Below are 72,089 nucleotides of genomic sequence, written 5' to 3'. Positions count from 1 at the left end.
CCCCCCAAAAAATTAAAGGAAAAAACCTGGATGTACATTTCCAAAATACCATATTTTTCGCCCTGTAGGGCGCACTGGCCCACAGGACACACCTCCTTTTGGTGTGTGGGGGGATGAATAAAAAAAAGTATTCCTCCCCCCCCCCCAGCCGCGGGGCTGGGGCGGGGGAAGCCCGAGCCCCAGAACAGGCTGCTATCCACAAGCCTTGCAAGCCCGGCGACAACTCCTGCCGGGCTCACAAGGCTTGCGGACACCTGCGCGAAGCACGGGGCGCCCTCCGGAGGGTGCCCCGTGCTTTGGGCTGCAGGCTGCTGCCCGCAAGCCTTGCGAGCCTGCGGGACCTCCCGCCGGGCTTGCAAAACTTGCGGATAGCTTCCTGAAGCCTGGAGAGCGAGAGGGATCGCCCCATAGCTTCCTGAAGCCTGGAGAGCAAGAGGGGTTGCCCCATAGGACGCACACACATTTCCCCTTCATTTTTGGAGGGGAAAAGGTGCGTCCTATAGGGCGAAAAATACGGTATAAGATAAAAACATAAGATTCATTAGGTAGAAGTGCATTTTGGAAGGAAGACTACTGGGGCAAGGCAGTTTCTCTTGTCGCCTGCTAATTAGTTGAGAAACACATATAATTTCTGCAAAGGTGAAATTGCAATCATACTTAACATAGTCAGCTGCTTTGCGTATTGCATACCACCTGTGCCGGATTTACATATAAGCTAAACAAGCTGTAGCTTAGGGCCCCACTATCTTGGGGCTCCCCAAAAAATTAAAGGGGGAAAAAACTGGATGTACATTTGCAAAATATAAGATAAAAGACAAATAAAATAAAACCTACATACAGCAACAGTGTTTTGTGTTGTGTAGGCTCCTATGGTGTAAGTCATGGGCCCCGCCTGCTAGCCTGCTCCCTAAAATATCACTGGTTTGCTCATTTCTATATATAGGGTGCCTACATTCTGCACGGATTGGTTGCATGGCAACATGTGCAAATGACTTTATATGCCTGTTAGGTCCATAAATTACCATATAGCATATACAGTGGTACTGCAGGAGAGAGGAGGGACCCAGAAAAATGGTGTAAAAAGGTAAAGGTACCCCTGCCCGTACGGGCCAGTCGTGTCCGACTCTAGGGTTGTGCGCCCATCTCACTTAAGAGGCCGGGGGCCAGCGCTGTCCGGAGACACTTCCAGGTCACGTGGCCAGCGTGACAAAGCTGCTCTGGCCTGCCTGCACCAGCGCAGCACACAGAAACGCCGTTTACCTTCCCGCTATAAAGTGGTACCTATTTATCTACTTGCACTTAGGGGTGCTTTCGAACTGCTAGGTGGGCAGGAGCTGGGACCGAAAGATGGGAGCTCACCCCGCCGCAGGGATTCGAACCGCCAACCATGCGATCGGCAAATCCTAGGCACTGAGGTTTTACCCACAGTGCCACCCACGTCCCTGCAATGGTGTACAAGGCCTTATAAATGGTGTACAAGGCCTTATAAAATGGTGTACAAAGCCTTATAAAGACATTTGAAATTGCCACCCTATAGATCAAGACCACCCCCAGAAACATCATACATACATCACAGAAGGGGTGTAACCTAAGACCACCCCTCAGATACATCATACCTACATCACAGAAAAGGCGGTCTAAAACAGAAATTTGAATATTGTTTTTCTCCTGTCCTTGTTTATCTCCTGTCTGGCAGATTACTTGATTGGATTGCCTGGGGAGCCTGGCCAGTCTTTTGTAATGATAAATACTTAGTTCCTGGGCCAGGTCACAGGCTCACACCCTATTCAAACAAAGACATATCCTTAGGACAGGAATGGGAAGGAAAAGACAATGGGGAGGCTTTTCCGCTTTGACCTTGCATAGAAAACATTTGGTCAGTTTGGGAATCAAAATGGTTCCAGGTCGGTCTTCCTGTGCTGATCTATGTCCGTGCTTGGTTGGTACACTTATGAACATTTAACATATATCTAAGACCTCAAAATTCCTATCATACCCCCTCGGAACTGTACTAATTTGGCTGGGGGAGAAAAACTGATTATTTATAAGTTAAAGGAAGTTAGGGCTGCCATACGTCTGGATATTTCCTGAAAATAGCCGGGATTCTGTTGAAAATGGCATCTGGGCAGAATTTTCAAAAATTGGGCAAATTGTCCGGGAGAACCTGGATGTATGGCAGTCCATCTTGGACAAGTTGATTTTGGCGAATTCCCCCCAAATTAGCTTAAAAATATCATTTACTTAACAATAATTTACTTTTTCCAAAAAAGCTCAACAACTTTAAAATTGAAATATGGGGACCCTAAAGGAAATCCTCCTCTTTGCAGCCATATTGCACTTCCTTCTGTATCTGAGGTGGCCTTGTCCCATCTCTGAGATAGATTAGGATGAGAGTTGGTGACTGGCTTAAAAGCAGGAAGTGAGCAAATTCAATGAGCTAAGTGAATTCAAAACGTGAAACAGAACGTGCTCAGAGTATTTTTTTGTAGCCCACGACAGATTACGCCATTGTTATGTCCTGAGTTGAATAGGGTCCAAAATGCAGCAGTCTGATTGGTCCTAGAACAATAGGATTCAGAATGCAGCAGTCTGAATGGTCCTAGAACAACAGGATCCAAAATGCAGCAGTCTGAATGGTCCTAGGACAATAGGAACCAAAACGCAGCAGTCTGATTGGTCCTAGAACAATAGGATCCAAAATGCAGCAGTCTGATTGGTCCTAGAACAATAGGATTCAGAATGCAGCAGTCTGATTGGTCCTAGAACAATGCAGCAGTCTGATTGGTCCGCAGGAGCCACCCAATCCAGCTCCAGGTGGGAGTGAACCCACAACCTGATTGGCCTACAGGAGAATCCCGTGCAGCCCATTGTGTAAATAATGTATATAAAGCAGATATTGTGGGGGAACTTCCATTCCTCCTCACCACTATGAGCTGAATAAAGAGCATGAAATCCACTCTTGACTCTGAGTATATTTCAGCCATAATAAATTTGTTAGTCTTAAACATGCGGCATGGCTCGTTTTGTGATATCTTATTTTATGTGTTGCTTAATTCACTCCCTTGATCCAGCCTTGCAAGAGAGTCAGAAAAGGGGCAACGGACAATTGAAAGTAGATGGAATAATAAAGGATTTTTCTGTGAGATGGTTGGGATTCTTGGAGGTGGGGAGGAAAGCAGTGACTTTCCGTGGTGTGGCTAGTGACGGCGGGGGCAAGAATATCCTTGCTGATCTTGGGCCAGCGTATCTCGGTAGCCTGCGGAGATCAGTGACCATTTCCACCCCACCCGAGCTCTCTAACAATGGAGGAGAAACCCTTTGAGATCAAGGAGCAAAGATTATTTTCAAAGGTGCGGTAAACAAACTCACTTGCTCTGTTATGTGTAAGAAGGCCAGGAGCGACCTCTGCCACCCCTTCCTTCCTGAGGAAATAGCTGCAGGAAGCTCCTGCAGATTTTTCCTGCTGAGAGGGGCAAAGGACGTGATGGTAACCACTGATGAACTTCTTTAACCCTTATCACATAGAATGGCTAGAGGCCCACTGGGGACCAATGGTTATGTAGGCAAATGGATTGTTGACGTGCCAAAGAAAAGTCACCATGTTTTGCTGGCTGAAATGTCGTTTTCTTCAACCATTCATGGGTTTGTTGATGGTCCCAGCCAGCCTCTGAACCAGCCTTTCCCAATTTTAGGTCCTCTGATGTGGTTGGACTACAACTCCCATCGTCCCTAGTGAAAAGGGGGGGCAGCAGTCAGGGATGATGGGAGTTGTAGTCCAAACACATCTGGAGGAGACCCGAGGTTGAGAAAGGCTGCCCTACATAAACAGGCGCTCTCTGTCTTTGAAGGGCCCATTTGATTGCAAAATCTTGTTGACCTCTTGGTGAGAGACACAGTATTGCTATCCAACCATACATCTAATGGACGTGGCTCATTTGTGACTGGCCCAGGGACGTGGGTGGCGCTGTGGGTTAAACCACAGAGCCTAGGACTTGCTGATCAAAAGGTCGGCGGTTCGAATCCCTACGACGGGGTGAGCTCCCGTTGTTCGGTCCCAGCTCCTGCCAACCTAGCAGTTCGAAAGCACACCAGTGCAAGTAGATAAATAGGTACCACTCCGGCGGGAAGGTAAACGGTGTTTCCGTGGGCTGCTCTGGTTCGCCAGAAGCAGTTTAGTCATGCTGGCCACATGACCCGGAAGCTGTATGCCTGCTCCCTCAGCCAATAAAGTGAGATGAGCGCCGCAACCCCAGAGTCGGTCACGACTGGACCTAATGGTCAGGTGTCCCTTTACCTTACAGCTGGGTCAAAACTCTTAAAAGCAGATTGTTCCCTCCAAGTCCATCAACGTTGCTCAAGTGACAATTCAAAGTCTTGGTGCTGACCTTGGTGCTGTCCTTGCACCAGTATACCTGAAGGAGCGTATCCACCCCCATCATTCAGCCTGGACACTGAGGTCCAGCTCTGAGGGTCTTCTGGTGGTTCCCTCCCTGCGAGAAGTGAGGTTGCCGGGAACCAGGCAGAGGGCCTTCTCAGCAGTGGCACCCACCGTGTGGAATGCCCTCCCATCAGATGTCAAGGAAATGAACAACTATCTGACTTTGAGAAGACATCTGAAAGCAGCCCTGTTTAGGGAAGTTTTTAATGTTTGATGTTGTACTGTGTTTTTAATATTCTGTTGGGAGCCGCCCAGAGTTTAATTGGTTGTTTTGATGGATGTTTTATCTGCTTTTTTATTATTTTGTTGCTGTATTTTTGTGAATGATTGCATTTTACTGTGTTATTTCTGTCGCGCCATTTAGTGGAAAGGTGGGCTCTAAGTTAAAAAAAAACCCAAAGGCCATTGAATTGTATTAGATATTTGTGGGGTAGGTTGTGCTGAGAGAAAATGACTTGCCCAAAGCCATGTGGGGAGCTTTGTGGCTGAGCCAGGATTTCAACTGGGTTCACGGCATCCAAGCCTAACATTAAAAGAGCTGTAGCTCACAAATCTACTCCACTTCCCAGTGGGGAGGAGTTGCGGTGGACCGTGTGGCCACCCATTCCCCACCGGGGACGGGGGACCCCGGCCACGTCAGAGCCCCTGCCGGCCAATCCGCTGGCCGGGGGGGTGGGGCGTGGCTGGGGCAGTTTAAATGGTTTTTCGCCTACCTCGTAGCAATCGTCACAACTTTGTTAGGGTTGTGGTTAGGCATTGTTTGACCTTGTGTGGGGGAGGGGAGGTGTGGCCATCACCTGCCCCTCCATCCTTAAGGGTATTCCGCTAAAGGAATCCGGGGGTGTTGCTCTTGTCCGAAGCCCGGTTGTGGGGCTAGGGCCTTGACACAACCCCGATGGGAACACCAGGGAGAGCTTGAGTTGCTTTGCATCAACAGGGCTGCCCCTACCAGTGGTTTACCCTTACCAGACTTCCTGTGCAGCGGGCAAGAGTCAGATATAGTCGGGTCCAATCAATGCCTATGCCAATATCACTCACATTCTGTAATTCAATAAAGTTGTAGCCCAATTTGCCCAATAGTAAAGGTAAAGGGACCCCTGACCATTAGGTCCAGTCGTGACAATCTCTGGGGTTGCGGCGCTCATCTCGCTTTATTGGCCGAGGGAGCCGGCATACAGCTTCCAGGTCATGTGGCCAGCATGACTAAGCCGTTTCTGGCAAACCAGAGCAGCGCACGGAAACGCCGTTTACCTTCCCGCCGGAGTGGTACCCATTTATCTACTTGCACTTTGACGTGCTTTCAAACTGCTAGGTTGGCAGGAGCGGGGACCGAGCAACGGGAGCTCACCCCGTCACAGGGATTTGAATCGCCGACCTTCTGATCAGCAAGTCCTAGGCTCTGTGGTTTAACCCACAGCGCCACCCGCGTCCCTTTGCCCAATCACATAAACTTAATATCTGTGTCCTGGTGTGAGTTATTTCCCAACGAGGGGGTGGCTGAGGGGTCTCGACACGCAAAGGATCAGACCCGCACATCCCATTAAAATCAGTAATTAGGCTGCATATGGACAGTTGTATTAGGGTGCATCCACAGACTGTTATTTTGCGGGTGAGATTTAGTCGCATTCTGGCAGTGAATGAGGATTTGGTGCTCTTACACAACAAAGCCACTTCGGACTTTTTGCGGGAAGGAAAGTGGTGAGGAAATGTGGGGTGACAAAGTGCTTCATGTGAAATTGTATAGCTTAAGAATGCTTAACAACGTCAAACATTAAAAAGGAACTTCCCTATAGAGGGCTGCCTTCAGATCTCTTCTAATGGTTGTAGAGTTACTTATCTCTTTGGCTCAAGGGTCACATAACTCCATACCCTCCAACATTTCTCTGATGAAAATTGGGACATCCTAAGGAATAGTGGTTCGTTCCAGGATCAAAACAGAAACCAGGACGGCTTCTGCAAATCCGGGACTGTCCCTGGAAAATAGGGACACTTGGAGGGTCTATGAAGGCTCGACAAACAGGTAACCAGGAAGCTACTTCAAACATTGCTAACTTGTCCCATTGATTTCAACAAGATTTCATTTCCCATTTTTTTCATTTCATTTCATGGGAAATGATCTATAATGAAATTAAGAAAGTCCTTAAGTGGACGTTTCCTAAGAAACCTGAGGCTTTTCTTCTGGGCATGGTTGGCCAATTGGTGCCAAAGAAGGATAGGACATTTTTTATGTATGCTACTACAGCAGCAAGAATTCTCCTGGCAAAGTATTGGAAGACGCAAGAACTACCTACTCTGGAAGAATGGCAGACAAAGGTGACAGACTTATGGGATTGGCAGGGATGACCGGCAGAATCCGCGACCAGGGGAAAGAGACAGTGGAAGAGGACTGGAAGAAATTTAGAATATATCTAAAGAATTGTTGTAAAATTGAGGAGTGTTAAGATGTCATGGGGTAAGAACTAGAGAATTACAGCTGTAACTAATAAGTTTAAGGAAAATTAATAGAAGGGAACTAGTAGATAAACTGACTAATGGGTTGCTAAAGAACTGTAAAACAAGGATGCAGCGAAAGGGAGGTATGGGGAAGTCGGAGGAAAGAAGGTGTATGAAAACAACATTATGATTTAAATGTTTTGTATGTATTTGTTTTTTGTTTTGTTTGTGTGTTTCTATTATGTGTTTAAAAAATGAATAAAAATTATTTAAAAAAAAGATTTCAACAAGATTTCAGCACGACTAATTGTCTTTAAATGAGGGGTTTCCCCCTCATGATTTATACAGAAAATGAGCAATGTATAAGATGCAATAATCACGAGTGCTCCCTTTCAGGGCTAGAATCCTGGAAAATTTTCACCAAAAAGCTTTCTTTGAAGAGGAATCAACCTGATGGCTCTTATTTATCTGGGAATTGAATTTCATAACAAAGACTTGCCTCCTTTTTCTGTGTTTAAATATGTTATCTTTTTCACTGAGCCTCTCCCAGAAAGATGTGAGTTGGCACAACATGCGAGATTATATAGTGGCAGCTGCCATAATCTTTGGGAGCAAAGTTCGGCCTGCTCCGCACTCGCCCTGAATCCATGCGCAGGTCACCATAACCTGGTCTTTCATAACTATATTTGATTTCTCATTTTTACATAACATGCTGCCAGAGGCTTTGGAGGCCAAAGTTCCTGTGGGAGCTGCTCATAATCTGAACTCTTCCTGCTTGAAAAGGAATGCCTCATATTGAGTCAACCCCAGACCTGTTCGTTTCCCTACCTTGTCTTAATTTTGAAAGATCTGGAGTAGGGGAAAATATTGAGGGTTCAAACCTGCCAGTGGCTCGCTCAAGAGCACACATTTTTTTTGTGTGTAGGGAGGCTAAGCAGAGTGAAATATACTTGGAGTCGAGTGTGGATTTCATGCTCTCTATTCAGTTCATAGTAGTGAGGAATGGAAGTTCCCCCGAAATGTCTGCTTTATATACGGTACATTATTTACACAATGGGACACACGTGATTGGCTAATTTTGGGATTCTCCTGTCGGCCAATCAGGTTGCGGATTCACTTCCACCTGGAGTTGGATTGGGTGGCTCCTGCGGACCAATCAGACTGCTGCAATCTGGATCCTATTGTTCTAGGACCAATCAGACTGCTGCATTTTGGATCCTATTCAACTCAGAACATAACACAGAGCCTCCAAGTATCGCTGTTTTCTAAGGACAGGCCAGGGAATTACAGAGGCCGTCCTGGTTTGCGTGTTCAGACCCAGAGACCTCCCCCCTAAATAAATTCACACAACTGAATTTTTTGGTTTGGTTTTTGGCAGAATTTAGGCCACAACTTTATTGATTACAGAAAGTGAGTGGTTGCATAGGCTCTGGTTCGACTAGCTCCCTGCCTTGCAGGTAGCGCTGACCCAGGGCACCAGCACAGGTCAGCCAAGGGTGAACACCTGGATATGTGGAAAGCCAGGAACAGGCTATCTCTGCCACCCAAATGTCCCCCTGGACTCAGGCACGGGCACAACCCCCTCATAGGGGTTGACCAAACCATCGAGACCCTGGATTCCTTTAACGGAATACCCTTCACATAGGGATGGCGAGAGTGTTCTCCCATCCCTATCACCTGAACCAGAGCCTATCCGCAACCTTACAAGTTGTGACGATTTGCTATGCGGCAGGTGAAACCCAAATGACACCAGCCAATCAGCCAAGTGGGGAAAATTCCTGCCGTGCCCCTGTCCCAATGACAGATGACACACGACGGCATATCAAGCTCAAGCGCAACAAACCCTGAAAGTAGGGAGAGGTGGGCGGGTGTTCCGAATGCACGTGCCGAAAGAGGAATCTCTGGGTCATGTGCATGGGCATAAATAGGTTCCTCAAACTGTTTGGACTGCATTCCATTGGCCAGATTGCACCCAGCTTCGAGGGACCTACCAATTGGTTGTTGTGGCTGACCAAATGTACCCACCCACAACACAGGGTGTTAAGTTGTGGGTGAACATATCAGACAACACAGCGATTCTTCAGACAGCTCTTGTTTATTCACAGGCCAGAACAGAATTGAACTGAAGGGTGCAGCCAGCCTGCTTATATAGAGCTCACCTACAAAGCAACAGTAACAACTTTCTGTAACTATCCAATCACTGAACGTCACTTTCAATTCCTTATTTGCATATGCGGATTTGAGTGAAAACTATCTACAGCATCCCTCTGCTGGCCCAGGGTGAGAACTTCAGTAGATAACACTGGGTGTCAGTTGTCCAGGTCTCACCGCAATACATGCCCTCTTTAAGGGAGGACCCGATTTCTGATTTGATCTCAGAATGTCCCGGTTTTCCTTTCTGCTCTCCTCCATGTCTCAGAGAACAATTAAAAGTGGTTTGTGCATGTACGTGCAAAAACTGAGTCCTGTTTATGCTGAAAATAAAATTCCTGCACCAAATGAAGGAAATAGTGAAGCTGGCCTATGAAGCTCTTCTTATGATTTTGAAGGAAAATGTCACCCATCCACTTTAAAATTTAAATTATTTAATTGCAGGCAGCCATTTTTTTAAGGAAATGCATTTACTGCTTATTCCTTTATTGTAAATGGAGCCTTACACTGTCTACTGAGAAGTTAAGTCCCACTGAATTCAATGGAGCTTACTCATAGGTAACTGGGTCAAGACTGGGCAGCCTTTCACTGCAATCCTAAGCATTTTTACTCAGAACGAAAATCTCACTGAGTTCAATAGGATTTACTCTCTGCGATGTTCCTGATCATCCTCACAGTTTTTGTCATTATTATTATTATTACCCGCAGTTTCTGTGACAGAGACTTAAGGCAGCTCACATTTTATTTCTTTCCATTCATCTGTTGAAGGTGTACATGATCTCTTCCTGCACACATTTTTTCCTCTTTAGAACAATCCTGCGAGGTAGGATGAGGTTTCGCTTGGCCAATTGGTGCCAAAGAAGGATAGAACTTTCTTTATGTATGCAACAACAGCAGCAAGAATCCTCATCGCGAAGTATTGGAAGACACAAGATTTACCCACCCAGGAAGAATGGCAGATGACGTTGATGGACTTTATGGAACTGGCGGAAATGACTGGCAGAATCCGAGACCAGGGAGAAGAGTCGGTGGAAGAAGACTGGAAAAAGTTTAAAGACTATTTACAGAAATACTGTAAAATTAATGAATGTTAGAAAAAGGTGGAAATGAAGTGATATGGCTTTAGTAGAAATGTGACAAGGAACTAAGTATAACTAGATTATTAGAGTAAAATAAGGTCAGAAATGTTAAGATAATTATAGGATAGAAAACAGAGGAAGATGGAAAGGAATTGCTGAAACAATTAATAGAAGTGGAATACAAAAAGGGAGGTGAGAGGAGGTCGCTGAAATAAGTGAATGAAAGATAAGATAATGAAATTGTTTGGTGTGTTTTAAATTGTTTTCATTTACTTTTGTTAGTCTAATGTGTTAGTGTTATGTAGTGTTTTTATGTTATATTATGTAGTGTTTTTGTATTGTATTGTATTGTTTATTTTGTTTAAATTGTTGGAAAAGCAATAAATATTTTTTTTAAAAAAAAAGAGAGGTTGCACTTGGTTCAAGGAGGCAGTTGTGCATATGATGTCTCTGTGTGTGGCGAGATCAAATGCGGGAGAAGCTTCCTGATGCAGAAAAGGCTGTCCCAATTTTCATCATACAAATGTTGGGGGGGGGTAACGCAACCCCACATGCCACGCCAGACTTCATCACGCACGTGTGCAGAGGCGTACGACAATGTAAAATGCGTTGCAACACCCAATTGAAGTATCTATGAGAAATATCCCAGTGTGCAACCTTCTGGGCATGAAGTTCGTATTGAGGAAAGAAGTTTTTGAGGGCAGTTCCTTTGCTTCAGTAATGTATCGACACATGGTTTCACTGGCATGGAAATGCTTCATGTCGTATATGTCAACAATCTAAAGCAAATTATGCGGTCCAGCCCTACGCACTTTATTTAGAAATAAGTCCCACTGAGGCCAACAGGCTTGCTCTAAAGCATGTTTGCATAAGGCTGACACCAACGTTTCCGAACCCTGCCCTTGTCTACTCCACAAAACGTGTAGAGCTACAGGTGACCTGAGAAGACCAAGGTTGATTGAAATGCTCAGCTCTTAAGAAACACTTGCTGGTGTTCCTTCTCTTGTTTCTCGTCATAGCCAATAGCATTGTTTAGAAAACTTTGAAAGGATAGAAACATAGAATCATAGAATCATAGAGTTGGAAGAGACCACAAGGGCCATCGAGTCCAACCCCCTGCCAAGCAGGAAACACCATCAGAGCACTCCTGACATATGGTTGTCAAGCCTCTGCTTAAAGACCTCCAAAGAAGGAGACTCCACCACACTCCTTGGCAGCAAATTCCACTGTTGAACAGCTCTTACTGTCAGGAAGTTCTTCCTAATGTTTAGGTGGAATCTTCTTTCTTGTAGTTTGGATCCATTGCTCCGTGTCCGCTTCTCTGGAGCAGCAGAAAACAACCTTTCTGCCTCCTCTATGTGACATCCTTTTATATATTTGAACATGGCTATCATGTCACCCCTTAACCTCCTCTTCTCCAGGCTAAACATGCCCAGCTCCCTTAGCCGTTCCTCATAAGGCATCGTTTCCAGGCCTTTCACCATTTTGGTTGCCCTCCTCTGGACACGTTCCAGTTTGTCAGTGTCCTTCTTGAACTGTGGTGCCCAGAACTGGACACAGTACTCCAGGTGAGGTCTGACCAGAGCAGAATACAGTGGCACTATTACTTCCCAGGAGAAATGCTTTAGAAAGTGTGATAGGAATTTTGAGGTCTTAGATATATGTTAAATGTTCTTAAGTGTACCTACCAAGCACATACATAGATCAGCACAGGAAGACCGACCTGGAACCATTTTCATTCCCAAACTGACCAAATGTTTTCTCTGCAAGGTCAAAAGAAAATGGAAAAGCCTCCCCATTGTCTTTTCCTTCACAAATCCTGTCTTAAGGGTATGTCCTTGTTTGAATAGGGTGTGAGCCTGTGACCTGGCCCAGGAACTAAGTATTTATCATTACAAAAGACTGGCCAGGCTCCCCAGGCAATCCAATCAAGTAACCTGCCAGACAGGAGATAAACAAGGACAGGAGAAAAACAACATTCAACTTTCTGTTTTAGGACCGCCTTTTCTGTGATGTAGGTATGATGTTTCTGGGGGGTGGTCTTGATCTACAGGGAGGCAATTTCAAGTCTTTATAAGGCCTTGAGGACCATTTTTCTGGGTTCCTCCTCTCTCCTGCATGTGAGGGGAGCACCCTGTTGCAACACATCAATAAAGATCAAGCTTACTAGCTGCTTTGCTTCTCAGTATTCTCTGGTTGCCCTCTGTTTATTTTCTCCTACCAATAGGGAACCTATGTAAGGACTCTATATGGGCTCTTGGATACCCCATAAGGGAAAAGGACAATTTTTGTTTACAACAAAAGCAGAAAACATTCTGGAAAGAAAGCAAACATGAAGGGGGGCCCGGCCTTGCATTGGCCCCCAAATCCAAAATGTATGAAAGCTGTCCCTGTGTTGTGAAAACTTTAAATCTCATCTGCCCCATTACTTGTAGGTCACTTACTCCTTTCTTTCTTTTTTATTTCTCCCCCCTTTTGGGGGGGGGAGAACGGTTCCTGCTGAAAGGGTGACATACTGATTTTTCTTAAGTGAAATTCCGCCTTTCCACTAATGGGGTGAAGAAACATAAGAAGCTAATCAAAACCTATTACTTGGCGCTCTTGTGAGTCAACATGCAGCCATGTATTCCGATTTTTTCTTTGGTTATGTCTTAATTCCTCCTCTGTGCCCCTCACCACGCAGCCAAAATAGTAAAGGGTCAATGACCCACACCATGCCCTGTTGACTACATCCCTTTTACTGTTTTCCATCAATGGAGTGCCGGGATAAGGTTCAGGGAAGGACTGAATGGAAAACAGAGGCTGCAGTGCCTTGCCCTTTCTTCCACACAGGGCCGGATTTAGGTTGGATGAGGCCCCAAGCTACTGAAGGTAATGGGGCCCTTTATATGTCCAGCTGTCCTTTGTCAACAACAAATTGGCACTGTTTTTGTGTTGAACATATGCTGTATGGTAATTTATGGACCTAATAGGTATCTAAATCCATTTGCACATGCAGAATGTAGGCACCCTATACATGTTGTTGTTGTTTAGTCGTTTAGTTGTGTCCAACTCTTCGTGACCCCCTGGACCAGAGCACACCAGGCACTTCTGTCTTCCTTTGCCTCCCGCAGTTTGGTCAAACTCATGTCCGTAGCTTCGAGAACACTATCCAACCATCTCATCCTATGTTGTACCCTTCTCCTTGTGCCTGCATCTTTCCCAACATCAGGGTCTTTTCCAGGGAGTCTTCTCTTCTCATGAGGTGGCCAACGTATTGGAGCCTCAGCTTCAGGATCTGTCCTTCCAGTGAGTGCTCAGGGCTGATTTCCTTCAGAATGGAGAGGTTTGATCTTCTTGCAGTCCATGGGACTCTCAAGAGTCTCCTCCAGCACGATAATCCAAAAGCATCAATTCTTTGACGATCAGCCTTCTTTATGGTCCAGCTCTCACTTCCATACATCACTACTGGGAAAGCCATAGCTTTTACTATGGTTTTCCCAGTAGTGATAGAAATGAGCAAACCAGTGATATTTTAAGGAGCAGGCTAGCAGGCAGGGCCCATGACTTACATCATAGGAACCTGTACAACACAAAACACTGTTGCTGTATGTAGGTTTTATTTTATTTGTTTTTTATCTTATAATTTGGAAATGTTGTTTTTTTACTTTAAATCCAGTTTTTTTTTACTTTAATTTTTTTTTGGGGCCCCAAGGAAGTGGGGCCCTAAGCTATAGCTTGTTTAGCTTATACCTTATACAGGAGCCAGTGTGGTGTAGTGGTTAAGAGCGGTAGTCGTCTAATCTGGGGAACCGGGTTCGCGTCTCCGCTCCTCCACATGCAGCTGCTGGGTGACCTTGGGCCAGTCACACTTCTGTGAAGTCTCTCAGCCCCACTCACCTCACAGAGTGTTTGTTGTGGGGGAGGAAGGGAAAGGAGAATGTTAGCCGCTTTGAGACTCCTGAAGGGGAGTGAAAGGCGGGATATCAAATCCAAACTCTTCTTCTTCTTCTTCTACCTAAATCCGGCACTGAATACAAGTGTGTCAGAAAGTGTGCAAGGGCGGGTAGTTTCAGGGGTGGTCCACAGGCAGCCCACAGGGACGCGGGTGGTGCTGTGGGTTAAACCAGAGAGCCTAGGGCTTGCTGATCAGAAGGTCGGAGGTTCGAACCCCCGCAATGGGGTGAGCTCCCGTTGCTCGGTCCCTGCTCCTGCCAACCTAGCAGTTCGAAAGCACGTCAAAGTGCAAGTAGATAAATAGGTACCACTCTGGCGGGAAGGTAAACAGCGTTTCCGTGTGCTGCTCTGGTTCGCCAGAAGTGGCTTAGTCATGCTGGCCACATGACCCGGAAGCTGTACACCGGCTCCCTTGGTCAATAAAGCGAGATGAGCGCCGCAACCCCAGAGTCGGCCACGACTGGACCTAATGGTCAGGGGTCCCTTTACCTTTACAGGCAGCCCACAGGTGGGCTAAGCAAAATGTGCTACATTAAACAAAATGTGTCATATAAAAGAAGGTGTGGTCCTTGAATCTATCCACGCAGAGCCGTGAGGGTTTTCAGGTGCAGTGCAGATGGGCCCACATATTGTAACTGTCTTGTACGCTTGGATTACTAAGGGCGCTGTTTCACTGATTTGGTGAAGTGCAAGATATAAAGAAATAAGCGATGCAGTTGCCTGCTAGATTGTGCGCTAGAGACATCTAGTGTTCTGCTGGAGAAGTGTCTGATAAACTTTAGAGAAGGGTGCAAAAGGGGTGGAACAATTTTTGTGTGATGGCACTGGTGCGGAAGTTGAGGTCCGAGGAAAACCACTTCCCCAGAGTGGGGCTCTGTGTAGGATAGATCTGTTTTTAAATCTGTGGCACTCCCTGGAGTTGGCATGGAGGCGCCAAATATGCCCAATTCATGGAGCACAAAGATTGCACCTTCCATGTGCAATGCCACTACAGAAAAGTATTTTGGGCTGCCTCCACATTGGGACTATAACCTTAAAACCCAGGGCTTTTTTTCAGCTGGAATTCGCTCCCATTGCTCTGTCCCAGCTCCTGCCAACCTAGCAGTTCAAAAGCACACCAGTGCAAGTAGATAAATAGGTACCACTGTGGCGGGAAGGTAAATGGCATTTCCGTTCGCTTTGGTTTCTGTCACGGTGTTCTGTGCGCCAGAAGTGGTTTAGTCCTGCTGGCCACATGAACCGGGAAGCTGTCTGTGGACGAACGCAGCTCCCTCACGAAGAGTCGGGCACGACTAAATGACTAAACAACAACAACAACATTGGGTATTTATTCATCCAGGACTGTGGCAAGAAACTTGTTCCTTTCAAACATTCAGACGGGGTGTGTGGGTGTGGGGAGGAGTGGAGGAAAATAAAGCCACCCACATTGTGTACATATTGTTCACTGAAAAATCTTTTACTCCTTTCGAGTTACGGTACATTTAGAACTTTTAACCAGAAGCGCCTTTTTTTTTTTTTTTTACAAGAATACAAGAAGTCACAAATGACAATACGGCAGGTAACGGCACTGCATAGCAATAGCCATAGAATCGTAGATTTGCAGAGATGCGAGGGACCACAATGGACATCTAGTCCAACCCTAGACCGGAGTGACAATCATTGTGCATCACACAAGAGGATGGGAAGACGTGACAGGTTATCATGCCTAATCTAGTCATTAAGCATCAGTAGCAGTGCTGAGATGTGTGTGTTGGTTCACAGGCATGAGCGCTTGCAGGGTCTGAGCAGAGAACAAATCTACACAACGCAAGGAAGTATTTTAAGGCTGGTGCTGGCCTTCACAAGCAAAACACTGCCAGCAGGAGATCCAGGCAGGGGGGCTCTGGATTAAGGGCCACACTGAGGCGGAGGAGGAGTTGGACAGACTTGGCAGGTGATAGGAATAAGTCCAGCCCTGGGTGCAATGGTCCAGGCTCTGCATATGGCTTTGGGCTCTACCGAGAGAGAGAGGTACAAAATGATACATGGAATTTTAGGTTATAATATCTGCAACTTCTATTTAAAGCAGGGGTCAGCAAACTTCTTCAGCAGGGGGCCGGTCCACTGTCCCTCAGATCTTGTGGGGGCCCCGAACTATATATACACCGTATTTTTCGCTCTATAAGACGCACCAAACCACAAGACAGTTTCTGGAGGAGGAAAACAAGAAAAAAAATATTCTGAATCTCAGAAGCCAGAACAGCAAGAGGGATCGTTGCTCAGTGAAAGCAGCAGTCCCTCTTGCTGTTCTGGCTTCTGGGATAGCTGTGCAGCCTGCATTCGCTCCATAAGACGCACACACATCTCCCCTTACTTTTTAGGAGGAAAAAAGTGAGTCTTACAGAGCAAAAAATACGGTATATATATTTGGGGGGTGGGCGGGAATGAACAAATTCCTATGCCCCACAAATAACTCAGAGGTGCATTTGAAATAAAAGCACACCTTCTACTCATGTAAAAACACGCTGATTCCCCGACCGTCTGCAGGCCAGATTTAGAAGGCGATTGGGCCGGATCCAGCCCCTGGGCCTTAGTTTGCCTACCCATGATTTAAAGGAACAGTCAGGGAGAACATGTATACAGTAGACAAAGAAGCCATTTGAAGCTTTCGTCTGAGGCAGCGGATTTGCACCAGACCAGCTATGGGCCATTCCAGATTGATGCTGTTTCTGGATAGCAATCAGTCACACCCTGGCAAATTTAGGCGGCACAATTAAATGCACTGGGAAGTGTGGGATAGTAATGGCCTGACTCATGGTTTTGTAACTTCGTCCCAAACAAATCAGAATAAACGCTTCATAAATGGGTACCTTGCCTAAGCTCCCCACAAATGGATTAGGAGGAATGTTCAACAAGCTGGCAGTCTGGAACTAGTCTATATGCAATAAATAGACAGGTATCTATTTAGCTATGTACGCAGGTGCATAGCTGTCAACTTTCCCCCTTTTTAAACGGAAATTCCCTTATTCTGAATAGGATTCCTCACAAGAAAAAAAAAAGTTGACAGCTATGTGCAGGTGGTGGGAATTTGCTGCCTCAGATGGAAATGTTATGTCGTCCTTGTCTATCGTAATTGTCCTATTAGTTTTATTTTAAGCACATGTTGCACATATTATTATTAGTTTTTACAGCACTCGGAATACATACCATTCAATTATATTTATTATAATATATAGTGTGGGCATGATTTCCCTGCATTGAATTGAAATCCATGTCGAAAAATATTTTTATGCAAAGAGACAACAACTTTTAGACTTCCTCAGGGCTTTCAATCTATCTGAACAGGACTGGGGTCCATTTGAAACATGCAGAAGCCAGCGGCAAAATTTGAATCCAGATCTGAAATCTGCCCCCCCACTCCAATACCCAGAGGAAGTATTGATCCTTCTCCATTGCAGTTCATTGCATGTAGCCAAACATGGTTGTGTTGTGAAGACTGTGTTCTTTCTCTTCCAGGGGCGAAATGAGAAGAGACTTTAATTCCCATAGCTGTCAACATACAGATTTGAAAATAAGGGACCAGCAGCCTCAAAAATAAGGGATCAGCAGCCAAAATAAGGGATTTTCCAGACATAGGTATGTTCAACCTCTGAGCCCCTCCAAGCCAAAGGCAGAAAAGCCAGCCAGCAGCCAAACGAAGCCGCAAGCAGTGGTTCCCACAGCGCAGCAACCCGGCAAAGGGGATGCAGCAAGGAAAACCAACGTCACCTCTCCGCTGGGAAGCGCTGAGCAAAGGCAATTCCCCAGGCAACGTGGCCGATTTGATTGGCACAAGGCATGCAAGCTCCACCCCCCAGTCGTTCTTAGACTCCTTATTGGGTGAGCAACGCAGCCAAGCAACACAGTTGGAGCCTCCCTCCTCCCTGGCCGGCAGGGAGGGAGGGAGAGGAGCTGCTTCCTTTGAAACCCGGGAAATTTAAGAGACATCATCAATAAGGGACAGCAGCGGGACACAGCGCTGGGATAAGGGACTTTCCCACCAAATAAGGGACAGTTGACAGCTATGTTAATTGCACTTTTGAATCCCATGCCACAAAAAAGTAGCTACGGATTTCCCCAATAAAGGAAGGGTTATTCTGTGCCCCCGTGAGATTTATCCTCTCTAAATCACCCTCCTTGCCAGCTCTGATTTGTTGCAAGTTTTAACGACTGAAAATTGCATACTTTTTTAAGAAATCCAGCGGGGCAGGGGCAGTTTTCAGCAGGAAAAGGAGACGAGGTTAAACTCTCTCTCACCCCACTGCTCTGATCTGGACTGAGGCCCTTGAGGTTCCATTTTGGAAAGAGCAAGACATGGAGTGTCTTATGTATTACAGTATTTTAGGGGTTTGGTTTTTTTTGAAGCCGCCCAGAGTGGCTGGGGAAGCCCAGCCAGATGGGCGGGATATAAATAATAAATAATTATTATAAATTATTATATTATAACCACGGGATTAAAAGCACAATTAAAATCACGCCTAGGTGTTTGTTTTTTAGCCCTGACTAGTCTAAAAGTAGTAAAGTAGCAGAAATTGTGGTGGTGTTTTATTAGCGAAGTGGGGTTGTTCAGAAACGAGTTAGAAGCTTTTATTGGATTGTCGTGGGGCGCTCTTGGGTGTCTGAGAGCCGGGGAGCTCTGTCTTGGGGTAGAAAGCGCTGCTGCCACTCAGGGGGGTTAAGCGGACATCGTTCTCCTGCTTCTCCGATCCACCTTCTTCCTTGATGACCCACTCGGCGTTCTGAGGAACCAGACTTCCTTGGCTGAACTGTTCTTCCTGCGAGCAAGAAAAAGGGTGAAATATACTCAGAGTCAAGAGTGGATTTCATGCTCTTTATTCAGCTCATAGTGGTGAGGAGGAATGAAAGTTTCCCCAAAGTATCTGCTTTATATACATTATTTACACAATGGGCTGCATGTGATTGGCTAATTCCGGGATTCTCCTGTAGGCCAATCGGGTTGTGGATTCACTTCCACCTGGAGCTGGATTGGGTGGCTCCTGCGGAACAATCCTACTGCTGCATTGCTCTAGGACCAATCAGACTGCTGCATTTTGGATCCTATTGTTCTACGACAAATCAGACTGCTGCATTCTGAATCCTATTGTTCTAGGACCAATCAGACTGCTGCATTTTGGATCCTGTTGTTCTAGGACCAATCAGACTGCTGCATTCTGAATCCTATTGTTCTAGGACCAATCAGACTGCTGCATTTTGGATCCTATTGTTCTAGGACCAACCAGACTGCTGCATTTTGGATCCTGTTGTTCTAGGACCAATCAGACTGCTGCATTCTGAATCCTATTGTTCTAGGACCAATCAGACTGCTGCATTTTGGATCCTATTGTTCTAGGACCAATCAGACTGCTGCATTCTGAACCCTATTGTTCTAGGACCAATCAGACTGCTGCATTCTGAACCCTATTGTTCTAGGACCAATCAGACTGCTGCATTCTGAATCCTATTGTTCTAGGACCAATCAGACTGCTGCATTTTGGATCCTATTCAACTCAGTACATAACAAAGGGAAAGGCAGCTGCTCATTCAGAGGCTTACGGACAGAAGTGGGGAAGGACTTGCTGCAACAAAGGGATTACCAGCAGCAGTCTCCCCCCTCCATGGGTTCCTGAAGCTGGTATTCAGAAGCATCACTGCCTCCTGTGGCAGGGAGTTCCAAAGTTTGACTATGCGGATTATCAAGCGTTACTGAGGTGGAGAGGAGACTCCAGTGGGAATCTTTTCACTTTAAACCACCAGTCCACAGGGAGATGTAAAGGTGGGTTCAAGAAACCAGAAACCAGCAGGGGAGGAGTGCTCTGGAAAAACACACACACACTCTTTCAGTTTTACAGTTTAAAATACAGTGGTACCTTGGGTTAAGTACTTAATTCATTCCAGAGGTCCGTTCCTAACCTGAAGCACCGCTTTAGCTAATGGGGCCTCCAGCTGCCGCAGTGCCAGAGCACGATTTCTGTTCTCATCCTGAAGCAAAGTTCTTAACCTGAAGCACTGTTTCTGGGTTAGCGGAGTCTGTAACTGAAGCATATGTAACCTGAAGCGTATGTAACCCGAGGTATCACTGTACTAATTTAAACATCCTTGAGATATCAGTGACTTCCCTTCTTCTCTTTCCATGGTTCATTTTGCATATCACAAATTTTACAAAAACTAAACCTTTCAGTATTCCATCCATCAACCTACTTACACTGTTGAATTCATCTTAATGCTGCCCGTGTTTTCAAATGTACACAATTTCCCCCCAGGTACTCAAAAAATGTTTCCCAGTCTTCTCTAAAGCTATGTTCTTCTTGTTCTCTTATTCTATATGTTAGGTATGCATGCTGTGCATATTCCATCAACTTAAGTTGCCATTCTGCTTTAGCTGGGAGCTCGCTCGTTTTCCATTTGGGGGCTAACAAAATACGGGCCGCAGTAATGGCATACATAAATAATTTTTTGCACCTGGGAATCTCTGCCTGTATTATCCCCAACAAAAGGACTCTTTTTTGTTTTTGTTTTTTTTGTTTTTTTTTGAAAGGTGCTTTTAAACATCCCCCCCAATTCATTATGGATTATTTCCCAATACTCTTACCCTTTTACAAGTCCACCACGTGTGAAAGAACATTCCCTCAACCTCACTGAATCTCCAGCACTCATCTGATTCAGTCTTAGACATCTTAGCAAGCCTAAGGTAAAGGGACCCCTGACCATTAGGTCCAATCCTGGCCGACTCTGGTGTTGCGGCGCTCATCTCACTTTACTGGCCAAGGGAGCTGGCGTGCAGCTTCCGGGTCATGGGGCCAGCATGACTAAGCCACTTCTGGCGAACCAGAGCAGCGCATGGAAACGCCGTTTAACTTCCCGCTGGAGCAGTACCTATTTATCTACTTGAACTCTGATGTTCAGGGACCGAGCAACGGGAGCCCACCCTGTCAGGGGATTCAAACCGCCGACCTTCTGATCGGCAAATCCTAGGCTCTGTGGTTTAACCCACAGTGCTACCCGCATCCCTTAGCAATTGGGCCAGCACAATTGTTGATTCGCACTGAACTACAGCAGGCTCCAGATGTTTTGGGCCTACAACTCCCATGATCCCTAGCTAGCAGGACCAGTGGTCAGGGATGATGGGAATTGTAGTCTCAAAACATCTGGAGGGCCAAGGTTGAGGAAACTACATTTTGTTTTAAGCTTGGGTTTCATGTGACTGGCGAACCAGGTCAAAGCCTTTGCCCCACTTTATTGGGTGGAGTGGATACCGTACTTTTCTGTGTATAACAAGCCCCCGTGTATAAGACACCCCCTATTTTGGGGTTCTAAAAATTCAGAAAAGGGGGGGATTGCCCAGAGTTGTTGACATTTGGGAGGGGAGGATTGCCCAATGTGGATTCTGCACCCTGAGTAGATAGGTAAAGGTAAAGGGACCCCTGACCATTAGGTCCGGTCATGACCAACTCTGGGGTTGCGCATTCATCTCTCTCTATAGGCCGAGGAAGCTGGCGTACAACTTCCGGGTCATGTGGCCAGCATGACTAAGTCACTTCTGGCAAACCAGAGCAGCGCACGGAAATGCCGTTTACCTTCCTGCCAGAGCGGTACCTATTTATCTACTTGCACTTTGACGTGCTTTCAAACTGCTAGGTTGGCAGGAGCAGGGACCAAGCAACGGGAGCTCACCCCGTCGCGTGGATTCGAACCGCCGACCTTCTGATCGGCAAATTCTAGGCTCTGTGGTTTAACCCACAGGGCCACCCGCGCAATTGGAACCTACTTTGCTAATGTTGTTGAGTAGCTTGCTCGCTGAGTCCTTGTTCTTGAATTTGCTTCTTTCCAGACCCTCCAGCTTAACCACCAAGGCTTCCGTCTTGGATATGACACCCCCGATGGAATGCTCCAGCTGCAGAACCCGTCTCAGGAGTCTGTGGAAGAAAGTGAGGTTTGTTCCCATGCTTACCTCTTTGTGCATCAATCAGCAAAGGAGAGATTATTCACAATCTCCGCTTCTAGTTTTGAGCCCAACTCTTCCAAATTCGTTTGATATAAGAAGGGGAATATTAGACCCTCTGAGTGTCCCTATTTTCCAGGGACAGTCCTAGATTTTACAGAAGCCATCCCAGTTTCTGATTTCATCCCCAAATGCTCTGCTTTTCTCCTATTTTCATTGGAGAAATGTTGGATGGTATGCAGTTAGGCGACCCCTGAGCCAAATAGTAAGTAGCCATACAATCAGTGTTTTTTTCCTGGGGATACGCATAACCCTAAACATTTTGTGAATCTAACGGGAGAAGAAACTAAAAATGTTAAATTTTAAAGGTTTTTTTCTAGCATGGTGAATCGTCAGTTCCGTTGCTACCCACGATGGTGGCCTCATTTTCTGTCACAGTGTTTTCCCCCGAGTCTCAGACAGAAGCGAGTGTTTAACGTGGGAAGTAAGGTAAAGTAAAGGGACCCTTGATCATTAGGTCCAGTCATGGCCGACTCTGGGGTTGCGGTGCTCATCTCGCTTTATTGGCCGAGGGAGCCGACGTACAGCTTCCGGGTCATGTGGCCAGCATGACTAAGCCGCTTCTGGCGAACCAGAGCAGCGCATGGAAATGCTGTTTACCTTCCCGCCAGAGTGGTACCTATTTATCTACTTGCACTTTGACATGCTTTTGAACTTCTAGGTTGGCAGGAGCTGGGACAGAGCAACGGGAGCTCACCCCGTCGCGGGGGTTTGAACCGCCAACCTTCTGATTGGCAAGTCCTAGGCTCTGTGGTATAACCCACAGCGCCACCCACGTCCCAACGTCTGAAGTAGGAGTTAATAATAATAATAATAATTTATTATTTATACCCCGCCCATTTGGCTGGGTTTCCCCAGCCACTCTGGGCAGCTTCCAACCGAATATTAAAACAATGTAATACAGTTGAAATCTAGCACTGTGGTTGGTTAGTTCCATTGTTACCACCTCCAATGGCTGCCTCATTTCCTTTCCTGGTGTTTCCTGAGTCTCAGACACAAGCGAGCGTTTAATGTGTGAAGCAGTGTGGAATGTGGACATGTGGTGCTTTACTGATAAAAGTTTGGCCTCATTGAGGGGCAGTATTTCAATATGAGTATTGCGTGTTCTTTGTACTTTTGTCCATCTACTGTATTTATTTTCCCTGATTTGAACTATAAAATTGTGATTTTATTGAGTCAAAATGAGAGTACCCCTGAACATTTTTTAAAGAAAAGAAGCACTGTATACAACCATTAGAAGACATCTAAGGCAGCCCTGGGACGCAGGTGGCGCTGTGGGTTAAAGCCTCAGCGCCTAGGACTTGCCGATCAAAAGGTCGGGGGTTCGAATCCCTGCGGTGGGGTGCGCTCCCGCTGCTCGGTCCTAGCGCCTGCCAACCTAGCAGTTCGAAAGCACCTCCGGGTGCAAGTAGATAAATAGGGACCGCTTACCAGCGGGAAGGTAAACGGCATTTCCGTGTGCGGCTCTGGCTCGCCAGAGCAGCGATGTCACGCTGGCCACGTGACCCGGAAGTGTCTCCGGACAGCGCTGGCCCCTGGCCTCTTAAGTGAGATGGGCGCACAACCCCAGAGTCTGTCAAGACTGGCCCGTACGGGCAGGGGAACCTTTACCTTTACCTTAAGGCAGCCCTGTACAGGGAAGTTTTTTTAATGTGTACTGTTTTATTATGGTTTTTATACAGTATATATTGGAAGCTGCCAAGAGTGGCTGGGGCAACCAAGTCAGGTGGGCAGGGTATAAATATTATTATTATTATTATTATTATTATTATTATTATTATTATTATTATTATTATTGAATAGGACGTCCCTATTTTCATCAGAGAAATGTTGGAAGGCATGGAGTATGGGCACCATACCTATGTTTTGCATAATACATAATTTAGTGATCTCTTTTTGGGTCTATATATTCTGATGAGTGTATTTGACAGGTACTAATAAAATTAAATAATAATACAGACGTTTGGAACTCCTCCTCAGACACCGGGCTAGATTTGTTTCCTTGATTGTTCTTTGCATCTGCAATGGCAAATGGGCCCTCCAAATTGTTGTCTCTGAAGGATTTCCCCAAATTCTCAATTTCTGCATTCAACGCAACCTAGGAAAGAAGAAGGAGCCAGCCATTTTTATTGTGTTCAGGTATGACCACCGTGCTTTTAAAACTCAATCAAAGGCACTCCTTTGACACAGAGGGAGAATGTATCCTTACTCTCTTCTCCTCCAAGTCGTTCCGCATTCTCTTCTGCTCCTCCTCATCCAGAATCTGGTTCCCATCTTTATCAAACTTTGCAAAGGCTGCCGTGATCTCGTGCTCAGCATGGCCAAGCCTAAGGAAGGAAGGACAGCAGGAGAGAGACTGGAGCTGAGACACAGGGCCTGGACACGTAACATTCTTGTTATAGACGAAAATTTGGCAAAACACTTTGGCCGCCCCGTCAGCATATGCTGTGAGTTGTGGGATGTGATTCATGAGGAGCAGTCAAGTACAACATTCCTTCTTTTCCTAGAGAAGACATCCAGGGGAATTGTGATGGCCTGGGATTCGGACTCAGAGGCTGAACCTGAGGAATCCCAGTCTGCACAGGAGTCCCTGCCTCCAGAACCAGGTGAGCCGGGGCTGGGGCTTGAGCCTGAAGGGTCCTCACCTGTGCTGGATCCTCAGGTGCAGGCACCAGCTGTGTCTGCTCTGGCTCCTGAGGTGATGGAGGACCCATTGCCTGCAGGTGCTCCACTCTCAGCCCCGTCAGGGGAAGCTGAGGTTGCCTCTGGGTCCGGTAACCCTCCAGCCTCTCCTGAGGTGCAGAGGCTCAGGGCAGAGAGGCGGAGGGAACTAAGTTCTTGCAGGAGGAGTGCTCGCCTCCAAACCAGGAGAGACGAGTCACCTGTGGACCGGGGCCGCCCTATGCCTCAGGGCAGATAAAAACCAGCCAGCCCCAGTCCCAGGTTGCGGGAGCAATGTTGTTGGTAGCCCGTTCCTGCCTGCACCCTGTCCTGCTGGATCTCCTGACCTTGCCTGACTCCCTGCTTTGGACCCAGTTTCAACTTTGACGGACGGCCTCAATACTGCACCCTCGACCTCGGACTGAACTTGGACCACGCCTCACGGAAACCCATGGGACCAGCACAGTAATGTTTGGTCCAGCCAGTCGAAAACTTCCTGTTTCCTCCTGGCCTGGAGCATCCTTCCTCTTCCATGTGACTAGAGGTGGGCATGACCTTACCTGCCCAGGTAACAAAAAGGGCAAGGCACACAACACACTTTCTTCTTTTTGACTCTTCTCCATCTTCCTTTCGTCGTGTGAACTGCAGGACTGCTAGCCTGCAGTCACTGGGATTATTCCCCCATACGGGATAGGTCCAAATGTATATACTTTGTAACTAAGTCTGCCTTCAGGGATCCAACTGTGAACTGGTGATGTGAGTAAACTTGTGTACTTTAAACAAGATTGTGGCGTGTTCATTCTTTTAAGAGGGATAATAAGAGGACTTACCAGGAACTTTATTGTGAGAGGCTTAAACGAGCCTGCAACCAGCTATCTGCTGTGCGTTTAAAAGGGGAATGTAAAACTCTGCTAAGTTATGGAACTTGCTAGCGCAAGTTAGGAAGGATATTACCATATTTTTCGCCCTATAGGACACACTTTTCCCCCTCCAAAAATGAAGGGGAAATGTGTGTGCGTCCTATGGGGCGAATGCAGGCTTACGCTGAAGCCTGGTGAGCGACAGGGGTCAGTGCGCACCGACCCCTCTCGCTCTCCAGGTTTCGTGAACCTCTCCACAAGCAGGGGGAGCACTCCCGCTGCTTGCGGAGAGTTGCCTGCATGCCGAAGCCTGCGCGCGCTGAGCTCAGCGCGCCCAGGCTTCGCAGACCTGCCTGTTTGGGGGCTGGGGGGGAAATAATTTTTTTCCTTTATTTTCCCCCCAAAAAACTAGGTGCGCCTTGTGGGACAGTGCATCCTATAGGGTGAAAAATATGGTAATAAACAATATATCCTCTCCTGCCTCCCTGAACATTCCCACAGTGAGACTAAGATATGTGAGGAAGTCTAGCATCAAACATTGTTTGTTGGCCGATGCCAGTCTGTGGTATGAGGGACTTCCAAGAAGGTTCTCTGCAAACTCTGAAGCTACTTACTCTCTCAAGCTGTTCTTAAAGTCTTCAAATTCCAGCTCCTTGGTCCCTTTCTGCAAAGCTTTTTGCACATCAGAGATCCGGTCTTTTTTCAGCTTCAGCTTCATTAGGGTCTTATTATAGCCCTGGAGTTAAAAGATGCATGGAAAAATTCAGCCTTGCCACCTCACCCTGCTGCAGGCAGAGGAAAGAGGTATGGCAGCAACACGAACAGTCTGGAATATGGTCACAATGAAATCAGAACAATTCTTCACAAGACATCAAAGTGAGTTCACATGTCCCCCCAACCTTGTCTCTGCAGTGTGTCTCTGCAGTGTGTCTGAAGAGCTTAATAATAATACTAATAGAGAAGGAAATTGACTGAATATGCAGAATTGGACAAATTGACAGGGAAGATTCGATATCAGAAAGACCAAAAGTTTATCGAGGACTGGGGGAAATTTACAGAATATCTGAAAAATATATGTGATCTACAGACAACGCTTGTTGGTTTTGAAGAGACTCTGTGAGATAGTAAGAAATATTGCAAAAAAGAGAGTAAGAGGAAAAGGAGTTGGGAAAGGCAATATCATGTTTAGAAATGCGTCAATAAATAGAAATTTTACGAAAGATTGACAGAGAAACTGAGGGAAGTCAAAAACTGAAGAATGAGTGCAAAATAATTTGTTGATTGTATAAAATTTGTTTGGAAAATGAATAAAAATTATTTTTTGAAAAATATATTTATTATTATTTATACCTCACCCATTGGGCATCTTACAGCATATCTAAAAACATAATAAAACCATGAAGCATTAAAACCTCCTGATACAAGGCGGCCTTTAGATGTCTTCTAAAGGAATCAGTGTGGTATAGTGGTTAAGAGCGGTAGTCTCGTAATCTGGGGAACCGAGTTCGTGTCTCCGCTCCTCCACATGCAGCTGCTGGGTGACCTTGGGCCAGTCACACTTCTCTGATGTCTCTCAGCCCCACTCACCTCACAGAGTGTTTGTTGTGGGGGAGGAAGGGAAAGGAGAATGTTAGCCGCTTGGAGACTCCTTCGGGTAGTGATAAAGTGGGATATCAAATCCAAACTCTTCTTCTTCTTCTAAAAGTTATATAATTCTTTATCTCCTTGACATCTGATGGGAGGGTGTTCCACAAGGTGGGCACCACTACTGAAAAGGTCATCTGCCTGGTTCCCTGTAACTTTGCTTCTTGCAGTGAGGAAAAAAGGCCCTCAGAGTTGGACCTTAGGCTGATGGATGGGGGTGGAGACACTCCTTCAGGCATACTGGGCTGAGGCCGTTTAGGGCTTTAAAGGTCAGCACCAACACTGTGAATTGTGCTCGGAAATGTACTGGGAGCCAGTGAAGATCCTTTAGGATCAGTGTTACATGGTCCTGGCAGCCGCTCCCAGTCACCAGTCTAACTGCCGCATTCTGGATTAGTTGTATTTTCTGAGTCCCCTTCAAAGGTAACGTTAAGTTGTGGGTGAACATATCAGACGACACAGCGATTCTTCAAACAGCTCTTCTTTATTCACAGACCAGACCAGAACTGAACTGAACTGAAGGGTTCAGCCGGCCTGCTTATATAAAGCTCCACTAGAACGCAACAGTAACCACTTTCTTTAACTATCCAATCACTGAACGTTACTTTCAATCCCTTATTTGCATATGTGGACCTGAGTGAAAACTATCTACAGTATCCCCCTGCTGGCCCAGGGTGAGAACTTCAGTACATAACAGGTAGCCCCATGTAGAGTGCATTGCAGTAGTCCAAGGGGGAGATGAGCTGTTCCTCCCTCTTCCCTCTTCCCGGCACCCAGCGTGATGCATTACAGTGGGGCAGAAGGACCCAAAGTTTTGTGGACCTTGAGGAAATTATTCATCCCAAGGGTTGCTGGGGTTCTGCATGCCAGGGTGCTGCCATGTAGCATCTGAAGCTGCAGAAATTGGAAGGAGGAAAAGACTGCCCTTCTTTTCCCTCCTTATGGCTTCTGTAGCAGAGCCTTTGTTGTCTCAGGATGTGAGGGTTCAAAAGGAAAGGGGTGTGTGTGTTTCTGTAGCAGGTCACCTGATTTTGAAGCTGGTGTGGGGGATCTTGTCTAGAGTTGACCTTAATCCTCTATCAGGTTTATCCCCCCCACACACACCACCATTCATTGATAGGATTCAAACAAACACCCCAAATTCCCCTCTTCCCATCATCTATCGTTTCCCAGAAAAGCCTTATAATGGTGAGCGTTTTCTCAATGCGCAAACCCTCCGAAACATAATCCAAATTTCACAGGAGAGGAAATGTGGATTTCAATTAATGAAGGAACCTGTTTCAGAATATCCGTGAGCTGCAGTTCATTCTTCTGGTTTGAAAGCTCCTCTTTGACTTCAGAATACGTGTCATTGATAATAGCCAGGAACATGTTCTGTGGGAAGAGAAACAGAAGGGTCGGTTCCTCCATGTGGACTAGACACATAAAGCACCCTCTTTGGTCCATGGAGCAAATGAAAGTAAATTATACCTCCCAACTTTAACACTTCAAGAATCTTAATATATATATATATGATCAACTGCTGTCACAAATAATGTACCCACTCCACATGTCTTTCCCACTCCACCTATTTAGTGGCAGTGCCAAAAAGAAGAAAATATCCCACAAGCCACCTAGTTCAGTGCTGTGGGGGGTGGGCACAGTCATTGTATTGCCTTCCCGCCGGAGCAGTACCTATTTATCTACTTGCACTTTGACGTGCTTTCGAACTGCTAGGTTGGCAGGAGCAATAGAAAGCAATAACGCACAACTTACCAACAGCACAAAGAAGACAAAAAAGACGTAGGTGACAAAATATATCGGCCCCAAGACCCGGTTAGCGTTGTCAATGGCGTTGTAGTCAAAGTCGCCGAGGATTATTCGAAACTGGGTGAAGCTGGAAGGTAGGAAGAGGGTGAGGGTCAGTATGGCAGAATGCCTCGCTGGGTGCAGAAAATAAGTTCAAGTGGTAAATATGTCACTGTGCATCCCTAGACCTTGAATGGAGGAGCTCAGGGCTTCAGCAGTCTAGAATCAGAGCTTTGTAGTGTTGTACTGGGCTTGTAGGACCCCTACTTCCCATGACAGAACCTTCTGTGCACAAAACATATAACTGAAGTTGTAAGGTTCGTGCCTCAGTGGGGAACCTCTTCGTCCCGCCAGGACTCCCCATTTGGTCCATGAAGTAGTTTGGACCAAACAAGAGCCACCTGCCCATTTCCTGAAATCACTGGGCATCAGGTGCAGGGCAGGTCAAGCTGTGGGGCCAAATTCAAGCAGAAAGCGGGGGGCTGCTTGCATCCATAATGCCTGGTTTTTGCTATTTATTTTGTGTTGTTTTGTTTTGTTTTTGTGGCTCATTTTTGGTTTGTTTTTGTGACTGTGGAACCCAGTTCAGCTACTGATTGATTGATTACAGGTAGGTAGCCGTGTTGGTCTTATTGGTGTTTTGCAACTTTGACCTGTTGCAGGACCTTGGCCAGACCTTAGCAGAGCATATGCAGAGTTCTCAAAAGCAATCAGTTGCAGGCAGGATGGACGAAGCAGGAACAAGACGCTGCTACCAGTAACTTGATTACTTAGAGGTGTTTATTATTTACAGCAGACTTCAAGTTACTATATACAAGAACAGAACAGATACACAGATCTTAACTAGCTCTCTCTCAACAAACTCCAAACGACTCTCAGAACACCACACTGACCAACCAACACATTCCAGTCAGTAAGGTCATAAATCATCATGCCTGTGTGAGACTTTACCAATGGTAAAGCTGTTTCCAGGGTCCCATATTTCCAGGCAGATAACTCCTCAGTCATCCTTGGCTGTCTGCCAGCTCTTAATTGATTCCGTGTGAAGCTGCACAGAATTGCATGTAGTCAAAATCCCAACAGGTCTGCTGTAGTCAAAACAAAACAAAAAAAAAAATCTTCCAGTAGCACCTTAGAGACCAACTAAGTTTGTTCTTGGTATGAGCTTTCGTACACACGAAAGTTGGTCTCTAAGGTGCTACTGGAAGAATTTTTTTTATTTTGTTTTGATTGATTGATTGACAACAGTACGCTGTTTATTGCTTTCATTTTATGGATCAATGGTCTTGTTAGATAGTAAAATTCATGTTAAATTGCTGTTGTAGGGGTTGTTTTTAAAAGTCTGGAACAGATTAATCCATTTTGCATTACTTTTTATGGGAAAGCATGCCTTGGTTTTGGAACGCTTTGGTTTTGGAGCAGACTTCCAGAACGGATTAAGTTTGAGAACCAAGGTATCACTGTATGGACTTCAAACCAGTTTTGGATGATATATCGATCTATCGCCCAGCTCCGAGTTGCTCTGGAAGCTGAGCTCCAGTCCTGAGAGAAAGGTTATTCGCTTACCAACAACCCTGGAGAGTTTTCTGATTAAGCAGTCTATACTTTTGTCCTGAACAAACAAGCAAACAGGAGAACAAACAAACCCCGTACACGCTAGTCTACACAATCAGGCACACACTATAAAATGTAGAGCAGGTGTATGATGCGGTACAGTTCAGTGCTTACCAACCTATGTGGTGGCATGCGACCAAAAACCTTAAAGGGGGATGAGGAGGAGGAGGAGGAGGAGGAAAGGGAGGCCCACTCACATGCATTTGACAAAGGTGCTGAAGTTTTCCACTTGGGTCCCGAAGAGAAGGTATCCTAGCTGGGCGTAGGCAAAGAAGACGATGAAGAACATGATGGCAAAGCCTAGGATGTCTTTCGCACAGCGAGCTAAGGTGGAGGAGAGCTGTGTCATCGTTTTGTTAAAGCTAATGTATTTGAATATCTGGATCGGGAAGGAAAAGAGAAGGACAGGTTAAGGACAGGGTCAAGTGAGATGGGATGAGGAGAAAGCCTGGGGGAATTTATGGACTTCCTCTCAAGTGACAAAGATTGACAGGGCACTAATGGTATACAGTGGTACCTCAGGTTACATATGCTTCAGGTTACATACGCTTCAGGTTACAGACTCCACTAACCCAGAAATATTACCTCGGGTTAAGAACTTTGCTTCAGGATGAGAACAGAAATCGTGCTCCAGCAGTGCGGCGGCAGCAGGAGGCCCCATTAGCTAAAGTGGTGCTTCAGGTTAAGAACAGTTTCAGGTTAAGTACGGACCTACGGAACGAATTAAGTACTTAACCTGAGGTACCTCTGTACCTCAGAAGCAGGTCTTCTGTGGCTGATGGCTTGAGGGAGCAGAGTGTGTCTGTTCCATACTCTCCAACATACCTCTGTTGAAAACAGAAATGTCCCCTCCAATATGGGGTTGTCTGTATGTGTATCAGGTTGTAAGGGGTTGTATTGTGGTTGTGCGACAGTTCTTCAGTTTTTCAAACAGGTCTGTTTTATTCATGACAAAAGGGGCAGACATAGCACACAACATCCGGTAGGTGGCTCTCTCTGCAAATTTTGTCGCCCTGGAAATTTCTCATTTCAACATTTAAAACGCATGCACCCCATATTGTCTGGCCAGCAGCTGTTGCCTTAGGCTTAAGTGGAGCAGCGGAACCTGAATGACTTTTGAACTACTCAGGACTTCACCCAGCCAATGAAAGCATGCCGTCCTCAGCCAGCTTGAGTACAGCACATAAATAGTTTTTGCCAAAAACCAGAGAGGGAGAATGATATGCCTTGCAAAGAACCGCAGTTTAAAATGTCGAGGGGTCCATTTCCAGCACGTTTCCAGCATATCTGTCAACTTACAGATTTGAAAATAAGGGACCAGCAGCCAAAATAAGGGATTTTAGACAACGAGTTAAAAGGGACCAGATAATTTTAGAGAGCAGCGCCAGTTTTTAGCCCTTCGTTTCCAGAGGTTGCTGCTCAAGACACCAGCCGATGAAACACTGCAATTAAATAACTAGAAGCAGCAACCACTTTTTGTGCAAAACGAAGTTCAAGCTACGAAGATGCTGCTGCAGTTCTGCATCTTTTCTCTCATGCTCCATCTGCAGCTCTCAATTCCATCAGGTGGGGCGGGAGGAAGGGGGGGGAATAGCGCCCGAAGTAAACCCGCAGATCAGACCATCTATGCTAGTCTACCACTACAAATCTATGGGAGAAGCGTTTGCGGTCCTTCCCTTGTAGCCCTTGGAACACCTGCCCACGCCTCCGCCTCCTCCTCTTCCTCCTCTTTCTGAACTGCTTTCTCTATGGTTGCCCTTGCTCTCCTCTCAAGGCTCCTCATAAATTCATAGACCATGCTAGGCTGCCCATCTGATTCGGGTCCTTCGGCAGCACAGCCGCAGTATGGCCTAGCGGGAGCGGCGGCAGCAGGCAGAGGGGAGGCCCCAGGCGGAGACACTCAGTTTGGCAGCCGCGAGGAGGATGGTGGCGGAAGGGCCTGAGGCTCCCACCAGTCCTGGCGGGGAGGGGTTCCTGGGGGCCGAGGCTGGTGAGAGGAGGCTGGAGGGAGCCGGGCCAGGCAGCCAAGCAACACAGTTGGAGCCTCCCTCCTCCCTGGCCGGCAGGGAGGGAGGGAGAGGAGCTGCTTCCTTTGAAACATGGGAAATTTAAGGGACAGCCATCAATAAGGGACAGCAGCGGGACACAGTGCTGGGATAAGGGACTGTCCCTCCAAATAAGGGACGCTTGACAGCTATGGTTTCCAGCTGCTGTGATACAGTTGCCACCCATCCTGTATAATACAGGATCATCCCGCATTTCAATATAAAATACTACACTCTGTATTCATTCAATACAGCATGTCGTTTGCCCTGTATTTCCGCTCTGCTGTGTGCCTCGGATGTGACTTCTGGTGTTTCACGAGGCACCAGAAGTTGAGTTGGGGACCATGTGGTGTGGGTGCTGGGCACCCACCCAAAAATTTAGGTGGGTGCTCGAGCACCCAGGGCCCCCCAGAGATGGCAGCCTTGGAGGGCAGGGGAGAAGATGAGGGTGAAGGAGACTGAGCGGAGATATGATAGACATCTTCAAGTATCTGAAGGGCTGTCACATGGAGGAGGGAACAAGCTGGTTTTCTTCTGCCCTGGAGAGTGGGACCAGAACCCGTGGCTTCAAGTTACAAGAAAGGAGATCCCAACTAAACATCAGGAAGAACTTCCTGACAGTAAGAGTTGTTCAACAGTGGAACGGTCTCCCTTGGGAGGTTGTGAACTCTCCTTCCTTGGAGGTTTAGAAGCAGAGGTTGGGTAGCATAGATGCATCAGTTGAGATTTCTGCAGGGCTTGGGTCAGATGGCGCTTGGGGGTCCGTTCCAACTCTACGAATCTATGATTCTATGCATAATATAGATGCTCCATCCTAGGAGTGCTGGAATCTTTGGCTGACAACAGACGGATTCATAGTCAGGAAGCCAAGTTTTTATCTTGTAAATCGCCCTGTGATCCTCAGATGAAGGGCAGATAGATAATCAGATAGATAGATAAATATATAGATGTTAGATAGATAGATGATAGATGATAGATAGATAGATGATAGATAGATAGATAGATAGATAGATAGATAGATAGATAGATAGATAGATAGATGATAGATAGATAGATAGATGATAGATAGATAGATAGATATAGATAGATAGATAGATGATAGATAGATAGATAGATAGATAGATAGATAGATAGATAGATAGATAGATGGATAGATATAGATAGATATAGATAGATAGATAGATAGATAGATAGATAGATAGATAGATAGATAGATAGATATAGATAGATATAGATAGATGATAGATAGATAGATGATAGATAGATAGATAGATAGATAGATAGATATAGATAGATATAGATAGATGATAGATAGATAGATGATAGATAGATAGATGATAGATAGATAGATAGATAGATAGAGATAGATGATAGATAGATAGATATAGATAGATAGATAGATAGATAGATAGATAGATAGATAGATGATAGATAGATATAGATAGATAGATAGATAGATAGATAGATAGATAGATAGATAGATGATAGATAGATAGATAGATAGATGATAGATAGATAGATAGATAGATTAGATAGATAGATAGATAGATAGATAGATAGATAGATAGATGATAGAGAGATAGAGAGATAGAGAGATGAGAGATAGATAGATGATGATAGATAGATGATAGATAGATGATAGATAGATAGATGATAGATAGATAATAGATAGATAGATAGATAGATAGATAGATAGATAGATGATAGATAGATAGATAGATGATAGATAGATGATAGATAGATAGATAGATAGATAGATAGATAGATAGATGATAGATAGATAGATAGATAGATAGATAGATAGATAGATAGATAGATAGATGATAGATAGATAGATAATAGATAGATGATAGATAGATAGATAGATAGATAGATATAGATAGATAGATAGATGATAGATAGATAGATAGATAGATAGATAGATAGATAGATAGATAGATAGATGATAGACAGATAGATAGATAGATGATAGATAGATAGATAGATGATAGATAGATAGATAGATAGATAGATAGATAGATAGATGATAGATAGATAGATAGATGATAGATATAGATAGATGTTAGATAACTAGATAGCTAGACAGATGTTAGATAGATAATAGATGATAGACAGACAGACAGACAAACAGACAGACAGACAGACAGACAGACAGACCGATACCTTGATCCAGGCAAAGAACAAGTTCACAGCGTTCATGTTGTTGTACTGAGTCTGCCAAAAAGCCAGGAATTCAAAGTCCGCATAGATGCTGGGGTTTCTCAGAAGCTGTCCCATCAACCTGTTGACCTCAATGGTGCGAAAGATGTGGAATCCGATGGCTACAATAGAAAGCTGAGGGGAAAACCCTGGGATTTAAAGGAAATTCTACAGAGAGTGGAGCCTCATCATTCTTTCGGACTTTCTGTAGCCATATTGCTCAACTACACCAGGGTGGGGAACGTTACATATGACGTCAGGTGTGAGAAAGGTTGGTTTGGCCCAAAGGGACTTTGACAGCACTGCTGGGTGTCAGTTGCTTTAGAGCTGCTGAACAAATTGTTTTGCCAGCCTTGTGCTTGGTGCCTAGGAAAGATACTGTGCCCTATCACCTTACTCCCAATGAAGGTGTCCCAATGAAGGTTCATTAGGTGAAAGTGCATTTTCGAATGAAGACTATTGGGGCAAGGCAGTTTCTCTTGTCGCCTGCTAATTAGTCGAGAAACAAATATAATTTCTGCAAAGGTGAGATTGCAATCATACTTAACATAGTCAGCTGCTTTGCATATTGCATACCATCAGTGCCGGATTTGCATATAAGCTAAACAAGCTATAGCTTAGGGCCCCACTCTCTTGGGCCCCCCCCCAAAAAAATAAAGAAAAAAAACCTGGATGTACATTTCCAAAATATAAGATAAAAAACCAATAAAACCTGCATGCAGCAGGTATTGGTGTTGTGTAGGCTCCTATGATGTAAGTCATGGGCCCCACCTGCTAGCCTGCTCCCTAAAATATCACTGGTTTGCTGATTTCTATATATAGGGTATCTACATTCTGCAGGGAATGGTTGCAGGGCAACATGTAGCATGCAGCTGCAGACTGCAGGGCAGCACAGTTGAATGTAGGCCAAGCTGTTGTAAGGTAAAGGTAAAGGGACCCCTAACCATTAGGTCCAGTCGTGACCGACTCTGGGGTTGCGGCACTCATCTCACTTTATTGGCCGAGGGAGCCGGCATGCAGCTTCCGGGTCATGTGGCCAGCATGACTAAGCCGCTTCTGGCGAACCAGAGCAGTGCACAGAAACGCCGTTTACCTTCCCGCCGGAGCGGTACCTATTTATCTACTTGCACTTTGACGTGCTTTCGAACTGCTAGGTTGGCAGGAGCAGGGACCAAGCAACGGGAGCTCACCCCATTGCAGGAATTCGAACTGCTAACCTTCTGATTGGCAAGCCCTAGGCTCTGTGGTTTAACCCACAGCGCCACTCGCGTCCCTTTGGTTGTACCTGTTACCTAATATTAAAATACATATTTTGTTATGTGCAAATGGCTTTAGATACCTATGAGGTCCATAAATTATCCTATAGCATATATTCAACACAAAAAACAGTGACAATCTGTTGTTGACAAAGGACAGCTGGACATAAAAAGGGCCCCATTACCTTCAGTAGCCTAGGGCCTCATGAAACCTAAATCCAGCCCTGCAAACCATCCAAGTGTCCCTGTTTTCCAGGGACGGTCCCAGATTTACAGAAGCTGTCCCGGTTTCTGATTTTACTCCAGAATGTCCCGCTTTTCCTTAGGACGTCCCTATTTTCATCAGATGAGTGTCGGAGGGTATGTTGTTTCCCTGTCTTTCTCTGATCTGCGCTGCTCTCCTTGTCAGCTCCCGGACAACCTTAGTCTTTGGGGGAGGGGCGGTTGCAGCCTCTGCCCGCCCCTCTAAGAGTGAAGAGGTATCCTATTAAAGGGATCCAGGAGGAGCTGCTTTTGTCTGGAGACCCAGTGTCAGGAGTCCAGGTTCTCAGCTTGAATACACAGTAAGGTAAAGGTAAAGGTAAAGGTACCCCTGCCCGTACGGGCCAGTCTTGACAGACTCTGGGGTTGTGTGCCCATCTCACTCAAGAGGCCGGGGGCCAGCGCTGTCCGGAGACACTTCCGGGTCATGTGGCCAGCGTGACAAGCTGCATCTGGCGAGCCAGTGCAGCACACGGAACGCCGTTTACCTTCCCGCCAGTAAGCGGTCCCTATTTATCTACTTGCACCCGGGGGTGCTTTCGAACTGCTAGGATGGCAGGCGCTGGGACCGAGCAGTGGGAGCGCACCCCGCCGCGGGGATTCGAACCGCCGACCTTTCGATCGGCAAGCCCTAGGCGCTGAGGCTTTTACCCACAGCGCCACCCGCGTCCCTTAACACAGTAAGCGTAGCTAATTAAAAAGGCTTTATTGCAAAAAAACCCAGATAGCTCCGGGCGGCTTCAACAAAGCCTGCGGCACTATTATTCAAGACGACCCTTCTGAAGACTGAGTGACCAGAAGCAACTGAACTTTCGCTTCTGACGTCTTTTGTTTTGCTTCCTATCCTGCAGCACTCTCATTCGCCGAGATCTCGGACTGAGTGGGTCAGCTCCCGCCTCTTCCCCATTCTCTGAGAGGCTGTCTCTTCACTCTTCCCTGCCTGTTTGTGATTCCGGCGAGCTTTGACAGCGTTCTAGCCTGCTCCCCGTTCCTGTCTTATCAGCTTGCACATCAAGGTCAGGAGGAGCCAGAGTATGCAGCTGCTGGTTTTCCTCTGTCTGACTAACATCAAAGCAGCCTTTCTGTTCCTGGCTGTTTTCTGCATTGAGCTGCAACCTTTCTCTTGGAGCTGACTCATTCCTGACACCCAGAGAGGTGTGAGGAGCATACCACTCTTCAAGGTGTCAATCTCACAGGGGAGACCTCCTTGATGTGTGTCATTAGGTCCTCTTCTCTTCGGGTTGACCCCAAATGGTATACAGTGGTACCTCGGGTTACATACTGTCAGAGCTGCCTCTAGGTCCCAGCTCACAGAGGACCAACGCTAGTCAGTAATAACGTACAAAGTCTTTATTGAAGATTAGTTTCCATTTCCAAACCGCAGCGTGCAACTCCACGTCTAGAACTTAGACCGGCGAAGCTCCATCTGAGTCTCCGCCCCCTGTACACCAGTTTAAGACTCTAGCCTTACTCCACCTCTTCCGTTGCTCTTTCCTCCTCTGGGTCCTTCTGCCCCCTGGGGTTTCCTCCTTTCTGGACTCTTCTGACGCTGACCCCCCTGATTCTTGCCCCTCCTTTCGGCTTTAGGACCTGGCTCCCTATCCGGGCTATCTGCTGTGCCGCTCGCCTGTACATTTGAACTTGGCGCGCGCACCCAGCCGGCAACCTTCCTCTCGACCGTTTCCCCGCTCTCCGATGGAGGCGTGGTCAATCCTGACTCATCTCCTCTCGCTGGTGGTGGGAACACTGGTCCCGATGCCTGGGACTCCTCCCCCCCACTGCGCTCTGGTGGGGAAGCTGGTCCTGATTTCCAACTGCTGCTCTGGGAGTCCCCGCTGGCCCCTTCCTTCTGGGGTCTCCCCCTTGGCACCCCCCTTGCCCTGGCCATTGGCGCTCCCTTCTGCGAGTCTTCCGATTCGCTGGACAGACTCCAGGAATCCCTCGGGCCACTGTCACCCCCTACACTGCCCTCGGATTCCTCCCCCTCGCTCTCCATTTCCTCCCTCTCCTGTGCCTCTGCTCCTGAGCCCCTGACATATACTCTTCAGGTTACAGACTCCGCTAACCCAAAAATAGCACCTCGGGATGAGAACAGAAATCGTGCTCCGGTGGTGAGGTGGCAGCTGGAGGCCCCATTAGCTAAAGTGGTGCTTCAGGTTAAGAACAGTTTCAGGTTAAGAACAGACCTCCGGAACCAATTAAGTACTTAACCCGAGGTACCACTGTATAGCTCAGCAGGCAGGCTGATGGTCAAATTAGTTTTCCAATAACTTGTCAAACCCTTCATCTGTCATCAATAAAAGTTGTGGCCTTCTTGGACCCAAGCTATGTGTCTGTCCTGTGTAATCATTCAATGGTTCGTTCAATATGAATGGAAAGTAATCTCACCAATATGACAACGATGTCCAAGATGTTCCAGATGCTGGTGAAGTACTTGAGCCTGTGAATGCGCAGCTCCAAGATCTCTTCCACCACGTAGTAGAAGATGAAGACGCAGAAGACGATTTCGCAAGCGACAATGAAGAAGTCCCAGGTGCTGACGTAGCGGAGGAGCTTTACTGTTCGGATCTGCCACGAAGGGATGGCTCCACCGGTGGCTGGGAATTCAATCACTAACCTAATATGGAGGGAAGAGAATGTGTATGGGCAAAAACCAATGCTGAATTTTCCATTGACGTGCCTCAAAGAAGAATGGCAGATCAATAGGCGTATATACAAAACGTGATTGAAAGATGAATTCACCCGCTCTGCATATTGGTTTTGTAACTATTCTGCAGTCTTTGATAATAATTCTTATTAGTTTTCAATTTCATTCCAACAATAGCCTCATGATAACAATGCCAAATTATAATACAATTACTAATACCAATCATCCTGATACCAAATTAAATAATAATAATAATAATTTTTATTCATACGCCGCCCTCCCCAGCCAAGGCTGGGCTCAGGGCAGCTAACAAGCAATAATAAAAACAAGTTGAATGAATACAACTTAAAAACAAGATTAAAATACAACATTAAAATGTTGAAATATTAAAATATTAAAATGCAGCCTCATCACAGGAGGAGAAAGGAAAAAGAAAAAAGAAAGAGGGGGAGGGAATCAAATTGGCTCCAAGCCAAAGGCCAGGTGGAAGAGCCCTGCGGAAAGAAATCAGATCCTGCAGGGCCCTGGTCTCATGAGGCAGAGCGTTCCACCAGGCCGGAGCCAGTGTTGAAAAGGCCCTGGCTCTGGTTGAAGCTAAATACAGTGGTATCTCGGGTTAAGAAGTTAATATGTTCTGTAGGTCCGTTCTTAACCTGAAACTGTTCTTAACCTGAAGCACCACTTTAGCTAATGGGGCCTCCTGCTGCCGCCGCACGATTTCTGTTCTCATCCTTTAACAAAGTTCTTAACCCGAGGTACTATTTCTGGGTTAGTGGAGTCTGTAACCTAAAGCGTATGTAACCCGAGGTACCACTGTAATTTAGGTGAACCCCCCCCCCCAGCTGTCAATGTTTCCCTTTTTTAAGGGAAATTCCCTTATTCCGAATAGGATTCCTCGCAAGAAAAGGGAAACGTTGACAGCTATGACACCCCCCCCCCCCCGCGTGCTAGAATTGATGGTTTAACGATTTTCTTTATTTCTGCGTTCCAAAATCTTATTAATTTCAATCGCACTCCAGTCGAGATAACAATTCCTTATACAACAACTGCAATATTAACAACTTCCCCTTGTATTGACACATTAAATGACATATGAAATGGGTAATAGATGGTCACTCACCTCAGGACGCAGAAAAGGTTGATATTGGCATTGTACACAGAAAAGTCAATGAAAACCACGCGAGTTCCCCGATTGAGCCACAAGTTTTCTTTCAGGACTCGGAGAGCTCTAGCGCTTTCCCGACGGGTCATTTTGAGATCCATGTAATAACCTCCTCCGCTGTAACTTGTCAGCCGGCCCCAGTGAGAGGAACCATCCAGCTCTTCCTCTGTGTGGTACTGCCACCTGCACACAGAAGATGCAACAAGAGAAAGAGGGGGCTGACGGACAAAGCCAAAATGTTATCTATTCCAGACCCGGGATGCCATGTGCATATTGCACATGAATTCCCGCCCCCCTCAAAAAAGATTTAACTTAATGCCCCAGAGGTGCACACAACGAGAACACAGTTCTTGGGACTCTGGCCAATATTCTTTACATCAAATATTTTCGGAACCCTTTACGTGACGTTGGCTCAGTCTGCGCCGAAACAAGGCATGGAGCGAATGCGCAGGCTTCCAGAACGGAGATTATGGCTGGACTCTTCGCTCCCCCACAGGTCCTGCTCCTCCTGTTTGGCTCCATGGTTAGGCTTAGCATGTTATCCGAACCCCAGGTTCATGGTTTATCTAAAGGTAAGAACTATCACCTTGAAATTAGCTTTGGAACAGCTCATTACTCAATGGTTCTACTGTGGGCCGGCCCATCTATTAGTCTCCTTGAGGCAGTTGCCTCAGGAGTCAGGCTGGGGACAGCTGGGAGAGGTGGCAGATCCGGGTGCCTGAGGATCATGCCACTCGCGGCCTCCTCTGCTTGCGTGGTGAGTTTCCGCCTCCCCCCTCAGAAATAAAGACACAAGGCACCAGAGTTTAAGGTTAATGGGCAAAATAGGCCACAACTTTATTGATTACAGGAATTGAGTGGTATTGGCTTAGGCATTGGTCCTATCGACTAACCAGCTTCAGCCTGCTAGCTTGAAGACCGGCAAGGGTTAACCACCAGTAGGGGGAGTCCTGCTGATGTACATCAACTAGGTAGTCCCCCGGGGTCACCGCTCGGGGGCGTGCCTTAGGCCCACACCTCCATAGGCTTCGGACAGGGCAACGCCCCCCGGAATCCTTTATCGGACTACCCTTCGATTTGGGGGAAGGTGATGGCGCTTCCTTCCCACCCTTTCATCTGCATAACAATACCCCTAACAATGCCTAACCGCCAATGCTGAGGAAGTTGTGACAATTTGCTACGATGTAGGCGAAAAACCAAATGGCTGGTGCCAATTTGCCAAGTGGAAAAAATCCTACCAGGCCCCTTGATGGCGACCAACCGAAGTCCATAGCAATGTCAGAGGTCCGAACCTAACGGGTGGGAGGGTGGGAAAACCTAAGCAGCTGGAGCGCGGAAAGAGGGAAATCCTTGGCCGCGCTGGCCCTAAATAGGACGGGCCACACCTCCTGGACCAGCCAATTGGCTGGCCAAGGAGATGACGCGACCGAGGATTCCCCTAGTATCGCAGGGAGGGGCGTGAAGCCCGCAACCCCACCTCCTCTCTAGTTCAGAAGTGGCTTTGTCACACACAGCTGCCATTTCAGAAGAGCAGGGCTGCTGCCTGCTCTTTTCTGGCCTCCTTTTCTCTCCCTGCCACCTTCAGCGTGTCAAGACCAACCCAGGCCACCTCCATTCGCCTCAGGCGGCGGCAGAGGCAGCATGCGTGCGTAGCAAGTGCATGCGTACCATTTCCTGTTTTGCCTCCAGCTGCAAAATGTCTTGAGCTGGCCTTGATTTCACTGTTACCTGCTCCTGGTGGCTAAGAAACACCACCAGGCTGGGAATCACCTGTCCCTGCTTGGACTGATCGTGTCTCAGAATAACCTTCCTGACATCCCACCGGCTACCAAACCGGAAGTTCCCCCTCCCATGCCAACTGCAGACCCTCCAAAAGTGCCTATTTTCTAGGGGCAGTCTTGGATTTTCAGAAGCCATCCTGGTTTCTGATTTGATCCTGGAATGTCCCGCTTTTCCCTAGGGCGTTTCTCATCGGAGAAATGTCAGAAGGTATGGAGTTATGTGACCTCCGAGCCAAGGAGATAAGTAACTATACAACCTTTAGAAGACACCTGAAGTCAGCCCTGTATAGGGAAGTTTTTAAAAAGGGTTAATGTTTCATTATTTTTTCATGTATTTTGGAACCTGCCCAGAGTAGCTGGGGCAACACAGTCAAATAGGTGGGGTATAAACAGAATAAAATAATAAATATAATAAAAATAGAGTAGGACATGCCTATTTTCATCAGAAAAACGTTGGAGGATATGAAGGTGTAGACGTTACTTTTGCTTTCCAACCAGTGCTGGATTTACAAGCTAAACAAGCTATAGCCACCCCAAAAAATAAAGGGGGAAAAACTGGATGTACAGTGGTACCTCAGGTTAAGTACTTAATTCGTTCCGGAGGTCTGTTCTTAACCGGAAACTGTTCTTAACCTGAAGCACCACTTTAGCTAATGGGGCCTCCTGCTGCCGCTGCGCCGCCGGAGCACAATTTCTGTTCTCATCCTGAAGCAAAGTTCTTAACCTGAGGTACTATTTCCGGGTTAGCGGAGTCTGTAACCTGAAGCGTATGTAACCTGAAGCGTATGTAACCCAAGGTACCACTGTACATTTCCAAAATATAAGATCAAAAACAAATAAAATAAAACCAACATACAGCAACAGTGTTTTGTGTTGTGTAGGCTCCTGTGATGTAAGTCATGGCCTGCTAGCCTGCTCCCTAAAATATCACTGGTTTGCTCATTTCTATATATAGGGTGCCTACATTCTACATGGACTGGTTGCATGGCAACATGTGCAAATGGCTTTAGATACCTATTATGTCCATAAATTACCATATAGCATATATTCAACACGAAAAGCAGCGCCAATTTGTTGTTGACAAAGGGCAGCGGGACATATAAAGGGCCCCATTACCTTCAGTAGCTTCGGGCCTCATCAAACTTAAATCCGTCCCTGTTTCCAACAGTGGAGAGGATGACCAAGCTCTTAGTTTGTGAAACTCGAGAAAGGCAGAAGTTATGATCTACTCACGCTGTTCCATTGAGGAGCCCAAAGGGGGACCTGTCCTCTTTCTCCTCGCTGTAGACATCATAACAGCCAAAAATGTCTTCCTTGAAGTCTTCATGCACCACACACGAGTTGTTCTGCACCTTCAGTTGACGCATTCGTGGGACCCCCAGCAGCAAGTTCTCGTAATAGATGTACGACTGAGTGTTGTGGCCTAGAGATTCGTTGTTGTACCATTTGGTCCAATACAAGCTGTCCAATAAAGGGCCTTGAGTATACTGTGGAGATATGCAGAAAGGGGCAAGTAGAAGGACATGAGATCTAAGACAGCAACAACACACAGAATGGCTGGAGACTGGAAACTAGGGTTGCCATATTCCCCAAATCCACACAAAGTTGTTGGAACTTTTTGGGGGGAACATCCCCCCTATCAAGTTTTTGGGCTTTTCTTGGATTTTTGAAAGCATTTTATAATCACCCTACTTGCCGTACATCCAGATTTCCCCAGACATTTTGCCGATTCAGCAAAAATCCACCCGGGCGCCATTTTTGCAACCCGATTCCCGTATGTGTCCAGGAAAACCCGTATGTATAGCAGCCCTACTGGAAAACTGCCTTTCTCATATGACTAAATGTATTATTGGGTTCTGTTTGCAGAGATTCTCAGTTTAAAAGGGGATGGGGAGCAGTTAGGACTCTCCTTGTATAAAAGGCCTCTCTAAAAGGTTGGGGAGTAGAGCCAAGTTGGGAGTGCACGGGGGGTGAGACAAGCAGATAAGAGTTATGACTCTGAGCACCCAAGGGTGGGAGGGTCCCTTTGTGTGTGCTGGGGGAAGTATCTTTGCCAACGGGCTACTAGCTGACATGTCCACAAATTGCTAACGCATGATGGCATGGGCTGTGTGTACATTTTCTCACATAGCTCATTGTGCAGTCACCAACACAACTGACTCCCAAGTCCAGGCAGGCTTGATGTCTATACAAATTGAAAAGGAACCCTGATCAGCTGGGATGAATACGTTGTTCTATTTCTGGCCTGGGTCTCTATCATTCGTAAGTCCATACCATTCATTTTCTCCCTTCATTTGAATGTTTAAAAAAGATTCTTCAAAGATTGTTTTTAAATACACATTTTATCAGAAAAATACATATTTAAACATGTATTTTATAGCAATATTTTAAAGTGCACATTTAAACCTAAAATGCACACATTTCTTCTTTTTTAAACATTTTTGGAGCTAAGAACTGTTTTGCAAAGTTCGGAGAGGTGCAAAGTCCAAAGAATGGCTGCATTTTGATCCACGTGTCCTGGAGGCACAAATTTGCTTTCAAATGTGGACCGAATGAAAATTCTCCCCTGTTCCTGCTAATCCATTTTGAGCTGTTGGATGAACAGCTTTCAGGTGAACCTGTGCCGATTTGTAACGGCCAGTTCAAGCCAGTTAGTTATGATAGGCCAATTTACGAGAGCCACTTTCAGTTTGCTAGGAAAAATCTGACACAGGAAACACAGAGCTTGTTGGGTACTCACTCGCCAAAAGTCAGCCATGCTTCCAATCTCCTGGAAGGAGATACCACTGTCCGTAGGAGTTTCCAAGAAGAGTTCGGACATCACTTTGGTGTAGTAATAGGCATTTGAACTTGTCATCCCATAAGTCACTAGAGATAAATCAGGTTGGGGAAAACAGCACGCAATTCAATAGGATTTAGACATTCATTCCACCTGACTGGCTTAAGTACACAATATTAGAATGGGAAGGTAAGTTTTATTATACTGATAAGTTGGAAGAATACAGATTCTTCCCCATTGATCAATGGATTGACAGTATGACAACACTCGTAAAGTATGAAAGATTTTGTTTGGATAAATATTACAACATTTGGAAAGAGTTCGTACAGGGCGAAGTATGCAATTAATATCTACATACATATTAGGATAATAACACTATATAAGAATGCATGGGAGTATATTATATTGCTGGGGGGCTGTGGTCTAAATCACTGAGCCTCTTGGGCTTGCCGATCGGAAGGTCGGTGGTTCGAATCCACTCGACGGGGTGAGCTCCCATTGCTCTGTCCCAGCTCCTGCCAATCTAGGAGTTCAAAAGCATGCCAGCGCAAGTAGATAAATAGGTACCACTGTGGTGGGAAGGTAAACGGCGTTTCCATGCGCTCTGATTTCCGCCACAGTGTTCCATTGCACCAGAAGTGGTTTAGTCATGCTGGCCACATGACACAGAAAGCTGTCTGCGGACAAATGCCGGCTCCCTCGGCCTGAAAGCGAGATGACTGCCACAACCCCATAGTCACCTTTGACTGGACCTAACCGTCCAGGGGTCCTTTACCTTTACCTTTTTACCTGATATACACACACATTTTCCTCATGCCCCACTTTTTTTCTCTGTATCATTTTATTTCTTAAAAAATGAAATTATTTCAATAAAATATTAATATATTTTTTTAATTGGCATTTTTTATTAGAGTATCTTAAGGCAGGAATGGGAAGGGGTTTGAGTGACAGGAAAATCTTTCTTAGGCAGTATCGATGATACAGAATTTACAATAAAGGCAAAATCCTGATGGCGCCTATATCAATAAAAATATGAAAGATTTCAACTTTTATATCAAGAGGAAGTAAACAGCATTAGTAAGCTCTGTGGCTCAGGCTAAAATCTCAGGCTATCGAAAGCACCTGATCTACAGATTAGCCAGCATTTGCATTCTGCAAATATATATATATATATATATATATATATATATATATATATATATATATATATATATCCTTAACACATTTTACAGAGTTTCCAACATACAATAGATCCTAAAGGGACCGTTTAACGGGCAATGATGCATTTAGGACAGATCCTTTGGCATATCAGCATATGGTGACTGGGAGTGGCCACCGAGACCATATAACACCAGTCCTGAAAGACCTACATTGGCTCCCAGTATGTTTCTGAGCACAATTCAAAGTGTTGGTGCTGACCTTACAGCCCTAAACAGCCTTGGCCCAGTATCCCTGAAGGAGCGTCCCCACCCCCATTGTTCAGCCCAGACAATGAGGTCCACGACCAAGGGTCTTCTGGCGGTTCCCTCGCTGCGAGAAGCGAGGTTATAGGGAACCAGGCAGAGGGCCTTCTTGGTAGTGGCACCCACCCTGTGGAACACCCTCCCACCAGATGTCAAGGAAATAAACATCTATCTAACTTTTAGAAGACATCTGAAGGCAGCCCTGTTTAGGTAAGTTTTTAATGTTTGATGTTTTATCGTGTTTTTAATATTCTGTTGGGAGCTGCCAGATGGGCGGGGTATGTATAAATAAATGAATGAATGAATAAATTGCAGTGATTATATAAAACAAACATGCCGAGACCAAAACTTTTGTGGAATGCATAATGCTCCTCACATCTGAAGCCTAGCTTCAGGGAGGCTGTCTGTACTCCTAAAAGAAAACCTCTCTGGTGAGAGAAACTGCCCCAGCTAATAACCGGAGTTTGGTTGCTGGAAATTAGCAACTGAAACATAGGAGCCAACTCTTAGGGGCAGAGGGGTCTAAAAAAATTGAGCCCCTCCCGGCAGAATCCGAGACCATGGAGAAGAGTCGGTGGAGGAAGATTGGAAGAAATTTAAAGACTATTTACAGAAACATTGTAAAATTAATGAATGTTAGAATGATGTTGGAATGAATTTATGTGATTTTAGCAGAAATGTTACAAAGATTTAGGAAAAAACAGACTGTTAATTGGTGAAAGGAGGGAAAGTAAAGCTATATTAATATCAAGATAAATTACAGGGCAAAAATTTGAAAAGAGGGAAAGGATTTGCTGAAATGGATAATCGATCTAGAATACAAAAAAGGGAGGTGTGAGGAGGTTGGGGAAATAAGCTAATGAAAGATAAGTAATGGGAAGATTTATTGTATTTTTCTTTGTTTTTTCGTTTTTGTTTAATGGATTTTAATTTTCTGCTTTTTCTCTTTTATTTTTCTCTTTTCTCTTTTGTATTTTATCCTTTTTTCTTTACCTATTGGGATGTGTGGTATTGTTTTTTTTTTTGTTTAAAGTGATGTTTTTTGCTTTTTCTTTTTGTACCTTTTAAAACTTTAATAAATATCTTCTAAAAAAAAAAATTGAGCCCCTCCCAAGTTGATAGGCTTTGCTATTCAAATGGTGTGCATGTACTGCGTCATGTGACCAATTATGCAGGATAGGGCTTATCTGGGTCCCCACAATATTTTATTCAAGTTGGCACCCTTGATCTGAAATACCTCTTCAGCCTAATTTCAATCCCTATTCCGTCCCTGCCCCCCTCATTCGAAGCTACGACTGTGGGCTTAACAGCACCTCCATTTGCCTTGCCGATTTCTGCGGGGAAAGCCGACTTTGAGCGCTGAACTGGAACAAACGGCAATCGCTCGAAGCCTAGAAATTGTGGGGCAAGTTGAAAACTACTTGGGCCAGTCGAGGCACAGAACAAGAGGGTGTGTGATGTAAAAGTATTTTTGTATGCCACAACCGCTGCACAGATTTTACTAGCCAAAAAATGGAAAACACAAGAACTACCAACGGGAGAAGAATGGCAGATGAAGATAATGGAATTTATGGAGCTGGCTGGTCTCACCAGGAGAATCCATGACCAGAAAGAAGAGGAACACCAAGAAGACTGGAAGAATATATATTGAATATATATTGTAATATTAAAGATATGTAATCACTTGAAAGCATCTATTACGCCTAGGATTAAATTGGGATTACATATACGGTATTTTTCGCTCTATAAGACGCACCAGACCACAAGACGCACCTAGTTTTTGGAGGAGGAAAACAAGAAAAAAAATATTCCGAATCTCGGAAGCCAGAACAGCAAGAGGGATCGCTGCGCAGTGAAAGCAGCAATCCCTCTTGCTGTTCTGGCTTCTGGGATAGCTGCGCAGCCTGCATTCACTCCATAAGACGCACACACTTTCCCCCTTACTTTTTAGGAGGGAAAAAGTGAGTCTTATAGAGCAAAAAATACGGTATATAAAAAAGAAAATGTACGATAAGAAAAGTTAGGAAATATGATTATGGCTGTGATATGGTTTTATGAAATAATGATATTGGAAACTGCTATATATAAATACTAAGGAACTCAGATGGAAGAGATTTGAGGAAGTCAAATAATGTGTTTAGGAAGATGGGTTCTAATTAAGTGTTAGTTTATGTGGTGATTTGTTGTATTCTATGTTTTATATTCTTTTTTCTTTTTCCCCGTTTCATTTCCTCCCCCCTTTTCTTTATTATTGTTACCTTTTTCTTCTGTTATGTTTATGTATGGAAAATAATAAATATTATTGGGGGGGGGGGAGAACAAGGGGGCATGTGCATGAGCCCTGAGCCCTGTGACCAGTAGGAGTCCATGTCTATTTTCCCTGAGTGGAGACTAATCCATAGAATTAGTAGATCCTATCTGAGGCTGGTGTCGGAGGCCTCAAACACAGGCATTTCCTAATGTCCTCCCGACTAATCCTATTCACATGCTTTAGAGTAGGGCAGCCATAGTTACGTTTGCTTCTTGTATCGGCCTGTTCAAAGCAGGCTCCTAAGTGATGGACAGAGAGTAGCAACGAGACGCAGAGGCATAGCATGGTGGGGGGAGCCAGGGAGGCCGTGGCCCCAGGCGCACATTTTTGAGGGGATGCAATCAGGCGCCCGCACGACAGCTGAGGCATGGCAGCGGGTAGGTTTGTCTAGTGGGCAGGTGGGATAGAGGCAACGGGCAAGGACGAATCTGTTGGAGGTAGGCTCCGTTCACCCTCCATGCACCCCCCAGCATGCGCCCCCCACCCCAGCTGCCCAGTCCATCACAGGGGTGCAACACTTGCTGTTAAGTTGTGGGTGAACATGTCAGACGACACAGCGATTCTTCAAACAGCTCTTGTTTATTCACAGGCAGAACTGAAGGGTTCAGCCAGCCTGCTTAGATAGAGCTCCACTAGAACGCAACAGTAGCCACTTTCTGTAACTATCCAATCACTGAACATCACTTTCGATCCCTTCTTTGCATATGTGGACCTGAGTGAAAACTATCTACAGTACCCCCCTGCTGGCCCAGGGTGAGAACTTCAGTACATAACACTTGCCCCGCCCTGGCCACCAGCAACCCACGCTACACCACTGGAGGACGGTGGCTGCTACTCCCAAAACACAGCCTTGGAGGTAATTTTCAAGGTCACAGATCTCCACATAGCATGGGTTTGGGCTACATTTGGGGAAACAGTTGCATCTCTGAAGAAACCGATCTGGATATCCGCTACTCCAGAGATTTCCAAACTTTTCATGTTGGTGACAGACTCCTTACACATGCATCATTTTGCAACACAGCAATTCAGTTTTACTGGCAAACCGGTGGTTAAATTAACCCCTTCCCAGCCCTGGCAGGAGCTCGGGGAGGAACGTGTGGCACACCTTACATCAGGGGTCAGCAAACCTTTTCAGCAGGGGGCCGGTCCACTGTCCCTCAGACCTTGTGGGGGGGCCAAACTATATTTTTTTTGGGGGGGAATGATTGAATTTCTATGACCCACAAATAACCCAGAGATGCATTTTAAATAAAAAGACACATTCTACTCATGTAAAAACACGCTGATTCCCGGACCGTCTGCGGACCGGATTTAGAAGGCGATTGGGCCGGATCTGGCTGCCGGGCCTTAGTTTGCCTTCCCATGCCCTACACATTGCAGCCGACACACTAACGTGCCACAACGCACAGTTTGGAAAGCTCTGATCTACACCAAAATGGGAGGTAAGAAGCTTCACCCTTAAACATATAAGTAAAGGTAAAGGTACCCCTGACCATCAGGTCCAGTCGTGACCGACTCTGGGGTTGCGGCGCTCATCTCGCTTTACTGGCCGAGAGAGCCAGCGTACAGCTTCTGGGTCATGTGGCCAGCATGACTAAGCCGCTTCTGGCGAACCAGACCAGCGCACGGAAACGCCGTTTACCTTCCTGGAGGAGCGGTACCTATTTATCTACTTGCACTTTGACGTGCTTTCGAACTGCTAGGTGGGCAGGAGCAGGGACCGAGCAACGGGAGCTCATCCTGTCGTGTGGATTCGAACCACCGACCTTCTGATCGGCAAGCCCGCAGGCTCTGTGGTTTAACCCACAGCGCCACCTATGTCCCCTCAAACATATAGCAGCAGTGAAAGTTTTTCTTTCCCACGTGAAGTGATATAAGGGCTTGTCTGACAAGACATCATCAGGAATTATGGCCATAAACATGGTTTGGGGTTGTTATGTTCATTTTAACCAGTCCTAGCGCTAGGACAAATGCCTCATCCATTCAGCAAAGGGGTCAGGTTGTGCTTGCTCCGCTAAGAGAGGGATCAAACTTATCACATGCATGCATGCACTCAGAGACACGTAAGCGCTGCCTAAGCTGTAACGTCAATGGCAGGATTCTCAGTGGGGAGAAAACTCGATAGGAATCCTACACAAACAACACATTTTCAAAGCTCCTCTTTTGCCCAGCTCAGAACATCATTTTTGTATGAGAAGAGTGATTTGAGCTTTGTCCCCCTGTTTGCAAGTGATAACTATTATTGCCATACCTGTTCCGCAGTGGAGTGCATGAAATATAATCTGTTGCCCTATGAGACATCACAGGTGCACCTTTGAGATTACAATAAATCTTCCCAAAACAAACAGCCATTGTTGTGCCCACACAAAGTGGTTTAGTATTTGGCACACAGCTGCATTCAATCTACCCAGAGAGCACAATAGGAATGGCCATCTATGTTATCGTTCAGACCATCCTTCCTGCATAGTTCTTTGCGATGGAAAGGGGGGGAAACATCAGGGTGTTGTGGAAGTTCTAACCACGCATGTCAAATTCCCAGTAGATGCAAGAAAATGTGGATGTTCCTATGAAATGAGAATGGGTCGTTCCTTCCACTACAACAGTGCCCCCCAAACTTGGGTCTCCAGCTGGTTTTGGACTACAATTCCCATCATCCCTGACCACTGGTCTGCTAACTAGGGATGATGGGAATTGTAGTCCAAAAACAGCTGGAGACCCAAGTTTGGGGAACACTGCCCTAGAATAAGGTTACCAGATTTTTTTTCAATGAATCTGGGGACACTTTTCAACTTCAGTAGGAACTTCAGTAAATCCAGGGACTGTCCCCAGGAAATGGGGACATCTGGTAACCTTACCCTAGAAGAACCAATGAATTTGTGGGCAGGAGAGGAAGGAGGGGATACCAAGAAGGCACCATTGCTTTCTCTTACCACAATCCAATCGAGGAAGCCAAGTTCAAAGCTTGTGGGTTTGGCATCATTTGAGACAGCCCCATGGTTACCATGGAGGTCATGAAGTTCTGAGCTACTCTCAACAAGGGTGTCCCAGTGGGAAGTCTCACTGCTTTGGGGCAATGAAGGGGACAGTATGCCAATCGGATTCCTGTTCTGTCCCAAACACCCAGCCTCAGAAACAAGCACTAGAAACTGGACACTTAAACACCTGGTAAGGGAGAGCTGGACCACAAAGAAGGCTGATCACCGAAGAATTAATGCTTTTGAATTATGGTGCTGGAGGAGACTCTAGAGAGTCCCATGGACTGCAAGAAGATCAAACTTATCCATTCTGAAGGAAATCAGCCCTGAGTGCTCACTGGAAGGACAAATCGTGAAGCTGAGGCTCCGATACTTTGGCCACCTCATGACAAGAGAAGACTCCCTGGAAAAGACCCTGATGTTGGGAAAGATGGAGGGCACAAGGAGAAGGGGAAGACAGAGGACGAGATGGTTGGACAGTGTTCTTGAGGCTACCAGCATGAGTTTGACCGAACTGCGGGAGGCAGTGGAAGACAGGAGTGCCTGGCGTGCTCTGGTCCATGGAGCCACGAAGAGTCGGACATGACAAAATGACTAAACAACAACAACAAGGGAACTAGGGTCCCAGTAGACTACAGTATCTCTGCCTCCCTATCCCCGGGGCCCAGTTTGCTGCTGCATGGAGAACTCGTCTTTTCAAAAGCCACCATGTTGAAATGCAGGGTGCAAGTGTAATGAACCAACACAAGCCATCTAAAAGAATATTTGCCCCTCATTGGACTGGAACCAATAATAAAAAGGAAAAGCAGCCCAGGCAAACTTACATAAACAGATATCCACCAAGAATACAATGTAGACCAACAGTTCGCGCAGTGTGGTCTTTACGTAAAGCTCTCGGTTCTCAGCGGTGTTTTCCGTTAGTGTGGTGCCCCAAAGTCCTGCAAAGAGAGAGAAAAGGGAAAGAAGTGATTAAACGTGCTTCTGCATTCACCTATTTTAGGTGCTAATCCACAGCACAATTGCCCCAGAGGGCTTCATCTGATGTGAGCAGAACAACCCCAGAAAAATTGAGTGAAAGCTTTCAGCGCTGCTCACAGGAAATACTGGAGGTGTATATATGACAGGCCCCAGCCCAGCAAGGACCCCAGATTCTTTTCTTTTCTTTTCTTTCTTTCTTTCTTTCTTTCTTTCTTTCTTTCTTTCTTTCTTTCTTTCTTTCTTTCTTTCTTTCTTTCTTTCTTGTAAGTTAATTAGTCATGTCTAAAGAAAGTTAGCCCCTTCATGGATCACTGCCTTGTTGTGGCGAAGGGGCTTGAATAACTCAGAGAAGCTATGAGCTATGATGCTGTGCAGGGCCACCCAAGACGGACAGATCATAGCCGAGAGTTTAGACTAAATGTGATCCACCTGGTAGAAGGAACTGGCAAACCACTCCAGTATTTTGCCAAGAAAACCCCGTGGACATAAAAAAGGAGAAGCTTTGCGAAGAAAGTGAGCGTTTCCAAGTCATGCTCTGGTTCATGGGGTCACAGAGAGTCGAACCCGACTAAGACGACTAAACAACAACAGAAGAAAGTTATAAAACAAAATGCAGAGGCAACTCTAAGGCTTCAGCACTTAGCAGGCAGCACCTTTGCTAAGGACACACAATCACTTCAACACTGTTGCCAAACAATCCAAAGAAGGAATGCTGATGGGGGTATCTGGGATTTGAAAAGGGGCCCCCTACCAGAGCAGCAACCCCCCAAGAGAAACTTCTTGTTACTGCTATTCTAATGCTGAATAGAGGAGGATACTGGAGTGGTTTATTTAAGCACCTTCCTTGTATCTCATTCACTCTTCAAGGGTGCTGTCTTTACAGAATAAAGCACAATTACTTGGCTTTGGTGTGTTGTAGCCAGAAGCAGGGCTTTTTTCAGCCGGAGCATGCCGGAGCACAGTTCCGGCACCTCTAAACAGAATGCCATTGAAGGGTGGTGCACCCCCCGCCTGCTTCTTGCCTTTACGTACTTCTGAGAAGCCCAAAACGAACATTTCAAGTCAAAATGGAAGCTGACCAGTGTGTGTGAGTCTACAGGTACTAGCTCTTATAAATTAAATAGCGGTTCTTATAATGACCAGCTGGAGTGGAAACCAGTAGCAGTCAGTATGGCAGAGCATCCCCACTCCTCCTGACTGTCAGTGCAATGCGAGGACACTAGCGGGAGCGATTGGCTCTGCTGCTGTGTTAGCACCATGCTGGTCTCACATTACCCCTCCCGTTCTACATCCTGGTAAGCCACAGTGATGCAACTAACCAGGGCCCAGGTGAGTGTCCTTTCGGCCGAGCTGACGGGACGCATTCTGCTCCCCACCCCTTCCACTGAGGCAGCCTGATGGAGCTCATGCGCTCGACTGCCATTCCAGATTCAAATCAAATGCTCTTTTGTGCTCCCAGTGGTGCCAAACCTGAGCCTAAGAACATGGGCTGGGATCTGTTTGAACATTGTTTTCTTTCATCAAGTCGCTGTTTCATCAGCTAACAAGCTGATGAGATAGGTCAGACCATTAATGGCTTCTTCGTTGCCTCTTCTTCTTCTTCTTCCTACTTAAACTTTCATCTGGTGCACATGTGATTTCCCCACTTAAAAGCCGAGTAGGTGTACCGACATCAATAGCTTAAGGGTTTCCATTCCTTTAATATAGTCTCAAGTGGTTCAGCTCTAAGGATACCTGCTATCAGCGATCTGTGATGGATATTGCTCCACACCCCTACTCAAAAGCACTAAGTACAAGAACAGAACAAAGTGTGCTGTAATAGGGAATGCTAATATATCGTGCGAAGACAGAAGTGCCTGGCGTGCTCTGGTTCCATGGGGTCACGAAGAGTTGGACATGACTAAACGATTGAACAACAACAACAAAATATATTGTGCGAGTGAAGCTTTTTCCTACTCGCGCTGCAAAAGCTTCCTTATCACGACACAAGTCTGTCTCTGTGTTGAGATGGCCTCTGGAGTCCTCTCCTCACTGCCACCATCAGAATTAAGGCAGGGTTTCTGATTTTAGTCCATTGTCTGGAAGGACAGGGTAGTGAGTCTTTAATTCATTAATTCAATCTATTGGTATCTGTGAGATATGAAAGACATTGGGTTCACTCGCAAGTAATAACCCTCAATCAGCTATGTGGATCCACATGAACAAATAAACATGCTTCTGAATGGACATTCCCATCTGGATTCAGTCTGGTATGATAAAAAAATGTGTTGCGCATCGTGCAGTGTTAAAAACTCTACTAGTATCCGCAAGGCTACTAGTTGGGCTCATGAGTTTCTGGCTTAGGGATATTGTATTTAAACGTGGTGATGGGATTTTCCCCTACCCTTGACTTTTCTGTCTATTTTTAATACATAATGATTTCTCACGATCATCCTTGTTAGTGTATCAGTTGTCTATTATTTGCAGAATTTATGGGGAGATTATGTTCTTGTTGTTTTCCTTTCTGCCTTAAACTGCACCTGAACAATTGTGCCAAGAGAAAAAGAAAGAAAGAAAGAAAGAAAGAAAGAAAGAAAGAAAGAAAGAAAGAAAGAAAGAAAGAAAGAAAGAAAGAAAGAAAGAAGGGTCACGCTTCTCGTGAGGATTGCTGCCTGAGACTACGGTGGCACCAGACAAATATCCCTTCTCATTTCTCCAGTTGGTTTTATCAGACCAACTTCCATGCAACTTTCTTTTATCTGTTGCCTTTTGATTCCATGGGTGCTATTTGATCAGAAAGTTGGGTTGCATTTTATCGCTTTACAGTCATACCTTGGATCCGAAACACCTTGCGAGTCCCAAATATTTTGGCTCCCAAACGCCGCAAACCCGGGAGGGAGTGTTCTGGTTTGCGAATGTTCTTTGGAACCCGAACATCCGACACGGCTTCTGCAGCTTCTAATTGGCTGTAGGAGTTTCCTGCAACCAATCAGAAGCTGTGCTTTGGTTTCTGAACATTTTGGAAGTCGAACTGATTCTGTTTGACTTCCAAGGTACAACTGTAATTATAAGCCACCCTGAAAATAGTTTCCTTGCAGATACACTCTGCAAATGACCATTATGAATTGTTCCAATAAAATATATATCCTGTACCGCTCCCACTGATTTTCTGATTCCCTACAGATGCTTTTTCTTTTTCTTTTTACCAAATCTGTCAGGGGTGGGAGAATATCTGGCCGTGAGCTATGTGTGGGCTCTGTTGGTAGAGCATGAGACTGTTAATATCAGGGATAATGGACACAGGTATAGCAAGAGAAGATCAGAAAATATTCCTCTATGCCACAGGAGCGGCAAGGATCCTAATTGCTAAAAACTGGAAAAAAGAAACTGTGCCAACAAAAAAGAAATGGCAAGACAAACTGTTAGAGTATATTGAACTGGCTAGATTAACAGGCGCAGTTAGAGACCACGCTAGACAAGAGTTTCAAAAAGCATGGGGGAAATTCAGAGATACTTCACAAAACAGTGCCCTGGACTTGTTTTGATTAATGTCTGCAGGAGACTTTGTGGATACAGTGGTACCTCGGGTTAAGTACTTAATTCGTTCCAGAGGTCCATTCTTAACCTGAAACTGTTCTTAACCTGAAGCACCACTTTAGCTAATGGGGCCTCCACTGCCGCCACACGATTTCTGTTCTCATCTGAAGCAAAGTTCTTAACCCAAGGTACTATTTCTGGGTTAGCGGAGTCTGTAACTTGAAGGTACCACTGTATTTAAGTTACAATTAGAAAAATCTTAATAATTATTCATAAAGGAAACAGCTTATAAGAAGTAAATAAGGAGGCCAGATACAGGATAAAGGAAGTCTTTTATTTCATTGTTTGTACTGTGTTTGTTATGCTCACTGTATGTTATGTTCCCGTTTAATGAGGGTGGATTGTGTATTGGGGGGGTGCGGTTTTTATGTTATGTTGTAAATAAAATTCCAATAAAAAATATTTTTTAAAAAAGAGAGACAATATCAAGATCATGGGTTCAAGTTCCACGTAGGCAAAAGATTCCTGCATTGCAGGGGGTAGGACTGAATGACCCTTGTAGTCCCTTCCAACTCGACAATTCGACAATTCTTTATTTATTATTTATTTATTATTTATTCATTTACCTATAATATTAATTTCCCTTGACAGAGACTCAGGGCGGCTTACAAATAAAAGCAAGATGCATGGAATGGTCTACAAAGGTTAATAATACGTTACAGTTTCGTTTTCTACACACCTATGCCCAGGGATCTATTTCTAGGAAACATTCCAGATTACATCACCTGTCTGAGGCAAAGTGAGCTCCAGTTTCCGAAAGCTAAACAACAAGTCTACTAGCTTGTTGTTACTAAACTTGTTCGGTTTTACAAAATGAAGGAGGAGATATTAGTATAGCATGCAAGCCGACCTTGTGCATGTTTAGTCAGAAGTTAAGTTTCACTGTGCAGAGTAGCATTCACTTCCAATAAAGTGTGCATGTATATATGGGGTTTGCAGCCGAACAGTCCCTGACCTTAAAGGGACGTGGGTGGCGCTGTGGGTTAAACCACAGAGCCTAGGACTTGCCGATCAGAAGGTCCCCGCGACGGGGTCAGCTCCTGTTGCTCAGTCCCTGCTCCTGCCAACCTAGCAGTTCGAAAGCACGTCAAAGTGCAAGTAGATAAATAGGTACAGCTCTGGCAGGAAGGTAAACGGTGTTTCCGTGCATTGCTCTGGTTCCCCAGAAGCGGCTTAGTCATGCTGGCCACATGACCCGGAAGCTGTACGCTGGCTCCCTCGGTCAGTAAAGCAAGATGAGCGCCGCAACCCCAGAGTTGATCACGACTGGACCTAATGATCAGGGTTCCCTTTACCTCTACCTTAGTCCCTGACCTAATTTTGTTTCAAAGTTTTTGTCTTCCCTGTGGCCAGAGGTATGCTGAAAAAACTGTGGTAACTTTTAATCAGTGTGTGTGTGTGTGTGTGTGTGTGTGTGTGTGTTTATTAGTAAAATGTGATGCTAACAGCAACTGGGTGAGGGGTTCATCACAACCCAATGAAAATTGTCCTCTTTAAGGGCACCTTTTATCATATGTGGTGGAACTGTAAAAAGATAAAGGGATTCTCGGAAATGATATACAATGAATTAAAAAAAAAGTTTAAAATAACCTTTGCCAAAAGACCAGAAGCCTTTCTTTTAGGAATTTTAGGTGTAGATATACCGAAGGATTTGAGAAGACTGTTCATGTATGCTACAGCTGCAAGGATGCTGTTTGCTCAGTGATGGAAAGAGGACAAGAGGCCGACAATGGCAGACTGGCAGATGAAATTATTGGACTACGCAGAGATGGCCAGATTGACTGGAAGAATCAGAAATCAAGAGAATCAAAACTTCAATCGAGAATGAGACAAATATAGATTGTGTTTAAAAGAACACTGTAAACACTTTGGCAGCCTTTGAATAACACTTGCAATGTTCCGAAGACTTTGGATATATTGGAGGACTATAATTCGGATGAAATTTGATGAGCATTCCCTCAGTTCCTTCCTCGAAGTATTTTTTGTACAAAGACACTGAACAACAATGGGCCCAGGACAGAACCCTGCGGCACCCGAATTGCCACTTTTCCCCAGGTTGGACAACGCTCCAGTAACCAGAGGAGCAACTTTTTCCATGCCATCTCTCTGTGTTTCAGGGAATCCACAACCACTGTTTCAGTAAGAGCACAAGTGTCAGCCAGAGGTCATTCCTCGAGCCAAGGGAGCTGGAGTCATGCCCTGAAATTGCTTTGTAATTTACAGGTGAAGCCTACTTTGAAAGAAAAAACATTTCTGGGCAGTGGAATGGAATGGCTCTGACACCTTCCTAGAAAACCAAGTTCAGTTCTGCTTTTGGGGATGATCAAGAGAAATCCAAAGACCGATGGTTCTATTCAAGCTGAGAGTCTCCATCCTTATATTGAATACGACCAGGGAGAGTGGATGTCTTTGAACCCAACTCGCTGGGGCGCCCCTGAGAGGCTGGCACCCTGGCATGAGGCACCACTAAGCCCTATGGGAAAGACGGCTTTGAGTCTAATATAATCTGTACTGATAATCAGTCACATCTAACCTGGAGCTGCAGTGTTCAAGCCACAAGGACTAATGGGAGCCGCCCAGAGTAGTTGAGATGGGTACCATATAAACAATACAATTATTATCTGTCTATCACATCCACCTCATACATAGCATAGATAGTTTCTTCCTTCCCATTTTATCCACATAAGATCTGTGTGAGGCAGGTTAGGCTCAGAGACTGTGACTGGCCCAAGGCCACCCAGTGAATTTCATGGCTGAGCGGGGATTTGAACCCTGCTCTTCCCAGGTCCTAGGCAAGCACTCTAACCACTACACTACACTACACTACACTAGGTGCTCTCCTGGTCCCATCGGACTCCAGATCCAACCAGCGCTAGGCTAAGGTTTTAGCAACGGCTCATTTATCATCTTAATGAAGACTAGGACATAGCCTGTGTCAAGCTTCGGAAGTTTCTTAGCTCTGTGAAATGGAGGCATGCAGTTTACAGTCTGCCTTGTGACCTGTTTCTTAGTGCCTGGCTCAGTACTGAGCAATTTGTTCCAAGATGTCTTGAAGGTTGTTTATTGGGCCTGTCTTAATCCTGCCCTTCCTGGCCAAGACAGGGGACATTGCCAGCTTTCTCTGATGCTTACTGTGACCATGTAAAGTAGCTTGGTTCGCTTGTTGCATTTTAGAGCCTAGCAAAACTGAGAAGGAAATCAAGGAAGTCACCCACAAGGAAAAGATTCTCCCTTGGACCCAGAGCTCTGGGCTAGCTAGAATAACAAAGGCCAGTAGCAGTGTTTCAGTTTGGCAGTTTTTGCTTGATGTGAGCAGGAGGGAAAATCGTTTCAGCCTGTCACGTCAAGCTGAAGGCGGTGTGATCAGAGCACCATTTGGGCTGATAGTTTGAATCGAAGGCAGCTACGGGAGAAACAGGACCCTCTTGGAGTGTAATGCTGGAAGCCCTTCCATCATAAGCCCAGGTTGTATATATGTAGAAATAAACCACATATCGTAAAGACACCGTCGTATCTGCTGTGCCTTATTTCCAAAGGAAGCACAAACCCTGGACCCTGAAATCTTAGACTGCTCAGTGATAGTGGTGCCATGTCACAATATAGAGCTGACAGCATATGCTACAGTAGCTTCCATTGTCACCCCTTGTTCTCTCACGGTTACAGAGAATCTAGCTGACTTTTTCGGCTTTTTCTGCATTGTCCTCCCATCTTTTTCCAGGCACGATCCCCACCCCCACCATACATTTCCAAAGCATTTGCAGCCCTTTGTTTCCAAATGATGTCCACAGCTAGGATCGATGGCAGGATCTGCCTCACTATTTGTTCTTTGGTTCACTTTACTCTGAACCAAGAACCAAATTTCTGGGATCTGTTCTGCCTCATCTATATTCCAAGACCATTCCAGAAAAGATTTCCTACCTCCTGTCAGACACCGATTGCAGGGTAACCCACAAGGTTTCTCTTTTTGCCCTAGCAGCAATAAAAATCTGGGCAAGAGTTATCGAGGAGTTTGCAGTCAGCTGCTTTGGGGGAGCTCTTATTTAACCTCAATATCTGTTGATAATTAATCTTTTTTTATCTGTATTAAATTTTACCCTTTCAATCTGTACATTTTATAGATGTTACATGTGACTTGTGTAGTATTACAAAGATGTAGGTTTTATGTATGAATCTAGGCGGCAAGGTAAGGGACGCAGGTGGCGCTGTGGGTTAAACCACAGAGCCTAGAACTTGCCAATCAGAAGGTCGGCGGTTCGAATCCCCGCAACGGGGTGAGCTCCCATTACTCGGTCCCTGCTCCTGCCAATCTAGCAGTTCGAAAGCACGTCAAAGTGCAAGTAGATCAATAGGTACCGCTTCAGCGGTAAGGTAAACGGTGTTTCCGTGCGCTGCTCTGGTTCGCCAGAAGCGGCTTAGTCATGCTGGCCACATTGATCCCGGAAGCTGTTCGCCAGCTCCCTCGGCCAGTAAAGCAAGATGAGCGCCTCAACTCCAGAGTCGGTTATGACTGGACCTAATGGTCAGGGGTCCCTTTACCTTTACTAGGCAGCAAGGTGGTTTTATGCAGTATCTATACTCTTGGGATGTGTACTGTATTTGTTTATCTTATATGTGAATGGCTTCTGGCCCAAGCATTAATAAACTACATCTAACTATGTTAGTGGAATAGCTGTACAGGCTGCCCAAAAGTTATGAAAACTTTTCAGAGTGACTCTGCCTCTGAGTAGGAACTTCTTATTCATGACTGGTAAATAACTTGTGGAATTGTGCTGTTCTCCATGGGAAGGAGTTTTCTTGGCAGGGATATGGGAGTGGGTTGCTGGTTCCTTCTCCAGGTGGATCACGTTTAGTGAAAACTCTCCACTATGACCTGACCATCTTGGGTGGCCCTGCACGGCATAGCTCATAGGTTCTCTGAGTTATTCAAGCCTCTTTGCCATGGCAAGGCAGTGATCCATGAAGGATTGAATTGTGGTGCTGGAGGAGACTCTTGAGAGTCCCATGGACTGCAAGAAGATCAAACCTATCCATTCTGAAGGAAATCAGCCCTGAGTGCTCACTGGAAGGACAGATCCTGAAGCTGAGGCTCCAATACAGTGGTACATCGCTTCTTGGCCTTTTGGCTAAGATCAAGTGTAGTATCAAGTGTAGTAATACAGTGGTACCCCAGGTTACAGATGCTTCAGGTTACAGACACATCAGGTTACAGAGTCCACTAACCCAGAAATCTTACCTCGGGTTAAGAACTTTGCTTCAGGATGAGAACAAAAATCTCGTGGCAGCAGCAGGAGTCCTCATTAGCTAAAGTGATACCTCAGGTTAAGAAGAGTTTCAGGTTAAGAACGGACCTTCGGAACAAATTAAGTTCTTAACCAGAGGTACCACTGTACTTTGGTCACCTCATGAGAAGAGAAGGCTCCCTGGAAAAGACCCTGATGTTGGGAAAGATGGAGGGCACAAGGAGAAGGGGACGACAGAGGACGAGATGGTTGGACAGTGTTCTCGAAGCTATGAACATGAGTTTGACCAAACTGCAGGAGGCAGTGGAAGACAGGAGTGCCTGGCATGCTCTGGTCCAGGGGGTCACGAAAAGTCAGACAAAACTACTAAACAACCACCACCATGGGAAGGACTTTAACTGGTTTCTTTTCACTTTTCTTTCTTTTACAGTACAACAGCACTGTTAAGTCAACAAACACAAAGCACTCCAGTTTTATAGTACAGTTGATGTAACGTTCAAAAACCAAGTTCAAAACTCAAACTTTTCCACTCAGAAATTAAATTTGAAATGTTACAGAATGGTGTGTTTTTTTAAAAAAGTTGTTCAGTGTGGGCTGGGGGATATTTTCTTCTGGCTCTTCAGTTTATCCACAAATTAGTTAATCCCAGGCCTCTAATGGCTTCATTTGAAGTGAAGTTACAGGGAACCAGGCAGAGGGCCTTCTCAGTAGTGGCACCTGCCCTGTGGAAAGCCCTCCCATCAAATGTCAAGGAAATAAGCAACTATCTGACTTTGAGAAGACATCTGAAGGCAGCCCTGTTTAGGGAAATTTTTAAATGTTTGGTGTTTTGTTGTATTTTTAATATTTTGTTGGAAGCTGCCCAGAGTGCCTGGGTAAAACCAGCCAGATGGGTGGGGTATAAATAATAATAATAATAATAATATGTTGTTGTTGATGATGATGATGATGATGATTTGGATTCCTGCATTTAAACTCAAGGGTCTACCATTGGCCCTCTCTTATCTTTGTTGTTTAGTCATTTAGTCGTGTCCGACTCTTCATGACCCCCTGGACCAGAGCATGCCAGGCACTCCTGTCTTCCACTGCCTCCCGCAGTTTGGTCAAACTCATGCTGGTAGCTTCGAGAACACTGTCCAACCATCTTGTCCTCTGTCGTCCCCTTCTCCTTGTGCCCTCCATCTTTCCCAACATCAGGGTCTTTTCCAGGGAGTCTTCTCTTCTCACGAGGTGGCCAAAGTATTGGAGCCTCAGCTTCAGGATCTGTCCTTCCAGTGAGCACTCGGGGCTGATTTCCTTCAGAATGGTGGAGAGGTTTGATCTTCATGCAGTCCATGAGACTCTCTAGAGTCTCCTCCAGCACCATAATACAAAAGCATTAATTCTTTGGCGATCAGCCTTCTTTATGGTCCAGCTCTCACTTCCATCCATCACTACTGGGAAAACCATAGCTTTTAGTATACGGACCTTTGTTGGCAAGGTGATGTCTCTTATCTGAGCTATGTCTATTCAGAGCAGGGGGATTTGGCAGCACTGATAAGACACATCACAACCCTACCAGCCAGCAGCTTAACAGCTGAAATCTCTGGGCAGGACCAGGCATGTAAGAGTTGTTGTATTGGAAACAAACACAAAATCTGCCCAAACAGTCCTTAGCGGCACATTTGCCATTTAACCAGAATTTGACATAGCGATGGCACAGAAATGGTAATGGGCTTTGGGTCTAGAATGGAGCCTGCATCATATCGCAAGGTGCATTTGACAAGACTGCGTGCCCTTTTGCTGATCTCATTGGATGTTGCGCAGGTGAGCCAATGGACCCAGGGCAGAGCCTGAACTTCTGCTTCTCATCTCAGCCACTCTGCAATCTCTTTATCCACCTTGAGCACACCTTTGACTCCCTCATCTTCAAAGGACCAATTGCCTCCTAGCCAGTTTCAAGAGAAAGAGGTGCCGGAACTCACCATGAACATCTCCCTTGTTCTCTTATAATGGCAATGGCGCCCACCTGAGAGGTGCTGGAACTGGGGGGGGGGGAGCCCTGCTAGTCTCCTGCTATGAGTATATTAAATGTTTGTTGATGATGCTGATATTTGTGTTTTGAGCAACATGCTCCTCCAGTTCATTTTTAGTATCCTCTTGGCCTTGGGGGTAGCTTCCTTCATCTTTGGCGTACATTCAAGCTTTTGATATTGTGGTTTAAAAAAATCTCCTGAGCACTTTAGGGAGACTTGACCCTCTTCCCTTTGCATTTCTGCTTCCTTTTTTTAACCCTCCCTCCCCCCACCAGTGGCGAAACTGCATGCTCCGCTACCAGGGGTGGAGAGCAGGCAGGGGCGTGGCTGGTGCCCCCAAGGGCATGACGCATGCCCCGGGGGCATGGCGCTTATCCCAGGGGCGAGGTATGCATTCTGGGGGTGTGACATGCTGCCTGTGGGGGCGTGGCACTTGGCACGCCTGGGGGAGGGGTATGCAGTGCGTGTTGGGGGTGCACCACGATGGCACCCTACTGGAATAGTGGTGCCAGGGGCGGTCTGCCCCATAGCTGTCAACTTTCAGATTTGAAAATAAGGGATCAGCAGCCTCACCTGCCCTGGGGACAGTCTACAGGATATCTAACAATCTGGGATAGCAGCGGGAAGCAGTGGGAAACAGTGCTGGAATAAGGGAATTTCCCACAAAAAATGGGAAGGTTGACAGCTATGGTCCGCCCGCGCCCCACTTTTGGGATGTTTCATCTTTGAAGACAAATGTGACTGTTGGGTCCGTTTTATATACAGTGGTACCTCGGGTTACATACGCTTCAGGTTACGGACTCCGCTAACCCAGAAATAGTACCTCGGGTTAAGAACTTTGCTTCAGGATGAGAACAGAAATTGCGCGGCGGCAGCAAGAGGCCCCATTAGCTAAAGTGGTGCTTCAGGTTAAGAACAGTTTCAGGTTAAGAACAGACCTCCGGAACGAATTAAGTACATAACCAGAGGTACCACTGTATATATTGAATCTAATCAGCGGCGTAGCATCAATTTTTGGCGCTCGGGTGGGCATGCATGTTCACCTGGCATGGGGGGGGGTCTCAGCCCAACCTTTGCCACCAGAGTGACCCCAACTCCACTGGAGCAAAATGGGGCCACGCTGAGCCGCCTGCCTGCTCTTGCAGGAAGGAGCCCAGCTGCCCAACATGGCCCTTGACGGACAGAGAGGAGCACCAGGCTTGGGATCACCTGCATGGGGGTGCCTCCTTTACACCCCCTCAAAAATTGTGTGCCTGGGGCACGCCCCCCCGGTACTCCCCATGCTGTACCCCTGAATTTGACAGCACTGTGGTTCCCAGTTAGTCTTGGGTGGCACTTAAAACTAACTTCAGCGTCACCACCCCTTGCTGGTTCCATGACCAACTCTTCTAGGTAAAGGTAAAGGACCCCTGGATGGTTAAGTCCAGTCAAAGGCGATTCTGGGGTTGCGGCACACATCTCGCTTTCAGGTTGAGGGAGCCGGTGTTTGTCCACAGACAGCATTCCAGGTTATGTGGCCAGCAGGACTAAACCGCTTCTGGGGCAATGGACACCATGACGGAAACCAGAGTGCACAGAAACGTTGTTTACCTTTGTGGCACAGCGGTACCTATTTATCTACTTGCACTGGTGCGCTTTCAAATGCTAGGTTGGGAGGAGCTGGGACAGAGCAACAGAAGCTCACTCCGTCCTGGGGATTCGAACTGCCAACCTTCTGATTGGCAAGCCCAAGAGGTTCAGTGGTTTAGACCACAGTGCCACCCGCGTCCATGGCTCCCCATCGGGGAATCGAACTCCGGTCTCCTGTCTGACAGGCAAGGATACTTATCACTACGCCCATGCTAGCTAGGTTCATGAGACAGCCCTGTTTTGCTATGTTCCATGGCAAATCTGAAACTGGCTTCTGAGTGCCTTTAAATTGCCTAGTAACTGCAAAGGGTGTTATCACCCAGGCCCCTCAGTCTTGCAACACAGCGAGCAATTTCCCTAGCAGTGTGGGAAACCAGCAGAGCCCTCCAGAGATCGTGTATTTTATTACATTTATATCCTGCATTTCCTTCCAGGAGTGCAAGGCAGCATATACAGTGGTACCTCGGGTTAAGTACTTAATTCGTTCCGGAGGTCCGTTCTTAACCTGAAGCACCACTTTAGCTAATGGGGCCTCCTGCTGCCACCGCACCGCCGGAGCACGATTTCTGTTCTCATCCTGAAGCAAAGTTCTTAACCCGAGGTACTATTTCTGGGTTAGTGGAGTCTGTAACCTGAAGCGTATGTAACCTGAAGTGTATGTAACCCGAGGTACCACTGTACACCTCTCTTCCCCTGTTACCTTTCTGTGAGATAGCAAAGGCTGAGAAACAGCACTATTTAACCTTGGGGTGAGGGGAGAGACAGGGGCATGTATGTAAATCTAAGGAACTCCAAGTCACCACACAATGCTCATTTAACAGACGAAAAACTGGTGGTGTTCAGAACCACCCCATGAAGAAAGGGGAAACAGAGATCTCCCCAAACCCAAGCAACCCAAGGTGGATCGAAAAATAATAAAAGAAATGGGGAGGATCAGGGAATCTTGTTGGGCATACCACAAATGCCCACGACTGCCACTGTGGGGACCCCAGGATTAGCTTACCCAATGAGCTTCATAGCTGCATGCGATATGAACCAGGGATTCTGCAATGCTAGTTCAAGACTTGGCATGGCAGCAAACATAGAGTAGCTGCCCTGTAATAATAATAATAATGTTATTATTTACACCCCACCCATCTGGCTGGATTACCCCAGACCCACCAAAGGCTGTGTACACAGCTTTAAATCCCTTTCAAAACACATTTTTGCGCTCCAAGAATTTAGGGCACTGCTATTTAACTCTCACCGAGTTCAAATCCACAGCAACTCTTAACCACTCACAGTGCCCAGAATTCTTTGAGGGGAAATAATGTGCTTTAAAGGTACACAGGGCCTCCCCACCAAAAAAAAGTGCCAAGAGAGTATAAGCTCAGACAAGTGAGTCAAGCTACACTTTATAAAGAGAAAGCAAATACAACAACATTGTGACCACCTCACATGTAGCAGATCGTGGGATCAGAGTGATGGCTGTGTTTATGGAGGAGGGGGTGATACAAGTATCCCTCTTAGTTTCAAAGAAACACTTCCATTGAACTTTCAAAAAGTTCCCCCCTGCCTTCCAGTTTTTAACCAACTTCTCCTGTTATTGTAACAATCCTCTATCAACATTCAGGACAGAACACAAGCACCCCATTAAAAAGAAGCAGCAGCAGCAGCAATAAATACATAATTCATTCTCAAGTCATTGCAAAAATGTATAAAGGCCATTCCAGCTCCAAGCTGTATGGCTATCCATGGTCATGTAAGCATCTTCGATATTATCCTATTTTTCTACACGCAATGTTCGGTCTAACTGCCCTGTGATCCTTGGATAAAGGGTGTTATAAAAATTTAATTAATTAAATTTGATTACTAGTAGTAATAATATGTTTGGAGCTCAGGGAAATTGCACTGGCACTGCATCCCCTCTACGAGTTCAGCAGTTGCGAACTCTGAGGTTCAAGCTCTCCAGCTGGAAAAGGCTTTCCGATAACCCCTGTTCTCGTTTCCTGTCTCTCTATCCCTGCTTTTCATCCTGTTAATCAAACAACACGGCCGATGCAGCACAGAGAAGTGCTAGGCGCAGCTGTTTTGCTGCAAACCACTTCCGCAGCAATCACTGTGCAAAAGTTACCATTCCTGCTTCCCTCCTGCATGGAGGTGGAGTTGCCGTGAATCGCTGGCCCTCTCCTGAGCCTAGAAACCAAGCCTCGCCATCGCTTCCACCAACCACCCTGTTACCTCGGATGCCTTTGCAGATATAGAAGCAGCACGCAGAGAATGGCTTCTTCCTGCCCACTCTCATCTCATCTTTCTCTCTCTCCTTCTGGTAGGGCAGGGAGTCGGTCAGCTTCTCAATATTCTCATAGGGATTTTCCAAGATGGATTTGGGATTGTAGATGGCCCTGATCTTCAGGGAAGAGGAAGGCGACCCGTTATAAACAGGGTTGTCCCACGCCTTATTCCCCAGAGTTTCCAATTCGTGCTCTTCTCGGGCTTGGAAATGGCTCTCAGCTCGGTTGTTCAGGTGGGAAGAGCTCATGGCTAGGCAAACCAAGCTGAAGTTTCTGTTTAGTTCAGTTGCCGGTTTGTTTGGAGGAACACAGAGGAGAAAAACTCTGTGTTTTTCAGTCAGCAATAGGGAGAGCATAGGTTCTGTTCTGCACTCAGCTGCTGAACGGCCTCCTTCTTTTATACTGATTCATTGGGTGACAGGTACAGAATAGAGGCAGAGACCATTGTTGGGACAACCGCAAGGTCTATTCTTCGCCGAGCACAGCTACACCCAGGGGAGGATCTCTTCCTCGCTGTGAACAACAGCCATGAAAACCAGCATGAGGTGGGGAGACAGAAGACAGCAAAGATATTGGCTGATTTGACCTGGCTTCCAGGGAAGGAGGGAGGCAAGAAAAGGCCGGGTGTTCATTGGACACCTTGGGTTGCCGATAATGGTGAGTGACACCTGGCAGATCCCCAAATGTGCTGGTTTTTAAATAGAGCTGCGCCAGCAGAGCGTTTGAGGTCTGTAAATCAAAACGTCGACTTGTTTTCTTTGAACTGGGGCCTTTCAGAACTCCTGCATTCAAAATGGCAACCTGGAAACAGGATCTAACCAGCCATATAAAATCCACACACAGGCCAATTGTAGGATCAAGGGTGGCAGTTCCTGGGGGACAAGCCCTTTAGCGTGCCCCCAATATTTTGGGAGTGTGGGCTGGCCCCACCAATGTCCAAAAAGTACAGAGGCAAAGCACGGAGCTTCTCGGGGAAAAAGCAATGACAAACCTAGACAGCATCTTAAAAAGCAGAGACATCACCTTGCCAACAAAGGTCCCTTTAGTCAAAGCTCTGGTTTTCCCAGTAGTGATGTGTGGAAGTGAGAGCTGGACCATAAAGAAGGCTGATCGCCGAAGAATTGATGCTTTTGAGTTATGGTGCCAGAGGAGACTCTTGAGAGAAGAAGATCAAACCTCTCCATTCTGAAGGAAATCAGCCCTGAGTGCTCACTGGAAGGACAGATCCTGAAGCTGAGACTCCATTACTTTGGCCACCTCATGAGAAGAGAAGACTCCTTGGGAAAGACCCTGATGTTGGGAAAGATGGAGGGCACAAGGAGAAGGGGACGACAGAGGACGAGATGGTTGGACAGTGTTCTCGAAGCTACGAACATGAGTTTGACCAAACTGCGGGAGGCAGCGGAAGACAGGAGTGCCTGGCGTGCTCTGGTCCAGGGGGTCACGAAAAGTCGGACATGAAAAGTCGGAAGAACTCCTCCTTCAAAGCATCTTCCTGCTAGTGGCAGCACTAGGAGAGTGTCAGGGACTGGCTGGATGAGGAAGAGTGCCCAAGAGCCCCCCAGGGAGGGCCCTGAAGAAGATGACTTAGATCATCCTGGATCCTGAAGGTGGGACACCAAAGAGCAGTCTGTGGATCAATCTGCACACAATGTGTATCGGAATATGTTCAAAGTAACTGAGCCAGTTATTAAATCATGTTAGGTTAATGTCTGGATCAGAGCTGAACAGGATGAGAGAGAAGAAATACTGCTAAACACTGAGGTTCAGTTCTGTGTTAGGGTAAGGTCTCAGCTATGCCAGTTTCAAGTTAAATTATACTGTACAAGGAAAGAGCGGTAGGAGAGCCAGTGTGGTGTAATGGTTAAGAGCAGTAGACTCGTAATCTGGTGAACCGGGTTCACTTCCCCGCTCCTCCACATGCAGCTGCTGGGTGACCTTGGGCTAGTCACACTTCTCTGAAGTCTCTCAGCCTCACTCACCTCACAGAGTGTTTGTTGTGGGGGAGGAAGGGAAAGGAGAATGTTAGCCGCTTTGAGACTCCTTTGGGTAGCGATAAAGCGGGATATCAAATCCAAACTTTTCTTCTTCTGCTGCTGCTGCGCTATTTTGCGAGCCAGCTGGCTCGTGGCAGCAGAAGACGTTTGGGGTTCTGGATTTTGGCATCAAACAGCCCACCACTGAAATGTGAGGTGTCAAGGTCCGCCACCGATCCACAAAAAAAGTCTGCAAAAAGTCTGGTTTTCTTGGGAGGTGGGTTTGTTGGGGAATCTGACTTTGCTGGTATGCGGTTGAATCCCACCCAAAATCAGTGATGGCGTGAAAATGGCTGCTGTCTTCACCATTCTCTTAAGTTTTACGACGTAGAGAGCAAATGGTTTTGCTGATGACTGAAGGCTGTCCAATACACGTAACCGCCAGGTACATAGAGTCCTCTCTTCCTCCTCCGCCTGTTATTTTTGTGCCAAACAGGTTGGCACAATAAAATTCCTCATGGTACCTCGGTTATCATGCCTATATTAGTAATTTTGCTAATAACTTAGATCCCAGATCCTGATAGTGGGGCACCCAAGAGCAGTCTGTTGAAGGGACGAGCTGGGAGGTGCTAGAAACAGGGGGCTTGGGTGACCGGGGTGGGTGGGTCAGGAGAAGGGGAGTCTTCCAGGACAGGGTTAAAGGCTGAGAGTCATAGTATGAGAGCAGACTTAGACAGCATTGCTGTATTAAAAGGGCCACCACGATACATGGTGTGGGTGCTATTTTTCTAGAAAAGGAGGTGCAGTGTGGTGTAGTGGTTAAGAGCAGTACATTCGTAATCTGGGGAACCGTGTTCGAGTCTCCGCTCCTCCACACGCAGCTGCTGGGTGACCTTGGGCTAGTCACACTTCTCTGAAGTCTCTCAGCCCCACTCACCTCACAGAGTGTTTGTTGTGGGGGAGGAAGGGAAAGGAGATTGTTAGCCGCTTTGAGACTTCTTTGGGTAGTGATAAAGCAGGATATCAAATCCAAACTCTTCTTCTTCTTCACCATGAATGCCTTCGTTGTTCTCTTATAGTGGCAATGGTACCCACCTGAGAGGTGCCAGAACCGAATTGCAGTGAGTTCTGGCTGGGGGGGGGAGCCCTGCTAATAATGATAATAATTATTTTATTATTTGTACCTTGCCCATCTGACTGGGTTGCCCCAGCCATTCTGGGCAGCTTCCAGCATATACAAAAACATAATTAAGCATTAAAAACTTTCCCATACAGGGCTGCCTCCAGATTTCTTCTGAATGTTGTATTGTTGCTCATCTCCTTGACATCTGATGTCAAGGAGGCGCACAAGACATTTTGGCACCTGAGGCAAATCAGAACATGACACTTCCCTCCCCGTCAGGGAAGAAGGGGTGTTCCATCAGGAAGAAGTGGGGGATAAAGATATACACTGAGATTTGCTGCCCCTGTGTTATGGCAGCAGTTTTCCTACTCTGAATGAACTTGTTTGAGCAATCATGAGATTGCTCTGACCACCGTGGCAGAGTTTAGGAAGGAGCCCCTCAGCCCTGCCCCCCCACGCCACCCACATTATTGTCTATATTTTGAGGCAGGCAGACCTTCTTATTCTTTGTAAGCTGTGGAATTAAACAGCGCACCTGTTAAAAAAGGGGGGGGAAGGATAGCATCTCAGTCGGTGGCCACAAAGGAGAATCTCAAAACGCTGGCATTGATTTATTGGGCAAAAGGTGAAAGCGCTGATGGGCCATTAGCTCAGGGCATAAAAGAAGATCTGCCTTACGTAAGATATCACAAGACAGTTTTGTGCATTGCCTCCAAGAAATCCTATGGGCTTAGTTAGGAAACCAATGAAAGGCTGGAATCCTGGCTACTTGTTTTCCAAACGCCAAGAGGGACTGAGATGTGGCAATGGACATGAGAAGTAAAGGACACCCGGATGGTTAAATCCAGTTGAATTCAATTATGGGGTGCAGCACTCATCTCCGCTTCCAGGCCAAGGAAGCCAGCATTGGTCCACAGACAGCTTTTCCGGGTCATGTGCCCAACATGACTAAACCACTTCTGGCTCAATGGCTGTGATGGAAGCCAGAGCGCATGGAAATTCCATTTACCTTCCTGCCACAGTGGTACATATTTATCTACTTGTGCTGGTATGCTTTTTAACTGCTACGTTGGCAGGAACTGGGAGAAAGCAACGGGAGCTCACCCCCGTTGAGTGGATTCGAACTGCTGACCTTCCTATTGGCAAGCCCAATAGGCTCAGTGGTTTAGACCACAGTGCCGCCCACGTACCAGACTGCACATGAGAGGGAACGCCCAGCACATCCTAGCCACAGGAAGCAGCTTGTTCCTGGGGAGCTTGCAGATCTGGTTTCTTTGCATCATGCATGTTAAGGACTCTCTGGTTTCTTTGCATTCAGCATGTCAAGGACTCTCTCACTAGTCATAAGAATTCTCCACATTTGTATAGCGCTTTTGACTGTCCACAGTGTTTCCTGTGCAGAACTTTGTTAAAACTCTCAAGAACAGAGGAAGCTGCCATCTAGGCCAGTATTGCCTGCACAGACAGGGAGAATTTCTCCAGGGTTTCAGACATGTGTTTCTCCCAGACTTTCCTGGAGATACGAAGTGGCCTTCTGCATGCCTGGCAGGTGCTCTAACACTAAGCCATGTGCAACGTTAGAAACTCAGACCTCTAAGCTAGGCATCAAACGGCTCCTTAAACCAAAGTTGCAGTAGCCAAAATAGAATGTCTAGTTGCCATTTGTGGGCAGGTAAAAGGTAAAGGGACCCCTGACCATTAGGTCCAGTCGTGACCGACTCTGGGGTTGCGGTGCTCATCTCACTTTATTGGCTGATGGAACCGGCATACAGCTCCTGG

The 72,089-nt window shown here is 46.1% G+C and overlaps 1 protein-coding gene across 1 annotated transcript; it reads right to left on the bottom strand.

The window, feature by feature from the left end:
• Positions 1–16,909: 16,909 nt before the first annotated feature.
• On the bottom strand, positions 16,910–67,731 carry PKD2L1 (polycystin 2 like 1, transient receptor potential cation channel). Its single transcript, XM_081913575.1, has 15 exons — positions 67,159–67,731; positions 52,325–52,438; positions 44,713–44,840; positions 43,206–43,459; positions 40,150–40,374; positions 38,771–38,999; positions 34,830–35,000; positions 30,819–31,000; positions 28,975–29,095; positions 28,495–28,593; positions 26,190–26,311; positions 24,264–24,381; positions 24,016–24,152; positions 21,821–21,968; positions 16,910–18,830 (listed from the first exon to the last, which is right to left on the bottom strand). The coding sequence occupies exons 1-15, from the start codon at positions 67,565–67,567 to the stop codon at positions 18,633–18,635; spliced, it is 2,655 nt and encodes an 884-aa protein (XP_081769701.1). The 5' UTR covers positions 67,568–67,731; the 3' UTR covers positions 16,910–18,632.
• Positions 67,732–72,089: the final 4,358 nt, after the last annotated feature.

This window comes from Podarcis melisellensis, assembly GCF_964234715.1.
Source record: "Podarcis melisellensis genome assembly, chromosome: 5".
Classification (NCBI taxonomy): Eukaryota; Metazoa; Chordata; class Lepidosauria; order Squamata; family Lacertidae; genus Podarcis; species Podarcis melisellensis.
The sequence above is the reverse complement of the archived record's forward strand: the minus strand, read 5'-3'. Positions and strand labels throughout refer to the sequence as shown.

Bases quoted from the DNA above. Each gene is read 5' to 3' on its own strand.
- PKD2L1 (XM_081913575.1), bottom strand. From the start codon at position 67,567: ATGCTCTCCCTATTGCTGACTGAAAAACACAGAGTTTTTCTCCTCTGT. The intron at 52,439-67,158 runs GTAACAGGGTGG...CTCTCTTTGCAG, and splicing joins TATCTGCAAAGGCATCCGAG to GACTTTGGGGCACCACACTA. The intron at 24,382-26,189 runs GTAAGTAGCTTC...TTCCTTCCTTAG, and splicing joins TTTAAGAACAGCTTGAGAGA to GCTTGGCCATGCTGAGCACG.